Raw genomic sequence first — 72,089 nt, 5'->3', positions numbered from 1 at the left:
CAAAGCTCACAGAAAGCTGAAAACAACAGAAGAGTGAAAGAGTGCCTCGTAAGTGCAGCGTGCGCTAAATCTTCCAGTAATGCAGCTCGGACACTGCAGCATGTCGGCTACCACAGACGCACACTAACTCTTCCTCCTTTTCTAGGGTGCCATTACATACTTTGGACTGGAAGTCTTATTTGTGTTCTCATCTCATAATCTGTAGCCGCTTTATCCTGTTCTACAGGGTCGCAGGCAAGCTGGAGCCTATCCCAGCTGACTACGGGCAAAAGGCGGGGTACACCCTGGACAAGTTGCCAGGTCATCACAGGGCTGACACATAGACACAGACAACCATTCACACTCACATTCACACCTACGGTCAATTTAGAGTCACCAGTTAACCTAACCTGCATGTCTTTGGACTGTGGGGGAAACCGGAGCACCCGGAGGAAACCCACGCGGACACGGGGAGAACATGCAAACTCCGCACAGAAAGGCCCTCGCCGGCCACGGGGCTCGAACCCAGAACCTTCTTGCTGTGAGGCGACAGTGCTAACCACTACACCACCGTGCCGCCCCTTATTTGTGTTAATTTATGGATTTGTTTTGAATTACTTGCTATTTTAAGTTTTTCATGAAATGACTGAATCGAACAGATTTACGTGTGTAATTGAAATAAATCAAATAAAAGCGATTTAAACTTGAAAGTGTAATCCATTTATGTATAAAATCGCGGTAACTCATTCACAATTCGAAGGTCTGAAGCCAATCATTCAAAGTTCACATTAGTGAACGTTGTATATTTTAAGTACATTTGCACAAATTCAGGAGCTGCTGTAGGATATGAATTTATTTATTTATTTACTTACTTACAAATACACATGATTTTCATGAACAACACATTTCTTGTGTAAATGTTCCTGCAAATAATTTAGGAATAAGTTTGCTCGATGAATGAGGCCCAATATCAGAACAAATTCACTTCTACTTCACCACTCCACAGGTTTCCACTTGCAGAGTGACGGATGTGAACTTCCTCTTCCTCTGCATCGTTTTCATGTTCATACTGGACCCAAAATCACACACCTGTAATTATTAACCCACACACCTTTAACTTTAATTACAATCACATACACATCCAGATCTTTCCTCACGTTTTTACACGCTCGTACTGTTCATCGTTGTTCCAGGCTCTCTGTGCACCTGAGCCATTAAAGTGAAATGTTTCACACCAGGAAAAGTCATTTACACTCCCCCAACACACACACACACACACACACACACACACACACACACACACACACACACACAGAGCTACGGGTCCAATGCTAGATCCAACGACACCTACCTCACCGCCCCCTCATGGCTCCAGCCAACAGCGACTTTGGCAGAGCTGTAAAAGGCACATCTGGAAAGACATTCTCTCTCTCTCTCTCTCTCTCTCTCTCTCTCTCTCTCTCTCTCTTCTTTCACTCATGCGGTAAAGGCCACGCCACAAAAAAAAACTCTCATAAGCAGCTACAAACACAGTAATACCAGTGTTGGCCAAAGTGAGACGTCCTAATGAGCAGGCACATTGCCAGAGAGAAAAAGAGAGAGAGAGTGATGGAGAGAGAAGAGAAAGTGACACATGGAGGGAAACAGTGCCACAGCAGCCATTTTGGCTCCAAAGAGGTGTGAGTTTATGAAGTGTTCCGTAGAGCTGACCACTCACAAAAAGGAGTACTTTGGGGTGCCGTTAAATCTTGTTACGTACTTGACATGGGTCAGAGCTGTAAATCGTAGGCTACATGTTCTTCATAAGTTTTTTTTTTTTGCTATGATCATGCAAGCTTGACCCTATGATCTGGATGCCATTTTCTTTCTGTTCTCACAAGTATTTGCACCGAATGAACCTAATGTTGGATTTCTTCCATCTTCTAATCTAATCCTGCCCAGAACCTTAACGTTAAATTGTTACAATTTTCAAATGACACCATTTTAGCTGTATATTTCAAAGCATGTTTCAGCCATCTTGGTTCAAAGTGTGGGTGCAGTTTCAGTTTTCTGCTGATGCTTCACCTCCAGACAAGGGGAAACAGGCATCCTGCGTGGACCGTGTCCGCTAAGACTGTTTTTGCGTCATGTCAGAATATCTGACGAGGGTTTGGTGTGAGAAAAACAGCACAGACTCACTCCGGCTCTGAAACCCTAACTATATATATTTTTTAATGAGAGCCTCTGTGGTGAAGTAATGGCTGGTTGGGTTACGGCTCTCGAGAACAAGCAGGAAGTCTCAGTACGGGACCAGGACTGGACGAGTGCAGGACAGGAGCGAGTGATTTGATGCACACATCGACAGAGGAAACCTGAAGCCTGGTCTGATCCGCCTTTGTTCCCTTTCTGTTTTCCTGTGATGCTTCCAGGCACTGAACCAGCCAGAAAATAAAACAAGCCACAAGAATCTCCTGGCAGGAGCCTTCACTCTCTGGTTCCGTCTGCAACTCCATCAGGGCCAAAGAGACCATGAGGAGCGAGGAAGAGAGAGCAGAGGAATAAGCGAGGGAGGGAGGGAGCGAGGGAGGAGAACCGACGCCAGCTTTTCGGGCTCTAATTTTTAATGAAGTCTGGAGAAAGAAAGGAGAGACGCAGTGCTGGATGAGAGATTGAGTTTCATTTGCAGGCCCGAGCCTCTTAAGCAGGAACATGTGTGACTCTGAAAGTTGGAGGGGGCAAAAAGAGAAATAGAAGGAGTGAAAGAAGGATGGAGAGAAAGAAACATGGGGAATATGTTTGTGAGAATGTGAATAAGTAAGGAAGGACAAGCAACAGCAAGGTTGTGTGTATGAAAGAGCGAGCAAAAATGAGAAAGACGAGGGAATGTATGCTTCGGGATAAAGGTTAGGAATGTGAGATGTCCTAATGAGTGATAGAGAGAACAGAGAAAGTGATACATGGATGGAACCAGTGCCATGGCGGCCATTTTGGCTCTGAAAAGGTGTGAATTTAGGACGTGTGCAGATCTGACCATAAAGCACTTGAAATACATGACATGGGTAGGATTCTTAATTTTTATTTAAGTATTCTTTTAGTAACATAGTTACAGCATTGTTTGGGTGTAAAACTGGCATGCTCTTTATGATAAGATTAGCCAAGTGAACTGGGAGCCAATTTGTTTTGGCCTTCATTTATGAACAAGAGACCGAAACTTGTTTAATTTATTGTTTTGTTTTGTGTTTCAGCTATTAATGAGTTATACATTAAAATAAAAAGCACGAGATGTTTGATTTTAACCTCACATAAAAGTTTAAAGTGCTGATGACACGTTTTTGACATCTTTGGCGATGTTTTATAACATAAAAAGTAATTCCCGATGATCCATATATTAATTCACAAAGGCGCCTATTTTACAAGTTATGATAAAAAACGCGGCTATTTGGGCAAATTTGACAGGGCTGCAGCACCCAGGAGACGAAAGAGGAGGAGGAGCTATATGACGTCAGCGAAAGAACCTTCCTCCTAACTTACCAGTTTGTTGTTGATGCGGCAGGTGTTCAGTTTATCATTATTAGTATTTTTATTAGACATTATAATATATACATTAGTTATTATGCCTTCGCGTTGTGTTGCCGACTTTTGCTCCAAAACCCACAAGGATGGGGTAAGTTTATTCAAGTTTCCCAGAGATCCCGAGCTGCATGCGAAGTGGGTGAAGCAAGTCAGGCGCACTCGTGACAAGTGGGAGCCCTCACCAACATCCGTCCTGTGCTCTGAACACTTCGATTTGGATTGTTTTGACACCCTTCCCAGCTTAAAAGAATCGCTTGGGTGTGCAGTTCAGCACAAACATGTGTTACTACCATCAGCAGTGCTTACAGTATTCCGGAGGGGGTCTACTAGTAGCTATGCCGGATCCAGCAGTCGCCTGGGACAAGGCGACTCCTCCAAAGACAGTCCTCCTGTCAGAACATGTGTTGAGAAACGACATAAGATAAAGGTACATAGAGCTATAGAGTGCTCCGACATGATGCTAAAAATAGTAACACTGCGGTCTGCGTGGCCATCTTGGAAGTGACTCGCTCCAGAGCGCTCATAGAGTACACATCATAGAGTACACATTCATGATAATCATAAATGTAATCATAAAGTCGGCGTGATATCAGTCATGTATTTGCTTGTGAAAGCTTGCGGCTTTCATGTAACTGCCGCCTAGCAACGAGAGGCAAAGGGTAAAGAGGGTAGGCTATCATAGATTCTATTCGGAAGAGATCAATACATGATTGCTTAAAAATTAGGTATTTTAACAATTTGCATCTGTTTTGTGATTATCGTGACACTTGTGTGTTATATAGAACTGTATGTCTTATCAGCACATCGAGGATCTTCCACCGGAGGCTTTAGCAAGTACTCGTAGCAACACTGCACTTTACCCTTTGCCATGCGTTGTTACGGAACGGTAGCAAGTACCCCGATGACCGACTTCAAGAATATGTAGAAAAAATTTAGAAATTATACTTTCCAAAAGTCATTTGAGCTGAGTGTATTGCATTTCCATTTATATTATAGGTTCTTGCTGATGTTTTTGCGGAGTATGACGCAGCTGCTGAATCAGAAGCTGCAGAGTTTGTATGTACTAGTTGTGAACATTCACATTATGATCAATCTCATTTATTTAAAATCAGATAAAATCATGCCATCATGATCACTGCTTAAAGTACCAGTATTTGGTTGTTGAAGAGCTAGCACTAGAAAGTTCACTGGCGTTTTCATACGCCATTTCCATTGAGTAGAACAGCCAGTGAACCGCAGCGTGTTCTTCCGCTGACGTCACAGCATGGCCGCGAGCCACGGACCCAGTTTTCTTGCGCTGTGCAATTAAAAGTTGGATATTCGCGTAACAACAGCTTCTTTTCACGTAATTATATAGAAATCTAACATGTTTGCCATGTTGTATAGTTTATTTAAGAAATTGCATAGAGTCATGTTCGTGTCATCAGCACTTTAATACAGAGGTTTTAGACAACATAGAAGTCTGTGTACTTTTTGGGATTAGGTTATTATACACTATACTAGGCAGATCAGACGCTCGCTGGCTGTGCTGTGAAAATTATCCACACAGACACTCATCTAAGTTTCCAAATCTGTCACTGCTTAACTCTTGAATATTTTATATCATGAATACTCTCATTAAAAAGCTTATAATCTCTGCTTTCCAAAGAAATGTATCTGGTTAAGATCTGTTCAGTACTTTGGGAGTAACGGCAGGTTGAAGTCGGTACAACAGACTACGACAGAGTCACGGGAAAGTGCTCAGGCTCTCTTTCTTTCTCTCCTGATTGGTTTCTGACTGGATTACTCATGAATATCAATCAGATAACTTTTATAGGGATGTTCTCTCGCTCTCACTGTTTCTGATGAAGGATTCAGCAAAATTTTCCGTCAGCTGGTTTTGATGTTATGATTCACGGGAGACTTTGAAGTGAGTTTTCATAGCTTTACCTACTTATTTTTTCAAATCAATCTGATTTTTGTAAATAAATAACTATTTTAGAATATAACTGGAGTTGTTCTGATGAAAAATATTGAGATCTTAGTGGTTGGAATGAGATTTAAAAAAAACAGAAGTCAGAAATGCGAGTGTCAATTTCAAGTCAGTTAACTGGAATTGTTTACTGGATGTGGATCACAAAGTTTTTTCGAGGTTCGCCTTGAAAGCTGTGAATATTAATCGAAATAATAATTTATATTCTTTCATAGAAACACTAGTAGGCCCTACTTACAAATACAAAGGCCTACAGAGCACAAAAAGGGGATCAGAAATAATCTTTTATCACACTTTTATTTTGATAGAGAATGGTAGATGTGAATGACATTCAGTGCTTATTTATGCAGATTTTATCATTAACATTGATTTTTCCTTCTTTGTGACGCATAAATGAGAGTTAAGATCAGCTTTATATTGCACAAATAAAGCCATTTGGTGAAACTTTGAAGAAGAGAGTATACCGATTTAATGTTTTACCTAATTACCATAATTAATACTTATGAAATACTAATTTGCATCATTTGTTTTTACAAATTTTTTAAACTTTGTATTCAGTATACAACCATCTATGTGCCTGACAATTTCCATGTAAATATCTTGGAAAAATAAAAAAGTGATTAAAGGAACAGTCCACTGTATTTCCATAATGAAATATGCTCTTATCTGAATTGAGACGAGCTGCTCCGTACCTATCCGAGCTTTGCGCGACCTCCCAGTCAGTCAGACGCAGTCAGACGCGCTGTCACTCCTGTTAGCAATGTAGCTAGGCTCAGCATGGCCAACGGTATTTTTTGGGGCTGTAGTTAGATGCGACCAAACTCTTCCGCGTTTTTCCTGTTTACATAGGTTTATATGACCAGTGATATGAAACAAGTTCAGTTACACAAATTGAAACGTGGCGATTTTCTATGCTATGGAAAGTCCGCACTATAATGACAGGCATACTAACACCTTCTGCGCGCTTTGGCAGCGCATTGATATCTGAGCTCCGTATTAATGCACTGCCGAAGCGTGCAGAAGGTGTTAGTACGCCTGTCATTATAGTGCGCACTTTCCATAGCATAGAAAATCGCCACGTTTCAATTTGTGTAACTGAACTTTGTTTCATATCACTGGTCATATAAACCTATGTAAACAGGAAAAACGCGGAAGAGTTTGGTCGCATCTAACTACAGCCCCAAAAAATACCGTTGGCCATACTGAGCCTAGCTACATTGCTAACAGGAGTGACAGCGCGTCTGACTGCGTCTGACTGACTGGGAGGTCGCGCAAAGCTCGGATAGGTACGGAGCAGCTCGTCTCAATTCAGATAAGAGCATATTTCATTATGGAAATACGGTGGACTGTTCATTTAAGAAAAAATATTTTATCTCATTGGTCCATTTTGGACCATGTGACCCTCAGACAGAATATTACAGCAGTTTTCTCAAAATTAAGCTGTTTTTTTTTCAATCTTTGATTTGTAATATCTCAAGAACAGATAAACACATTTTAATTCTGTAAAAAGTATGTTGTTCTGCATTCAATTCTGAATTCAATGAGATCAGTTTCAAGCAATTTGGACTGATATGCCTAATATTAGAGACATGTCTAGACATAAAGACAGGACCAGAAGAGAGTACAGGTTGCAAAAGTTTGCACATCCCCATTTCAAAAATGATGATGCCAAAAACATTTAATGTGGATGTACAGACAATCCATCGTCATAACAAAGGACAAAAATGTCGGTGTTAAGATGAATTAATAGTGAAACAATTCACATTTCATTATTTAAAAAAAAAAAATCCTAAAACCTTTCCAGTTGTCTTTTTGTCTGTTTGTTTTGATGTTTGCAAACATCTGTTTTTTTAGTCAGTTATTTTTCTTTCAGATGTCTTTGCATACGTGTTTCTTCAATTTCTAATTCTGGTTTTCGCTGTTGGAAACACTTTAATACCACTCCAGTTGTGTGAAGAGGTCAATATTTTCTGTTTTAGCTCTTATGAGAACTGTGCTCCAGATTCCCACTGACTCTTCTTAGCTTGAGAGAGTTGGAACCCATTTGAACTTTCCATGCTTTATGTAAGGATGTCAGTGGGGATGCAAACTTTTGAGTTTACTAATAAGTATAAGACTCAGTTGCTCTAATGTGAATGATAGTTTAAATAAGAAAGCACCTTTTGAATGAAAATGGAAATTATACCAAAAAAAGTCCATTTTTAATTGGTTTTTATAGTCAAATACCAAGGGGGGGTGCAAACCTTTGCACTAAATTGTATATATGAGAAAAGGGAGCGTGAGAGGATGAGAAAGTGTGTGTGTGTGTGTGTGTGTGTGTGTGTGTGTGTGTGTGTGTGTGTGTGTGTGTGTGTGTGTGAAGGACAAAGTGAGAGGAGAGGAGAGGAGAGGAGAGGAGAGGAGAAGAGGAGAGGGAGGGTAAAGCCTGAGCTCAGTTCTGTGGTAGGTAAATAGGGCTCTGACCCAGACCCAAGCACTGGAACACCACACACACACACACACACACACACACACACACACACACACACACACACACACACTCTCTCTCTCTACTCCACAGGATTTGCTCTGGGTTTTTGTTGCGTGTGTGTTTTTTTTTTTTCCAAGGTGGAGGGTGAAGGGGGATCAGTAGGGATGGGGGGGTTACTATTAATGAGCGTCATCGTTTTTCTAATTAGAGCTTTGGGGAATATTTTCTTAAGGACTGTCGACCCTTCTTTAAGAGCTCAGAGGGGAGTGGGAATGGGAATGTGAGTGTGTGTAGAGAGAGAGAAAGAGAGAGAGAGACGTTGGAAAGAGTGAGAGAGGGAGTATGTTTCTGCACTTTGTCCAAATAAAATTGAAGCAGTTTTTTTCCCTCTTGGCGCTCAGATGGAATATTTCTAAAGCTGAAGTCATTAACGGCTCTAATGGAACAGACTTTATTGAGAACAGACTCAAATCATGTCTATGAGGTAATGACTGTAGAACACGCACGCACACACATATACACACACACACACACACATACATTGGTATGCACACCTGAATCCCATATCTGTCTTTCATTCTGTACACACACACACACACACACACACACACACACACACACACACACACACACACAGAGTTCATGAGGATCGAATGGCTCACATCCTCTTCAGAGAGTTTGGAGAGCGAAGGGAAAATTTTCCTTTCTCTTTTCTTCCTTCTCCAAACTGTCTTTTCTCTTCTCGTCCTCCTTAAGATGATTCTTTTCACTGAGCCTGCTCTACTCACTGCTTTGATCCCCCCCAACACACACACACACACACACCCTGTTTCAGGGCCTCTAGTGAGCTCAGTGCAGCAGTTTCCTGACTCGGGCCAGATTTAATGATTTTTTTTTTTTTTTGTGTGTGTGTGTGTGTGTGTGTTTGCTTGCTTGCATTAATTGAGAAGTATTACAGGTAGACAGCCAAAAATATTGTCTTTCAAAATATATGAAGGAAATGGATTTTACAATAGCATCCATACAACTGTTACCTTTTTGACACTGTGTCCATGGAAACACTATATTTTACATATTAAACTGTATAATAATAAAATCTAATAATGATAGGTTTTCTGACTATATCCATGTCATTTTATTATTTTCATATCCTGATGATATGCACTGTGTGTATGTACAGTACAAAGTATTAAGTGAGCTTATTTTGATGTATAAGCTAACACACCCCAAACATAAACGTATAAAAATTAATGGCAAAATACTACCACTAAGAAATGTCTGAACAAACATGTCAGTATTTTTTCATTTTGAAAGAATGGAAATATTGACAGTATAGATGAGAGATGAGTAGAGCTGTTTGAGCTAATCAGGGTAATGCTAGCATTCTGAAAGAAGAAAGAAAGAAAAGAAAGCACAACTCTATTCATCACACACTTGTGAAATTTCCTCTCTGCATTTAACCCATCTGAAGCAGTGAACACACACATGCACACACGTGAGCAATGAGCACACACACATACCCAGAGCAGTGGGCAGCCATGCTAACAGCACCCGGGGAGCAGTCGGGAGTTAGGTGCCTCGCTCAAGGGCACCCCGTCCCATATTAACCTAACCACATGTCTTTGGACTGTGGGGGAAACCGGAGCACCCGGAGGAAACCCACGCAGACACAGGGAGAACATGCAAACTCCACACAGTTCGAACCCAGAACCTTCTTGCTGTGAGGCGACCATGCTAACCACTACACCACCGTGCCGCCCTGGTGGATGATCTGTAATGCTAATAATATCACAAGGTGTTCTTCAGAAGCCACGCTAGTGTCATGCCAGTCATGAAGATTGAATCATTTATGCATCACACTGTTCCACAAATGTTAACAGATTGTATTGTTATAGTTTTCTCATATCTTAGAGAGAGTTGTATACTGTATAGCCATATGCTAGCATCTGGCCACATGCTAGCATCTAGCTCACTAGCTAACAAAACTTAGATATGAGAGATAATGTGAAATCGTTTACACCTTTATTAAACATCCACAGTATAATAACGATGGTTTTTTTTTTCACTCCCTGGTTTCCATTACACATGTTCCTGTGAGTTTCTAACATTTTTAATGGTTTGTTCTTGAGTCAGTTTAAGATCCAGTGTGAATTATTTCCAGGATATAATTCACATCTTAATTGAATATTTGTCAGTTTTATCCTAATAAAATAGCACAAATGCTATATTCCTTTTTGTAAACATTACATTACACTCACCGGCCACTACATCCACCTGCTGTTTGATGCAGCTCTGTAATCAGGCGATCCCTCGACAGCAGCACAATGCATCAAATCATGCAGATACAAATCGAGAGCTTCAGTTAATGTTCACTTCAAACATCAGAATGGGAAAAATTACTGTGATCTCAAAGTGTGACTTTCTTTCACTGTGGCACGGGTGTTGGTTTGAGCCAGATGGACTGGTTTGAGTATTTCAGAAACTGCTGATCTCCTGGAGTTTTCACACACAACAGTCTCTAGAGTTTACACAGAATGGTGCAAAAAACAAAAAACATTGAGTGAGCGATGGTTCTGTGGGTGGAAACAAACACCTTGTTGATAAGAGAGCTCAGAGGAAAATGGCCAGAATGGTTTGAGCTGCCAGGAAGGATATAGTAACTCATATAATCACTCTTTACATCCGTGGTGAGCAGAAAAGCAGAAGACCACATTGGGTTCCACTCCTGCAGCCAAGAACAGGAATCTTAGAACCAAAAACCAATTCCTATTAAAGTGGCCAATGAGTGTAAATGTATTGGGCTGACTGAATCACTGTTAAACTGCAAACTGTTACCACATTACCAAATACCCAATGGCGTCTATCTATCTATCTATCTATCTATCTATCTATCTATCTATCTATCTATCTATCTATCTATCTATTTTTGAGCCATAGAAATGTCTGCTCCTGAAAGTTCCACTAATAGATGCTTGGACCCCTGATAATGTGGCATTGTGATTTCCATCAGTGTAGCAACATCTAAATAATCTCATGGACCCCCTGGCTATGCTTCACGGACCCTATTTTGAGAGCCACTAGTTTAGATGTTCCAAATATAGCAAACTGTCAGTGTTAGATATTTATTGTGTACTTTTCTGGCCACAAGCTTCAGAATTGTGAAGGCTGCAACCTGATTAACTCTGTGCACTGACTTCAGGTACTGATGAGTAAACATGATGCTCTCACCAGTTTGTGCCAGGGAAAAGAAAATCTACGATTGGTTGGTTGTATGGTCAGTCAAATGGCCTCTTCCTTTTAAAATAGGTGGCTCTTGAATATGTTTAGTGACAAAAAGTACCAAATTGTATAACAAGGCTAATGTTTCCATGAATTTTTGTTTTAATCAAACTGAGAACATTGTGTGAGCAACATTGTAAAATAAACCAGATATTTTTAGAACACTGCAGGAATCTTACACTCTCGCTGTCTCATTGTGCACTTTTCTGGCCACAAGCTTCAGAATCTTGAAGACTACAGTCTGTGCACTTAGAACCCATTGAATATTTATTGCATGTTCTGATAAATTTGTCTGTTAGCTGGGCTGTTGCTGATTGTGTGTATGTGTGTGTGTGGGGGGGGGGGGGGGGGGGGTTTGAGTGTTGTTTAGTTTGTTGTGTACAGTATTATATGTTATGCATAGTGTTTTGTGTTCTTTTATTTGTCAACATTTTGGAAACTGTGACTGGAAAGCTTGAGCCACCATCTCACTCACTCACACACACACACACACACACACACACACACACACACACACACACAGTATTTGGAGAGGATAAATTATGTTAGTTCATAAAACTCTTGGATGAGTTGTAATTCTAAACTGAAGCAGCCAATCAGAGATGAGAGTCGAACACAATGCGAGATGTTTTCCAAATTCCTGCTGAAATCCCAAATAGCTAAAATTAGCTCACTTATTGGAGCCATGTGTGGAATGGGAAGAAGGACTGTGTGTGTGTGGGGGGGGGGGGGGGGTGCGCTTCATGAATCAAACAAGTGGGGAAAAAAAAACAGTTTATCTTTTCTCTGATAATACAACCACGTGACGTGCCGAGTGTTAACCGTTTATTTGTTCTCACATATCTGTGTACATGCTAACACACACACACACACACATACACACATACTGAGGCTCAGCCTGATGGTCTGACACACACTCAGGGTAGACAAACTCAGGCAGAAACAATGGACACACTTTGTTTGTTTGGAAAGCAAAACATTAACACACACACACACACACACACAGAGTTTTACACTCGCCCGCTCTCATTTGCACCAACACATCCATCTGTTCTGTGTGTGTGTGTGTGTATGTGTGTGTTGGTCTTATAGTGCTATAGAGAGTGTGGTTTGAGCACCAGGTGTTTCTGATTAAGGTCACTATCAAAAGAGAGGGGGAGAAGAAACAAACGGCATGAACGAAGGATGGAGGGATGGAATTTAAAAAGCAGAACACTTAAAGCCAAACTGTGCCTTGATGTGTTAAAGAACAGCTCGTGTCTTCTCTTATCTCCCTCTGTTATTGTTACAAAGATGGTGGGTTACAGGAACTACGTCTGGTGTTTGTCATTCCATGACCCCACAGAGCCGTGTGTGTGTGTGTGTGTGTGTGTGTAGACAAGGATAGGAATATTTGTTTTGACCTTGCTGGGATATCTGGATGGTCCTCATAAGGAATGTTTTTTTCTTAAAAAACTAAAAGAGTCAAAAAGTTTATTTTTATACTAATTAATTATGAATAATAATATGTGTGTGTGTGTGTGTGTGTGTGTGTGTGTGTGTGTGTGTGTAGAGCTGCCTGCTTATTTGATAAGAACTCGTCCGTCCTGAAGAAAAATAAACAGGCCGGCGTGCAGGAAGAGCTGCTGCTACTGGAGCACAACACAATATTTACACGACAATACACACTCTTCTCTCTGCCACTTAGTCTCTCTCTCTCTCTCTCTCTCTCTCACACACACACACACACACACACACACACACACACACACACACACACACACACACAGACTAAAGGAAGAGAAACGTATGCTTTGTTCTGTTTACTTTCAGTCAACATTAAACAATTATGGTCAATATTAGTGTCCTTAGAATGCAGCATAAAACATTTTTGGACCCGTTTCAAGCAACATCAATTGAAATTACACACACACACAGCCAACATAACTTTAAATTAATCTTATTTTTGCTGTTAAAATATTGCGTTTTTGTAAACAAATACCACGTCCCAGTCATTATCTGATTTCATCAGGTATTCCAATAATAAAATAAAGAGCCAATCATGATAATCTTGGTTATCAGGTTTAAAATAAATAAATAAATAAATAAATAAAAGAGCCTGATTGGGTGCCTGGATTTTTAGCCTGATAATTTGCTGTTAATGCAGTTAATACAATCTGATATCTTTTATTTTTGTGCATTTGGAGACCCAGCAGTTTTCTCAGATTACTGAAGTGCATGTAAACATGTCTGAATTGCAGCAATAAACAAACAAACTAACTAACTTTTTTCTTTTTGCATTTGTCTGATATTTTTACAAGTATAAAACTAGCCAAAGCTGGCCATTTAAGCGAGGCCTTTGATATACAGAACATTTGCTCGACACAGATCTCCATTTTGGATTGGGTTCTGCTTCACTTTACAGTACATGTGGTTTTGTAGATATGTGAGAGGAAGAGAGAGAGAGAGAGAGAGAGAGAGGAAGAAAGGGTAACATAGTGGTTTGTGTTTGTTTATTTGTGATAATGTGCTTGTGTCGGTCCATCTGGAACCCTGCCTTTGACTCTGAGTGACAGATAGAGATCAGAGACTCTCTTATCAGCGCAGCAGCTCGGGAATCGGCCTGGCTTTTCCATTCTGGGAAAGTTGTGACGAGATGCCATTAAGATGGTATGTTACAGTGGGCATATCAAATCTTTACCAGCATACAGCATAGATACACATCCTACTTATAGATCTGTAACTAAAACACAGTTCACAGAATAGCAACAGAGCAACAAGAAACATGTGCTTTAACATTTAGCAAGAATAACCACAGGTGAGCCTGTACTGACCCTGGACCAACTCTACCCCTAGAGCACAACTACTGTATGCCTAGACAAACCCAAACCATAGCTGAACTCGAAGTCTAACCAAACCCTAACCTTAACTCAATCCCAGCCCTAACCTCAAGCTTATATATTAACCTTAGATGATCTACTTCAACGTATAGAGTCATACCTTTTGTACACTTTTCTGGCAACAAGCTTCAGGATCGCACAAGGTTACAATCTGATTGACTCTCTGCACTTCTAGTGACTGTTTCACAACAGGAAAAACTTTTGATACTGTTACACGGCAAGCTTTTCTGAGATTTTCAAACGTTTTTTTAAAGGTTCCTATCCTTGTTGCATCACAAAAAGTTTGTTTTGCGTTACACAGTACTGGAAAGTTTATTTTGACGTTACACAGTACTGGAAAGTTTGTTTTGCCATTACACAATACTGAGAAGTTTGTTTTGTGTTACACAGTACTGGAAAGTTTGTTTTGCATTACACAGTACTGGAAAGTTTGTTTTGCGTTACACAATACTGGAAAGTTTGTTTTGCCGTTACACAGTACTGGAAAGTTTGTTTTGCTTTTACACAGTGCTGGAAAGTTTGTTTTGCATTACACAGTACTGAGAAGTTTGTTTTGCCATTACACAGTACTGAGAAGTTTGTTTTGCGTTACACAGTACTGGAAAGTTTGTTTTCCTTTTACACAGTACTGGAAAGTTTGTTTTGCTTTTACACAGTGCTGGAAAGTTTGTTTTGCTTTTACACAGTACTGGAAAGTTTGTTTTGCGTTACACAGTGCTGGAAAGTTTGTTTTGCCATTACACAGTACTGAGAAGTTTGTTTTGCGTTACACAGTACTGGAAAGTTTGTTTTCCTTTTACACAGTACTGGAAAGTTTGTTTTGCTTTTACACAGTGCTGGAAAGTTTGTTTTGCGTTACACAGTACTGAGAAGTTTGTTTTGCTTTTACACAGTACTGGAAAGTTTGTTTTGCGTTACACAGTGCTGGAAAGTTTGTTTTGCCGTTACACAGTACTGAGAAGTTTGTTTTGCGTTACACAGTACTGGAAAGTTTGTTTTCCTTTTACACAGTACTGGAAAGTTTGTTTTGTTTTACACAGTACTGGAAAGTTTGTTTTCCTTTTACACAGTACTGGAAAGTTTGTTTTGTTTTACACAGTACTGAGAAGTTTGTTTTGCGTTACACAGTACTGGAAAGTTTGTTTTCCTTTTACACAGTACTGGAAAGTTTGTTTTGTTTTACACAGTACTGAGAAGTTTGTTTTGCGTTACACAGTACTGGAAAGTCTGTTTGGCGTTACATAGTACTGGAAAGTTTGTTTGGCGTTACACAGTACTGAGAAGTTTGTTTTGCTGTTACACAATACTGAGAAGTTTGTTTTGTGTTACACAGTACTGGAAAGTTTGTTTTGCATTACACAGTACTGGAAAGTCTGCTTTGCACTACACAGTACTGAGAAGTTTGTTTTGCGTTACACAGTACTGGAAAGTTTGTTTTGCCATTACACAGTACTGGAAAGTTTGTTTTGCCGTTACACAATACTGAGAAGTTTGTTTTGTGTTACACAGTACTGGAAAGTTTGTTTTGCCATTACACAGTACTGGAAAGTTTGTTTTGCTGTTACACAATACTGAGAAGTTTGTTTTGTGTTACACAGTACTGAGAAGTTTGTTTTGTGTTGTAACACAGTACTGGAAAGTTTGTTTTGCGTTACACAGTACTGAGAAGTTTGTTTTGCTTTTACACAGTACTGGAAAGTTTGTTTTGCGTTACACAGTACTGGAAAGTTTGTTTTGCATTACACAGTACTGGAAAGTTTGTTTTGCGTTACACAGTACTGAGAAGTTTGTTTTGCATTACACAGTACTGGAAAGTTTGTTTTGCATTACACAGTACTGGAAAGTTTGTTTTGCGTTACACAGTACTGAGAAGTTTGTTTTGCATTACACAGTACTGGAAAGTTTGTTTTGCATTACACAGTACTGGAAAGTTTGTTTTGCGCTACACAGTACTGGAAAGTTTGTTTTGCCGTTACACAGTACTGGAAAGTTTGTTTTGCCGTTACACAGTACTGAGAAGTTTGTTTTGCATTACACAGTACTGGAAAGTTTGTTTTGCTTTTACACAGTACTGGAAAGTTTGTTTTGCGTTACACAGTACTGGAAAGTTTGTTTTGCATTACACAGTACTGGAAAGTTTGTTTTGCGCTACACAGTACTGGAAAGTTTGTTTTGCCGCTACACAGTACTGGAAAGTTTGTTTTGCCGCTACACAGTACTGGAAATTTTGTTTTGCCGCTACACAGTACTGGAAAGTTTGTTTTGCCGTTACACAGTACTGAGAAGTTTGTTTTGCGTTACACAGTACTGGAAAGTTTGTTTTGCTGTTACACAATACTGAGAAGTTTGTTTTGTGTTACACAGTACTGGAAAGTTTGTTTTGCGTTACACAGTACTGGAAAGTTTGTTTTGCGCTACACAGTACTGGAAAGTTTGTTTTGCCGTTACACAGTACTGAGAAGTTTGTTTTGCGTTACACAGTACTGGAAAGTTTGTTTTGCTTTTACACAGTACTGGAAAGTTTGTTTTGTTTTACACAGTACTGAGAAGTTTGTTTTGCATTACACAGTACTGGAAAGTTTGTTTTGCCGTTACACAGTACTGAGAAGTTTGTTTTCTCATTTATGCAGTGTTTAAGAGTTTGCTGTTCTGTTATGTAGCGGTCACATGCTTGTTTTTCAGTTACGCAGTTCTCAAACACTTGTTGTCCTGTTAGGCAGTGTTCAAAGTTTTACACGGTGATCAAAAGTTTGTTTTCCTGTTACACAGGGTTTAATAGTTTTTTGTTTTAATGCAGTGTTTGTCAGTTTGTTTTCTTATTATGCAGTGCTTAAAGTTTTACACGGTGCTCAAAAGTTTGTTGTCCTGTAACACAGTGCTTAAAAGTTTTACATGGTGTTCAAAAGTTTGTTTTCATTTTACATGGTGTTCAAAAGTTTTTCATTCTTATGCCATGTTTGAACCCTTGTATTCTTATTACACAGTGCTCAAAGGGTTGTTGTCCTGTTATGCTGTGCTCAAAAGCTTGTCTTCCTGGTGCAGAGAAATGTGGCTAGGCAATCAAATCACAACCTTAAAGACTCTGAAGCTTGTGATTAGCTAAGTGTTCATCAAATAAAATATCAGATATTCCCTGAGCCATAGGCAGAGTGTCTGAGGCTGAGACTAGTCCAACCCTAACCTTAACCACAATCATTATAATTGAGTTATATGAGTAACCACAAGTACGACAGGTCATCAATCATTTCAACAGGTAACAGCACAGGAAAAGAGAACTCATCTGGATGGACACACACACACACACACACACATAATGCTGAATGGTGAATACTGTTTGCATAATTTCCTCAACTTTTATGCTTGTTCATAATTAACTCATTTGTCACAAACAGTTGCCCAATGAAAACACCAGTATTTCCAGGCCTGTAGATGCATGGGGTCCATGCTGGTAGATTGAGTGTTTTGTCAAGAAGGTAATTTTCCTTGCGTGTGAGCTATTACTCCCAGGTTGTGTCTCTGTGAGAAGTCATTTTGTGAGTGTTATTTGTAGGGAGTGAGATCATGCTCCATTGCTGATGGCAAGAATAAAGAAGTATTGAGGAGAAAGGGAGCCTAGGCCAAGAGCACAGGTATACACACACTTGTACATGCGCACACGCACACACACACACACACACACACTAATGCACAAATGTGCTCTTACACACAGAGGTGCATTTACTCCTATGAATGCACACACAGGCAGTGGACAAGGAGCTTAGTGGAGAGCCAGAGGACCATAGGGACTATCGTTTTCCTCGTTAATTATGACCGTCTGGCAAGGCCCAGAGTGCAGGAAGTATGAAGAGGGGGAGGAATGGGGAAAAATAGAGGGAAAGAGACAGGGAGGGAGTAGGACTGTAAAAAAAAGAGACAGGAATCAAGACAGAGAACTGAGTGTAGGAGGAGAAAGTTTGTGTGGATGATAAAACCAGGTGTGCAGATGGAACAGGACTCAGGAGTACATCAAATCCCTGACATATTTCATTTCTTACCTTCTAAGAGCCAATACCTTCTAAAGTCCACCCTAAATCCTCCAGACTGAAGCCTCCCTTCACCCTCCACCCTACAAACCAGACGGCCGTACATCATGCAGAGACTGCGCAGATCACCCTTTCACCCATGCTCATGGAAACATCGCTGCTTTCCTTTTATATCCATGGGAACGTTATCTTTCTCCAATCCTTGCACCCATTTTGGGTACATTTTCTTTTTCTATCTATGCAAGCATTGCTATTTTCTGATTACATCTATACAGAAGTGACATTTTGGATATATCTATGAAAATATTTATAAACCCAACTTAAAATATATCCACAGAAAATTATTAAACAGTAAACAGTACCCTGAATATATAATATATATTGTGGCAGCGGGGGCGTGGTCAAGCATCGGTCTGTGACAGGAGGGTGGAGCCGGGGAAGGTGAGTGGCAGATTCGCTACACCTGACGGTAATTAACCTGTGTTTTGTGTGTGTTTTCCCAGTAAACCGCTCCCTATTTTAAGAGGCTGAGAGAGAGCAGAGGGAGCGCGACCCGGGAGTGGAGGCTGAGAGTGTGTCTGTGTGCTGCGAGTTCTTTAAACTGAAAAGTTTATTAATAAAATACGCAGTTACTACCTCCAAACGTTGTCCTGCCGTCCTCTGTGCTCCACCCACGCATTGTCCGCGCTACAGTGGTGCCGAAACCCGGGAAAAGGTGGAGCACCAGTGCTACAGCTCCATGGAATCCTCCCCGTTCGCGGACTTGGTCCACGCCCTCGCCACGGCTCAGCAGAGCCAGCACCAGGCACTCGTCACGCTCCGAACGGAGCAGGAGCGCCGCTTCGAAGCCCTGGTGCTGGCTCAACAGGAAGATCGAGAGGCGTTCCGGCGGCTCCTCGCGTCGGCGGGGTCCACCAGCGCCCCGGCCGCGGGCCCGTCTCCCCTCACTGTGACCAAGATGGGCCCGCAGGACGACCCCGAGGCTTTCATCACCTTGTTCGAGCAGGTCGCCGAAGCCTCGGGGTGGCCGATGGAGCAGCGCGCGGCGCGCCTCCTCCCCCTCCTGACTGGAGAGGCGCAGCTGGCCGCATTACAGCTCCCCGCCGACCGCCGGCTGGCCTACGCTGACCTTCGCCGGGCCGTCCTCCAGCGCGTGGGGCGCACGCCGGAGCAGCAGCGCCAGCGCTTCCGCGCGCTGCGGATGGAGGAAGCCGGCAGCCCGTTCGCGTTTGGCCAGCAGCTCCGGGACGCCTGCTGGCGGTGGCTGAGGGCCGAAGATCGCGACGCCGAGGGAATCATCGACCAGGTGGCGCTGGAACAGTTCGTTGCCCGCTTACCAGCCGGAACCGCGGAGTGGGTCCAGTGCCACCGCCCGGCGTCGCTGGATCAGGCCGTAGGACTGGCGGAGGATCATCTGGCGGCTGTACCGGCGGCAGGACAACGGATGACATCGTCTTCTGTCTCCTCTTCTCTCTCTCTGTCTTCCCCCCCTCTCTCTCTGTCTTCCCCCCCCTCCTCCCGTGTCCCGTCCTCGCCCCATTCCCCCACCACGGAGGCGGGGGCCGGCCCCACCCCAGCCGGCCCGCCGCACCCGTGGTGCCCTCCCGTTTCTCCCTTCTGTGTCTGTCTCTCCCCCCCCTCAGGTGAGTGAGCCCCAGAACACAGTTGCAGAGGGGAGGCCCGGGCCGGTTTGCTGGCGCTGCGGGGAACCGGGCCACCTGCAGCAACAATGTGCAGCGATGGAGGTGGGGGCGGTGGTGCGGATCCCCGACGCGCCAGAGGCTGCCCTCGATCGGGCCGGAGCGTATCGCATACCGGTAAGTGTACAAGGGGCTACATATCAGGCGTTGGTGGATTCAGGCTGCAATCAGACCTCGATCCGCCAAAGCCTGGTGCAAGACGAGGCATTGGGGGGAGCACAAGGGGTGAAGGTGTTGTGTGTACACGGGGATATTCACAGCTACCCGTTGGTGTCAGTCCACATATATTTTAGAGGGGAAAAATCTATAGTGAAGGCGGCGGTTAATCCTCGCCTTACCCACTCTTTGATCTTGGGGACCGATTGGCCGGGATTTCGGGGTTTAATGGCACGCCTAGTAAAGAGTGGGTCCTGCCGGTTGACGGGGGAGGGTCCCGGTGTCGCTTTGGCTGGAGCGGCGGTCGCGACAGGGGGAGGAGCCGCCGGCCCCTCCTCTTTCTATTGGGGAATCCCTCGTGGATTTCCCACTGGAACAATCGCGAGACGAGACTCTGCGACACGCGTTTGACCAAGTGAGAGTAATCGATGGTCAAACGCTCCAGCCGAACGCCACCCCGTCCTTCCCCTATTTTTCCATTTTGAAGGATAGATTATATCGAGTGACGCAGGACACTCAGACGAAAGAGCGAGTCACCCAGTTATTAATTCCAAAGAGCCGCCGGGAATTGGTATTCCAGGCGGCCCACTTTAATCCCATGGCTGGACACCTCGGGCAGGATAAGACACTCGCCCGGATAATGGCCCGATTCTATTGGCCGGGGATTCGCGGCGACGTCCGTAAGTGGTGTACGGCGTGCCGCGAATGCCAGTTAGTAAATCCAGCGGCCATTCCAAAAGCGCCCTTGCGCCCCCTACCATTAATCGAGACCCCGTTCGAAAGAATTGGGATGGATCTCGTTGGGCCATTAGATCGGTCAACACGAGGGTACCGCTTTATATTAGTCCTGGTGGACTATGCAACGCGATACCCGGAAGCGGTGCCTCTTCGCAATATCTCAGCACGCAGTATTGCAGAGGCCCTCTTCCACGTCATCTCCCGGGTTGGAATCCCGAAAGAGATTCTGACTGACCAAGGCACCTCGTTTATGTCACGAACACTGAACGAACTGTATGGGCTACTAGGTATTAAGCCGATCCGCACCAGCGTTTATCACCCACAGACGGACGGTTTAGTTGAACGGTTCAATCGCACCCTCAAGAATATTATTAAAAAATTCGTAAGTGAGGACGCACGTAACTGGGATAAGTGGCTCGAACCCTTGTTGTTTGCAGTGCGAGAGGTCCCCCAAGCCTCCACGGGGTTTTCCCCGTTTGAATTATTATACGGGCGTAAGCCGCGCGGCATCTTAGATGTTCTGCGGGAAAATTGGGAGGAGGGACCTTCACAGAGCAAAAACGAAATTCAGTATGTTATGGATCTGCGCGCAAAACTCCACACGCTCACCCACCTAACTCAGGAGAATTTGCGGCAGGCCCAGGAACGGCAAGTCCGCCTGTACAACAAGGGCACGCGCCTTAGAGAGTTCACTCCGGGAGAGAAGGTACTCGTCCTGTTGCCCACATCGAGCTCCAAATTAATCGCCAAGTGGCAAGGACCCTTTGAGGTCACACGGCGAGTCGGGGACGTCGACTACGAGGTTAGGCGAACGGACAGGGAGGGGGCGCTACAGATCTACCACCTCAATCTGCTGAAACTCTGGAATGAGGAGGTCCCCGTGGCGTTGGTGTCGGTAGTTCCTGAGAAGGCGGAGCTGGGGCCGGAGGTCCCCAAAGGGTCATTGGCATCACGTACCTCTCCGGTCCCCTGTGGAGACCACCTCTCCCCGACCCAACTCGCGGAGGTCGCCCAGTTGCAGGCCGAGTTTTCGGATGTGTTCTCGCCCCTGCCCGGTCGCACGAACCTCATAGAACACCACATAGAGACGCCCCCGGGGGTGGTAGTGCGTAGCCGCCCTTATAGACTACCCGAACACAAAAAAAAGGTGGTTCGGGAAGAACTTCAGGCCATGCTCGAAATGGGCATCGTCGAGGAGTCCCACAGTGACTGGAGCAGCCCAGTGGTCTTGGTTCCCAAGGCCGACGGGTCGGTCCGGTTCTGTGTGGACTATAGAAAAGTCAACGCGGTGTCTAAATTCGACGCATACCCAATGCCTCGTATTGATGAGCTGCTCGATCGACTAGGCACGGCTCGCTTTTACTCGACACTGGATTTGACGAAGGGATATTGGCAGATCCCCTTGACTCCATTATCCCGAGAGAAAACGGCCTTTTCCACACCGTTCGGCTTACACCAGTTCGTCACACTTCCGTTTGGGCTGTTTGGGGCGCCCGCTACGTTTCAGCGGCTGATGGACCGAGTCCTCCGGCCGCACGCCACCTATGCGGCCGCGTACCTAGACGACATCATCATTTATAGCAATGACTGGCAGCGGCACCTGCAACACCTGAGGGCCGTCCTTAGGTCGCTGAGGCGGGCGGGACTCACTGCCAACCCGAAGAAGTGTGCGATTGGGCGGGTGGAAGTACGGTATCTGGGCTTCCACTTGGGCAACGGGCAGGTGCGTCCCCAAATTAATAAGACTGCAGCGATTGCGGCCTGCCCGAGGCCCAAGACCAAAAAGGGGGTGAGACAGTTCCTGGGGCTGGCTGGCTACTATCGTAGGTTTATACCTAATTATTCGGACGTCACCAGCCCGCTGACTGACCTCACTAAAAAGGGGGCACCAGATCCGGTCCAGTGGACGGAGCAGTGCCAGCGGGCTTTCTCTGAGGTAAAGGCTGCACTGTGTGGGGGGCCACTCTTACACTCCCCTGACTTCTCTCTCCCTTTTTTGTTGCAGACGGATGCGTCGGACAGAGGGCTGGGGGCCGTTTTGTCCCAGCAGGTGGAGGGGGAGGACCGCCCAGTCCTATACATCAGCCGCAAGCTGTCAGTGCGTGAGGGGCGCTACAGCACCATTGAGAAGGAGTGCCTGGCGATCAAGTGGGCGGTCCTCGCCCTCCGTTACTACCTGCTGGGGCGCTCTTTCACCCTCTGTTCGGACCACGCGCCCCTCCAGTGGCTCCACCGCATGAAGGATGCCAACGCGCGGATCACCCGTTGGTATCTGGCACTCCAACCCTTCAACTTCAAGGTGGTCCACAGGCCGGGGGCGCAGATGGTCGTGGCGGACTTCCTCTCCCGTCAAGGGGGGGGGGAGTCGGCTGCGGGCCGGACGGGCGCCCGGCCTGAGTCGGGCGGTGGGGGTATGTGGCAGCGGGGGCGTGGTCAAGCATCGGTCTGTGACAGGAGGGTGGAGCCGGGGAAGGTGAGTGGCAGATTCGCTACACCTGACGGTAATTAACCTGTGTTTTGTGTGTGTTTTCCCAGTAAACCGCTCCCTATTTTAAGAGGCTGAGAGAGAGCAGAGGGAGCGCGACCCGGGAGTGGAGGCTGAGAGTGTGTCTGTGTGCTGCGAGTTCTTTAAACTGAAAAGTTTATTAATAAAATACGCAGTTACTACCTCCAAACGTTGTCCTGCCGTCCTCTGTGCTCCACCCACGCATTGTCCGCGCTACATATATATATATATATATATATATATATATATATATATATATATATATATATATATATATATATATATATATATATATATTTTTTTTTCCTCTTATATTCATGTATGTTATCTATTATTGTTTGTTTTGATAAAAAGGGGGCAGCCATGGCCTGAAGGTTAGAGAAGCAGCCTTGGGCCCAAAGGGTTGCGGGTTTGATTCCTGGGACCGGCAGGAAAAATATGAGGGGAGTTGAGTGAATAAACAGCACTTACCCATCCCCCTGTATCATGGCTGAAGTGCCCTTGAGCGGGTCACCTAACCCCCAACTGCTCCCCGGGTGCTGTAGCATAGCTGCCCACTGCTCTGGGTATGTGTGTGTGCTCATTGCTCACTTGTGTGTGCATGTGTGTGTTCACCGCTTCAGATGGGTTAAATGCAGAGGAGGAATTTCACTGTGCTTAAGTGTATGGGTGATTGAAGAAAGTTCTTCTTCTTAAACATGACTGTTTTTCCACTATATCCATGCATTTTTATATTTATGCAAATGTTAACTTTTTCATATTATTTCCATGCAAGTCTTGGCATTTTCTTTCAAATCAGTCACAATTTTCCTAATATATCAATGCAAATGGTACTTTTCCAGTTATATCTGTTATAACTTTTCTATATAAGCATTATCATGTTTCCATTATATCTGTCAAAAAGTCATTTCCCGTATATTTATGCAAATGTGGTGTTTTGTTATATTATTTCACATCTCTGTGACCTCTTTTCTGGTTATACTGAGGCAAACATTATGTTTTTCTGATTTTTCCATTTAACGTTCAATGAAATCCATGAAAACAGTTTTACGGTACTATTACATCAGTGCCAATGTTACCTTTTGTTATACCTCTGTATCTGCTATCATTTTTCTGTTAAACATTACAATTTTTAATAATTACTTCCATGAAATGATTTCCTGTATAGATATGACTCTATTCTTCTTCTACAGTTTTGCTCATGTGTATATACGAGCCATGGGTTTGTTTAAAAATGTACTAGTACCAGAAGTCTGAGAAGATCCATTATGTTAAAGTGCAAGTCATGGAAAAATTTTTAGAACCCACTGTTTACAAGATAACATATAAAAGAAAAATGCAATATTGTCTGGTTAACTATAACACAGCACACCAAAGTGACGTTAATACCTTTTGGCGGACGATTTCAATTGGAAACACTACCTTCCCATGAAAACCAAGAGACATCGTTAACCTGGGCTAAGCTCGGGCCAGGCCGGGTCAGAGTCGCTCTGAACCGGGGATTTTAGAGGCTCCAGGATCAATTACTGAGTCAGACGCATCTGGAGTGAGTTACTCACACCGACCCAATCCAACCCTGCCACGGCTACACCACCCCAGTCCTGACAACAGAATCACACAACAATAAAAGCATATTTTACACACACACACACACACACACACACTTTTCTCTGCTGTGCTGAAAAATAATAACATCAATAATACGGCAGGAAATTAAGTGTCCTGGAGTCTAAGGCGCAGGATCACAGGACTTTTGTGTGTACATAACAGCATGACACTGAGGTTTATAAAAAAAAAAAAAGAAACCGGGGATGTCCAAGTGAGATTTGTGTGTTATTGGGTTAGGAATGGGCTTAATGCTGCTTGTTTATACAGAATGTGGCAAATCTGTCATTTTAAGTCATTGGGACATTTTGTGTATTTTTTGTATCATGTTTTGGCATTTTGGATATGTTTTGATGCTTCTGTTGGTTATATTTCTGTCCCAGCATGATATATACAGTATAATACAGTAACTGTGCAACAGAATATCCTTGCAATATCACATTTTCTGACTTACACGTTTACATTTAGTCACATTTTCATGAAACAAGCTATTAGCTATGTTATCATTTATGTTATAGTAGGTATAGACAGTTGCAGCGTCAATAGCATCTCTTTTCTCTCTCTCTCTCTCTCAAAGGTAAAAATGACAAAAAAGGCAGCTTTTCATATTGTCACAAACTCATCTGTCATTCTGTCATAAAGACTTCCAGTGGTGGAAAATCTCATAACCGTTACAAAGCTCTGACACTGGAGACTCCTTCCATGTTAAATAAAGATCTCTTTACAGAAAACTACACCGTATCAATGATCACACATTCGTCTTTAAAACAAAACAATATGTTTTAATCAGTTAATTATTATCGGTATTTAATTCTTTGGAGCATTCACCATATAAGTTCCTGTGACTATAGAAAATTAATCAACACTTTCTGACCAATCAGAATGGAGAATTTGACAGTGCTGTGGTATACGAGTAATAGTGGTTAATAAAATTATACCTACCCAAGAAAACTCGGGGAACCTGTTCGCTCATATAAATCCAAAATGGCTCATGAGGGCCTGAGAGTGTAGATTCATTTTAATGACATCATACATGTTGAGAGTTTTTGATTGGCTGGCAGTGGTTTGTTGAATCTGGGGTTTCTTCAAAAATGCAGGACATCTGTGATTCGGTCAAATCTGGACATGAAGCTAGTGACAAAACTGCAACATGTTTTCTCAACTTTATATTTTCTAAGTCATAAATGAGGTAGTGTGTCATTTAGCTATTATTTTTTGTCAGTCAGGAGGGAAAATTTTAGTTTTGCAGTGACAAGCTGGCTTTGGCTAAATCACTGGTTTCCACCATGAATTCATCTGTGTCAGCTGCTGTCGACCTTAATGTGGCGTTTGATTGGTGAAATGATGAGTCATGAGCTCAAAAGTGTGAGCCCATAGAGATGCAATAAGCATTTGACAGGTAATAAAGTGGCTTTCCCAACCTAAAAGCTTCATATAAACATCCTGTCTAGTCAAAATATGAAAATTAAGGGAAAAAATGCTGCTAGTTTTCATCAGGGTGGAACAAAGGACAAACAGATGATGGTGGGAAACTTTTTCTAAATCCAACTTATTTTATTTCAGACACTCACCAGCCACTTTATTAGAAGCACCCACACACCTGCTGTTCGATGCAGTTCTGTAATCAGCCGATCCCTTGACAGCAGCACAATGCATACAATCATGCAGATACAAATCAAGAGCTTCAGTTAATGTTCACTTCAAACATCAGAACGGGAAAAATTGTGATCTCAAACTGTGACTTTCTTTCACTGTGGCATGAGCCAGATGGACCGGTTTGAGTATTTCAGAAACTGCTGATCTCCTTCCTGGGGTTTTCACACACAACAATCTCTAGAGTTTATACAGAATGGTGCGGAAAACAAAAAACATCGAGTGCGTGAGCGACAGTTCTGTGGGTGGAAACAAACACCTTGTTGATAAGAGAGGTCAGAGGAAAATGGCCAGATTGGTTCAAGCTGCCAGGAAGGATATAGTAACTCATAGCAACACTTTACAACCGTGGTGAGCAGAAAAGCATCTCAGCATGCAACAGCAGAAGAACACATTGGGTTCCACTCCTTCTGCCAAGAATAGGAACCTGAGAATCAAGAACAAGTTCCTATTAAAGTGCATATTACAGGTAAATTCAGGAGCAAGATCAATGTAATTCTCCTATTTTATATTAAACTTTGGTCAAATATCCGTCACATTTTGCATTTTGTGCAATTTTTTTTCCCTTGCGCAATACCAGAAAAATTCAGTTGAAATCAAGCCATTTGAGGCGAATTAGTCCGCCTCTGAAAAAACTTGGCATTTGGATTTCCCGGCAAACACTGATTTTCGTGACGTCACGTGCAGGACGCCTCCCTCTGAATCCTACGTCAGCGCTGGTTTGTTTATGAGAAAACGACCTGGTGGTTTTCTGCAAATTTCTTCAATGTTATCACGTAATTATTAAAATGGTTAACAGATGTATCGTAGGAGGGTGTAGCAATACCAATCTTGATGGGATTAGTACTCATTGTTTCCCAAAAGACCGGACAATGAGAGAGAAATGGGAGCGCTTGGTCTACACAGGCTGTGCACTGAAACCGTGCAAAGATTGCGCAGCCTGCTGGTGCTTCCGCAGGTAACGTCACGAATCTGGCTCCAGACTCCCTTGGGATTTTTCCAGACGCGTTTTGTTATTTTATTTTTTTCTGCTGTAGACAGATGGCCTTGTGCAAAATTACCCTTCTGGATGAGTGTGTAAAGGGACATACTTTCATATATTAAAAAAAACGAAATTGGTCCAGGAAATGCACTTTAAAGTGGCCGGTGAATGTAGACCACTAGTTGCATAAGAAACATTTGTGGAAATGTTAGAAAGGCATCCAATTCGACTAGATTATACTGGTTACCAAATGACCAGACATTAGCAGTGCAAAGTGGGGAATGAAATGAACATGTGAATGCAGCATGACACAGTGAGTGTGACCCGTTCCCTGCTTTATCACAGTGAGGAAGTGACACAGCTGCTTGGGTCACCAGGGGACACTACACACAGGGGTCGTTGTCATGGCGCTAGTGTCAAATAAGGAGGTTAAACCTGCTGCAGAGATTCAGTGATCTCTATTTTGCTGACCTCTAAGCACACATACCCTCTCTAAACACAACCATAATGTGCATGGCACATTCGAATGACACCACACAACATACTACACACACACACACACACACACAAGCCTAAAACGAAATAAAACTGCACTGAAAGGCTCACAGCCTGAGGGCTGGTGATTTTACTCACATTTTCCTTCCATTTTCACACTTTTGCAATCTGACGATCTGCATAACAATCTGCTGGGAACATAAATGACGCTGTAAGGGTGAAGGGGGACACTGCTGAGAGAGAGCAGTGCATGCTGGGAATGCTGCATGCTGAGCCAGAGGCATTCTGGGAGGCTGTTCACCCTGCAGGCCCGGCCTCTGGAGCAGCAGCATGGTTAATGGCCCTTTCATGGCGCGGCCACAAAGCCTTTTGTCCGCGCCTAATTCACCCAATGGTGCGTGGAGGAGAGGGGGAAGGGGCACGGTGAAAGCTCTCTTGCGCTATTCCTCTCTCTCTCTCTCTCTCTCTCTCTCTCTCTCTCCTTAGATTGGAGGAGCATAAAATGTATTTTGACAGGTATCACAATGCTTTTGATTGTTCTAGAAACTTTAACCGCACATTACAGCATTTTCTCACAAATGTAGTGTATGATTCATTTATAATAACCACATTTTGTTGTAATAACAATTGTTATACACTTGTTATCTCACTACATTTATTCATTAATGTTTTAATTCATTAATGGCTCACTAATGGAATCTACCTGATATCGGTGTCTCTTCCTTTATGTTTATTCATTTGTTACATGCCAGTTTATTAGATGTTAGATTTCTGAGATTCCAAGTGCTCATGAAATTCAAGCTTTTTAAACTTCTGACGCATAAATTTGCACTATAGTCAGCTAGATACCAACATATAATGAAAAAATACAAATATATTATCTCATATGCAGTATATTCTAACATTTTGTCATTTCCTTAAACATTTTTGCATCCCAAATAAATTCTCTTGAGTCCCTGTGTCCTGGGTCCTGATAAAATTTTGCCACTTATCACCTGATCTTCTTGCTTGGGGTGGATCTTAACCATGTGGTGGAAATAAGTCAAGCCCCATCAAACCTCCACCTAAAAAGGAAATACATCAACGTGTCGGATCACATCACAATGGGACAGTTTAAATCCAACAGTGTTATCTTCAGTCATGGGATTTAAAAGTCGGAACCTTTTAGAGATTATTGGCTTGTAGAATAAAGGTTAATTCATCAATGTTGCGCATGGACAGAAACAAACAACTTAAAATATGTGGTTAATGGCTAACGTGAGCGAGGTACAGTGGGTACCGCTGCCTCGTCATAGCTACAATCCTGAGCTCAGGTTACTGTCTGTGTGCATTTCTCATCTTTTCCTTGTGTCCAAAAACAACAGTAGGTTACTACTCTACATTGCTTCTACGTGTGAATGTGTGTGTTCATGGCGTCCAGCCAGAGTCTATTCTCACCCCATGTCCAGTGTTCTCGGGATAGACTCCAGCTCCACCAAAAACATGTTATGCATACAATTTGTACAAATTTTCATTTCTTCCTGTAGTGTCTAGCCTTAAAGTAAGAGGGTGCAAACGTTTGCACTCCTCTCTGTGCATGCTTATGAAATCTTGCCTATGCAGCTCAGGTTAGGTTCAGGACAGGTTGCATGGGGTTGCACCTGAAACCCCACTAAACCACATGAAAACAAGCCACACCAAGAGTGTATTAATAGAGTGTGTGTTGTGGAGTTCTTCATGTGAGAACAGCGCCATAATTACACGTAGTGCGTATGTCATGTGTAACTTCTCATTAACTCTAACCCTCAAATAAACCCAGTTAATCTGCTCTACAGTGCACACAGGACCTGCCATTTATTACTCATGATGATGATGATGATGATGATGATGATGATGATGGTGTACTACAATTACAATCAAGGAGTCAAAAGGTCTAAGAGCTAAACGTTGCAGCTCTAATCATGCACAGTAATGCTTTTGTATGGTGCAAAAATCCAAAAGAGACAGCAAATCAGAAAGCACGACAACAAAATAAAAAATGCAACAATAAATTCAAAAAAACATCAACATTAACTTAAAATGGAATGGAGGGCTTTGTTATTGAACTTATTGTTCATGGTGTATGACTATGGCAAGGAAAAAGAATCACACTTTTTCAGTCTGTTTCAGTATAATGTAGTTAGCCTTGCAAAAAATGATTTTAATTCGCTGTTACTTATATTACCTTCTGAATAACCTGGCAGAGATACGTATCTACAATAACATCATATAAATACCCTTGATAAAATGAAATCAGCACAAATAAACACACCGGCAGATTCACTTAAGCTCATATTTCTTCTGAAATGCGTAAATTTCTCCAGCTCTCTGTTTTTGCCACCTCTCAGGCTACGTTTACATTAGACCGTATCTGTCTCGTTTTCTTCGCGGATGCACTGTCCGTTTACATTAAACCGCCTGGAAACGCCGGGAAACGGGAATCCGCCAGCGTCCACGTATTCAATCCAGATCGTGTCAGCTCTGGTGCTGTGTAAACATTGAGAATACGCGGATACGCTGTGCTGAGCTCTAGCTGGCGTCTCATTGGACAACGTCACTGTGACATCCACCTTCCTGATTCGCTGGCGTTGGTCATGTGACGCGACTGCTGAAAAACGGCGCGGACTTCCGCCTTGTATCACCTTTCATTAAAGAGTATAAAAGTATGAAAATACTGATGCAAATACTGCCCATTGTGTAGTTATGATTGTCTTTAGGCTTGCCATCCTTCCACTTGCAAGTAGTAAGTGATATGCGCTGGGATCACACACACAGCGGCTCAGTCCCGAATCGTGGCTCGTGCACTTCACTTGCGCGCTCTGTGAGCTGCGCAGGGCCGGAGTGCGCACCCTCCAGAGGGCACTCGCTGTTCAGGGTGGAGTGATTTGGAGCGCAGGATGCCTGCGGAGCCGAGCGTATCCGTGTATTGCTGTTGCTGTGTGCACACTAATCGTTTTAAAAACGTTAATCTGATGATCCGCTGATACGGTCTAATGTAAACTTGGCCTCAGGCTCCAGCTACTCAGCGACAAGCATCTGATGTGTTTCTGAATTTGCTGTCGTGTGTTTGATTTTGTTGTAAAGTGTTCTGATTTGCTGCTATATTTTTGGTGGCTATGAATTCTTATCTTCTCATCCCACTTTACTGTATATACATGAACTGGCTGCATACAATCCACGTTTTGTCTTCGCATAATCATGATATTTAATTTTAATAAAATTTCACACACAAAAAAGTACAAGCACAACGTAGTCCAAAATACAGACTTTTCCAAATACGGCTTACTAATTTTTTTTAACTGTCTAGCAATTTTGCTGTCTAGTCATGACAGAGCACCTAATCAGACTGCATCAATTACTGTGTGTGTGTGTGTGTTCTGTTGTTGCTGTGTTGAGTGCAGCTGTGTACACATGGGCCAAGAGCCTAAGAAGCTAATGAACATGGAAGTCTAATCCATCCTCTCCAGCAATATCGGCTCTTGTGCCAAGCAAACCAGCAAGGAAAACATGGTGGCTCTGACATGGCATGTGAGGATCAAGCGCGGCCAACCACACACAGCGCCGCACAACACACTCACACAGAAACTCTCGGCTGAGTTGAAGTGAACGCTCTCTTCAGGTGAGGTTTGGGAAGTATTTCTATGACCTCTGCCAGAAAGGCTGACAAAGAAGTGCTGATTGAACTTCAGAGAAGCCAAACTTTGGTGCTGTGGTGTGTGCTTCAGTGTTTAATCTCACCTAGATTCTGTCGATTTGTACCTAAAGGCTGCTGCTGTAATCATAAAGACTGTCTTGTTGCTCATTCCAGGGCCCACAATATGTTTATATTGGACATTATAGAAACAGTCTGCACTCTTCTTCACCAGTATATTTAAATGATTTATAATCACATTATCTGGAGACACCCAGAAGAGGACAGGATCCATTTAGAGTCTGGTTCCTCTCAAGGTTTATTCCTCATGTCATCTCAGGGAGTTTTTCCTGCACCAATATCACCTCTGGCTTGTTCATTAGAGATCAAAATCTGTATCCAGATTCCTGTGACAATGTTCAGAGTACAGTTTGATTTATCTCATTGAAGCCACCTGTTTCAATATGTTTGCCCAAACTGCTGTTGGTCTAATTTACATTTCATGACTGAAATTTTGCCCTACTCGCTGTTTCCTATAAAGTAAATCCGAGTCATTTTTTGCTCTCTGAGGTTCATCATTTGGATATTAACCCTAAACAGTACAGCATGTGCACAATATTGTGCGTTTGGCTTCCATACATGAGAAAAAAGTCGTGCTCTCTGTGGTGGATATAGTGAGGTTTCTGCTGGTTCTACAAGTCACAGGCCAAATGCAACATAAAACATCATCTTGACTGGCAACATTCCTGCTTTTAGTCACACTTAGGCCTACTTGGAACATTTCTGGAAATGTCTGAATGGTGTCCTACTCCCTGTTCCTTATAAAAGTTCAAGCTCCCTATGATACATCATCTGGACATGTATTGTGGGAGGATCCAAAAAATGTCAAAATGTCTTAAATGATGCAGTATGTAGTAGGTTTCATGAATTTTCAAACACACACTCTGCTGTTTGTGCTTAGAATGAATAACAGAACAAATTAGTCATGAAAGGGTGGTGGTGGATCCTGAGTCTATACTGGGAACACTGGGCACAAGGTGGGGACGTGGACGGATTACTACATTGGCAAAATGGGCAGGTGCCCAAGGCCCTGGAGCCAGTGGAGCCCTTGACCATAAGATATATAGTGGTGACACAGTGGTGTAGTGGTTAGCACTGTCTCCTCACAGCAAGAAGGTCCTGGGTTTGAGCCCAGCAGCCAACGGGGACCTTTCTGTGTGGAGTTTGCATGTTCTCCCCGTGTCCGCGTGGGTTTCCTCAAGGTGCTCCGGTTTCCCCCACAGTCCAAAGACATGCAGGTTAGGTTAACTGGTGACTCTAAATTGACCGTAGGTGTGAATGTGAGTGTGAATGGTTGTTTGTCTCTATTGTATGTGTCAGCCCTGCGATGACCTGGTGACTTGTCCAGGGTGTACCCCGCCTCTCACCCATAGTCAGCTGGGATAGGTTCCAGCTTGCCTGCAACCCTATATAGGATAAGTGGTTACAGATAATGGATAGATGTGTGTGTGTGTGTGTGTGTGTGTGTGTGTGTGTGTGTGTGTATATATATATATATATATATATATATATATATATATATATATATATATAAAATCTCATCATCTGTAGCCACTGATTAAGTGTCTAGTTAGCAGCCTGTGGTCAGTTTGTATGATAATCATGATAATCAGCCTATGATCCATGGGCAGGGACACTACCTGGATGGGAACAGCCATGGCCTGAAGGTTTGAGAAGCAGCCAGAGGGTTGCGAGTTCGATTCCCGGGACTGGCAGGAAAAATGTGAGCGGAGTTGAGTGAATAAACAGCACTCCTCCCTCTGTATCGTGCCTTGAGCAAGTCACCTAACCCTGAACTGCTCTCCGGGTGCTGTAGCATCACTTCCCACTGCTCTGGGTATGTGTGTGTGCTCATTGCTCACTTGTGTGTGCGTGTGTGTGTTCACTGCTTCAGATGGGTTAAATGCAGAGGAAAAAATTCACTCTGCTTGATCGTGCATGTTATAAATAAAGTCTTTTTCTTCTCTTAGTCTGATGTAGGACAACACACACACACACACACACACACACACACACACACACACACCTAGGGGCTGCTAACATAACCAATCCACCTACTGGCACAGTGAAAGGAAACCAGAAAAGCCTGAAGAAGCTCAGACACAGTAACTCAGGATTGAACTGGGGACCCTGAAGCCGTGAGCCAGCGATGTGTGTCTGTGTCGGTTTCTTCCAGGTTCTCCTACCTCCCAAAAACTTGTACGTAGGCAGATTAGCCCCTTCGTACACCCATGTGGTGTGTACTTCCCGGGACAGGATCTGGATCCACAGCTAAAGTCAAGTCAAGTCTGTTTGTATAGCGCTTTTAACAATAGACATTGTCCCAAAGCAGCTTTACAGAATCTGAAAGACCCAAGACATGAGCCAATTTTATCCCTAATCTATCCCCAACGAGCAAGCCCGTGGTGACGGTGGCAAGGAAAAACTCGAGGAAGAAACCTCAAGAGGAACGAGACTCAAAAGGGAACCCATCCTCATTTGGGCAACAACAGACAACATCTCATCTCATTACCTCTAGCCGCTTTATCCTGTTCTACAGGGTCGCAGGCAAGCTGGAGCCTATCCCAGCTGACTACGGGTGAAAGGTGGGGTACACCCTGGACAAGTCATCACAGGGCTGACACATAGACAACCACTCACAGTCAATTTAGAGTCACCAGTTAACCTAACCTGCATGTCTTTGGGGGAAACCCATACGGACAACATGCAAACTCTGCACAGAAAGGCCCTCGCCGGCCACAAACCTGGACCTTCTTGCTGTGAGGCGACAGCGCTAACCACTACACCACCGTGCCGCCCCGCAGACATCATGACTATAAGATTAACAGTTTTAACATGAAGTCAGTTTCGTTGATGTTATAAACTCTTCATTGATGGAAACTTGAGTGCAGGGATTGTTTCCAGACATAGAGAGAAAATAAGGAGAATGAAGGCGGTTCTGTATGATCTCTGTAGTATGAAGGCCAATTTATGCTGACAACGCAGTCCTCGCAGACGGCGTCGCAGATGGCATCTGCGTAGCCCCCCCACCTTCGCAGACGCTCTGCGCGCACCTCCCAAAAATTGTGACCACCGCAGAAGCCTCGCAGACAGCGTCGCAGACAAGAGGGCTCTGATTGGTCCACTCTACATCCACTGTACACCCACTTCCGCTTCCCTACTTTCCCGGTTTGGTTTGTTTTCACGACCGCCATTTTTAAAAACATGAGCGAAGATGGAGCAGCATGAAGAGCGGTTGATCGAGGAAGTGAGGAAGTACGTACATCTATACGACTCCAGTTCTAGTCATTATAAGTAACCGGAGGATAAACACTCCACTAACCACACCCACCAACTACTCCTAGCGATTTCACGACTTCGCGCCCCCTTGCGTTGTGGCGGTGAATAACATCGCGCACGCCTATTACTCCCCGCTCAACAATAAATCACAACCAGGGCTTTGAACCGGTTCAAGGAACGAAAACGAAAACCGGGAACTTTTTCTATTTCACATGGAACAGAAACGAAACCAGAAACTTTATTATTTTTTATGTTCCGGAACAGAAACGCTTATTAAAAATAATGGTAACCGGTTAATACCGGTTTTTATTTCGTTCCTCAAAGTTTCTGTAGCCTACAAATAAAAAAGTCATTCTTCTCCTGCGCAAGTTTCTATGACCCGCTGGGGTTCACTTCCTGTGTGACGTTCGCTGACTGAATGGAGAGAGCGGGAAGGTGGACTACTATCACGTCTCCACGTGATAAAGTGAGTAAGTGCATTACTGAGTGTCTGAGCAAAGAAGAGCCTGAACGTTGCAACTTCCCTATTGGCTGTTTGTAAAAATGTATCAGTTGTTGCCCTTCCCACGGGAATCATCGCGGGCTCGAGAGACGAGACCTGACGAGTTAGTTCATTGGTAGCAGAACAAAATGTCTGGACACAAATCGGGTTTTCAGAAAAGGAAAGAAAATAAACGGAGGGTTGAAAATACAAAAAAGGAGGCAGAAAATGCAAAACGAGTTTTAAGGTAGGACAAATGGTTACTTTTTAAGGCAGCCCGCCGTGGCTGCAGGCTTTCAGTTGCGTCATTGAATGGTTACTTTTCTGAGGCAGCCCGCCGTGGCTGCCTGCAGGCTTATTTATTATAGCCCATTTAGTTAAAATAGTTGATATAAAATGTTTATAGTTATAGTTATGTGATGGTTGTCCTGATTTAGACTGGTGTTTTTTTTTTTTTTTTGGGGGGGGGTTGCGCGATGTTGCACCTGGGTCCAGATTAGGGCAGAATTTCAGGTGTAGTTTGTTTTATGTATGTATGTACTTGCATAGATGTGTACTTGGTCTTCCAATATGGCGCCTAACAAAATCTCGCGGCGCGGTGACGTCATGCGGTAGCCCTCTATAGGGCCTGACTAGCCTTTGGTAACACACTAAATGAATTATCTTTCATTTTTGGCACTTTTTCTGTTTGTGTAGATGGGAAGACATACTGAGAATCCAAATCGCCAACATTTGAAATAATAATTGTTTTGAATTATTTCTTGTCTTATTTAATGAAGGTTGTAATAGAATTAGCCTACATTTGGCTTAAGCTGGATGAGACAGAGACATAATTTTATAACCATTTGTTAAACAACTGACAGGGAACGTAATTAACCGTTCCAGGAACGAAATTTTTTTGTTCTAACCGGTTCGGGAACGTCTATTTAATGGTGGAACCCAAAACCGGAAACGTTAAAATTCCGTTTCTGTTCAGAACGAACCAATAGGAAAAAAATTCTGGTTCAAAGCCCTGATCACAACTGTCTGCGAAAAGCTATCTGCGAAAGCCTTGTCGCAAGAGCATGCAGAGGCCCTCAAGGCCAATTTATGCTGACAACGCAGTCCTCGCAGACGGTGTCGCAGATAGCGTCTGCGTAGCCCCCCCCACCTTCGCAGACGCTCTGCGTGCACCTCCCAAAAATTGTGACCACCGCAGAAGCCTCGCAGACAGCGTCGCAGACAAGAGGGCTCTGATTGGTCCACTCTACATCCGCTGTACACGCACTTCCGCTTCCCTACTTTCCCGGTTTGGTTTGTTTTCATGACCGCCATTTTTAAAAACACGAGCGAAGATGGAGCAGCACGAAGAGCGGTTGATCGAGGAAGTGAGGAAGTACGGACATCTATACGACTCCAGTTCTAGTCATTATAAGTAACCGGAGGATAAACACTCCACTAACCACACCCACCAACTACTCCTAGCGATTTCGTGACTTCGTGCCCCCTTGCGTTGTGGCGGTGAATAACATCGCGCACACCTATTACTCCCCGCTCAACGATAAATCACAACTGTCTGCGAAAAGCTATCTGCGAAAGCCTTGTCGCAAGAGCATGCAGAGGCCCCACCACAGCTGCGCTCAGGAACACAGGGGCCACAATGCAAACCGGGACAAAACCCTGAGGGGATGATCGCATACCAAATCAGGGGAAAACAAAGAGGTCCCTGGAAGATTATTAATTTCCTCGAAATAACTTGTACAGATTTGTGGTAGTGGCCATTAAGGCTTCGAGCTTGTTCGCAGAAGATGTTGGGGTTTTCTCCTAAAATTGCAGGAGTGCAGAAAGAGCCAGGCCCAAGCTCCAGATTTGGGGATCTATTGTTCAAATCCCTCCCTCTTTTTTTTTGTTGGGAAAGTGGGAGGAGCCGAAGCAGAGCCAAAGGGAGAATTGTGTGCGAGCTCAGTCATCCAAAAACGGCCTTTCAATGGGACAAGTTTGGGGGAGCCGAGGAAAATGTCGGTCCCACCGCAGTAAATTACCAAACTAGCTCAGACCTTCTTTAGAGGGTGGGGGGGAAAGGCAAAGAAACACTCTTTACTTCTTTTTCTTTTTGGTTTTGGGATTAAATTCTGCACGAAGTTGTTCGGTGGGGAAAAAAACAACCCTTCATACACCACAGAGAAACATTAAAGCAGGCTTCCTTCAGTTCATCCGCACCGCTCGGGGTTTGGGTAAGTCTCCGAAAACACTCAGGCTCACATGTTTTTAACTCTTCAGGGTTATTTTTAATCCACCAGTGCTCTTTAGAAATCTGTCTAATATGCCTCGAATGATGTTTTACCCCTGAAATGCTGGAAACAGAGACAGAAACGAAGCTTTAAACTGAGGGTAAGAAGTGTCTTGTTGCACTGGTGTGATGCGCCTGCTAAGCTAGCTAACAGTGAACTTTAACACACTGTTTTGTTTCGATGCTCGCCTTTTAAAACCAGTTTAAAACATTTTCCGACGTTGTAAAACCCTAGAACATGCCCTGTTTCGTTTTTAGACAGAATGCAGATCGTAAAAAAAAAAAAAAAAGATTTCAAACCTCCCCCATCCCCAAGTTGAAAGTTATTCCCTGAGTGCTGTGCTGTGCTGTGCTGCTGTGTGTTGTTGTGATGCTAAGCTCACTGGCTGCAGTGTAAAGTTATAGCCAAAGAGACACAGAAGTGTTTCTTTAATTCATTTCCTGAGTCCCATTACAGTTAGAGTTAAAAATGAATAAAATATTGTCTCATTCTTTAAGAACTGAAGTGTGTACTGGCTAGTTTGGACTGTCTGCTGGTGCAGTTTAATGATGACTGTCACTACTGAGTGTCAAAACAAATAATCCTTAGTTTTTCAGGCCTTAATTCGTATAACAGACCATATAACAACTTGTAAATAAAACTAGATGAGTTTTCTGGGTTCTTTTTATTGTTTACTTGTTATATATTTATGTCGAATAAGCACCATTTGCTTATTATTATTATTATTATTATTATTATTATTATTATTTTGTTCTGTGTATTATGAATGAAACAGCTTTGCATCCTTGCCATCATTCAACACGTTTTCACGTCTGACAGTTTCACGAGCTCAGATTTTTCTTTAAAATATAAAGAAATAAACATTTTTGGGAATGTTAACTCTTAGCTTCATAAGTATAATAAGTATATTAACCCCTCAAACCAATTCTTGTAATTCTTATAGCTGCATACCTTCTTCTGTAAAACTACTGATTAGGAACATTATAATAATCCGAACACTACACAGCGTAGTATTTACGTTTAAGGGGATAATATCTAAAATTCAGTGTATCTGTGACATGAGTGACTCAACTCCACGTTCCTGTTGATTACTGCTTATTTAGTGCACAGGCTGTTATCACATTAGGCATGTACTGCATTAATACACATACGTTAATACATTCGAACTTACTTTCTGCACTTTTGTCACTACATACCTTCTGTATTACTTTTCCTGCAGTTTCTGATCAGGATACGAGAATAATAAGGACATGATAATATGTCAAAGATTTAAAAGGTTAATGATAAGGGTTCAAAATCTGACATAAAACAAAAAAAATGAATCAACTCGACATCCTTGTTTACTACATATTTATCCATTATACATATTAACACACGAGTTTTTTTTCACATTTCATTAGGTTATAAAGGATTACATACTTCTTTCTGGGAATGTTAACTATGCATTAATACTCAGACTGTTAATATATTGACTGTCAATATCACCTTAAACCAACAGCTGGTTCATGGGTTCATATCTGAGACCTGAAATGAATGATTCAGGTCCATGTCCCTTTAGATGATTTAATACATGCATATTAATCACGTTAGAGTATTTAACACACGCTAACAATCAGACGAATCAGGTTTCACTATCAGTAAACTTGATCACAGTATAGTTTTCGCAGGTACTGAATGTGCTTTGAGGTATAATTTAAGAATAAGGAGAGATATGAATGGAGTGATATTCAACAGTGCTAATAATAAGTATTGTGCGTGCCTGAAAAGGACAAAACTGCAACTTTTCCCCTTCTTTTTGCTCTATAGACTAGCTTTTAGTGATTTTAGGAGATATGTGCAGGATCACTGAAGGGAGGACTCGAGTTCCAGGGATCATTTTGTCATTTGGAACAAATCCCAGCCAGACTGCTTCATCGAGTATTAAAATCATTCTCAACAACAAAAAAAGGAGCAGTAACGCTGTCTGTGCCGCAGTCGTTAAAAATTCAGCGATTGTATTATGGACATAAAGAGAAGACATTCGATCACTGCAAACTCAATTTGCAGGGGGAGGAGGAAAAAAAAACCCTTGGCTGCAGTGTTTTCGTTGATGGTGATTGGCGGGCGGGTGGATCAAAGTTATTCCGTAATTGAACCCCTGCCTGATTATGCTGTTGGGTTTTATGGCATTCTGACCTTATTTGGTGAGGGCGTTATTTGGGAAAGGCTTATTAGCTGTGTGCAGATGTAGGCCCAGATTTTTGCCGACATGCCCTCACAGCCCTGAATTCTTTTGTAACAGGTATCTGGGGTGAACAAGCTGGGCCGGGGATTTTATGGAAGTTGATAGAGGCACATTAGAGAGAGGGATGAGGGTATTATGTTTCTGAGAGACGAAGAATGATGAGGATATTGCCAAGAAGAAAGTGCATGAAGATGAAAAAAGAAAAACAGCTACAGTGTGAACTTACTTGATTGCTTTACAGGGTCGGTCAGAACCTGTTTTAAAGGTCAAGGCGCTTGTCTTGGCACATTACAACTGTAATGTTGAGTGTGAGAGACTGTAACCCCCCCCCCCCCCCCCCCAACTTCTTACATCTTACATGCTACGAGGAACCTGATACCTCAGCACCATAGCGACTCTTCACCCACTTCAGGCTTGTTGTAATAATAATAGTCGTAATAATAATAGTAATTATAACTCCAGCTCCACGGAAGAGCTCTTTTTCAGGAAGCATAATGCACTCCTTACAAAGTTTTTGGGGAGCGTTAGATCGTGTTTTATAGACCTGTCCTTTCCTTTCCCTCGGGTCACTTTCTGCTTCTGATAGCGAGCGCGTCATGTTTCTGGCAGGGAGGCTTTTTTATTTTTGCGGTGCTAGCACTGCCTTTGGAAAGATTTATTATTTTCTTAAAGGGTGTAACTTCACTCTTAATTCACGAAAGGAGCACAAAAAAAAAAAAAGCTTCCTCAGGGTAGACTTTTATGTCCGCTTCAGCTGGTATGCTCACGCAGTCATAACAGCCTGCAGGCAACAAGCAGCGAGCTCGCGTGTGTGTGGTGGAGGAGATGCTCTCCAATCAGGATTATCTTCTCATTCAGGAATGTAGAGCTTGTCACTACGTTGTTGATAAACGCCTTCAATCTCTCAGGCGTATTTTCTGGATTGATAGTCGGTGTGTCAAGCGCTGGGAGAAAGAGCATGATTGGATTTCATACAAGGCTGATTCACCTTGCCTTTTAGTGCATTAACTCTTTCATCACCAGGTGTTCAGATTCAGAATGACAGTCGTCATTCTGGTGGTCACATGATGAGTTAGTTTTGCTGAATGATATAAATAACTGAGTAATAATCCATGAGTAAATTATAGCCTATGAAGTGAGTAAATGAACTCCACGTCCATATTGAGCCAATGCATGCAATAAGCAAGAGTGTTCTAATGATGTGGTGTTGATATTATGGCATGGCGTGACTTTTCTGAACATGTACAGATTTGACGTTGACTCTGTTGATGGACTCATTTCCTGTTCCGTGTTAATTCATTTCTTTGCATACATGTTAACACTCAGATCTCGTGAACAAAGAAGTTTGAGGTTCAAATGCAAAGTGCATTTCCTCCACGACTGTGTGAACCATCTGTGACATTTTCTTTAAGAAGAACGATGCCGTGGTACGGCGGCCATGTGGCAGAGCACTTATGTTTCAGCTTTGTGCCCCTGGAGGCACTGATTGGTCTTGTACAACATGTTGCATGCACACTGGAGGGGGCGTGTCCTTGTCAGAACCCTTCTCTGATTGGTGGAAAGAAAGAGGATGACCTTTTTTTTTTCCTTCACATGATTTTCTCAGAGTGAGTGTCTGTATCTGATATTTGTAGCATAAAAGACATCACAAGCTCTCTCTCTGTCTCTCACACACACACATGCACACACTTTTGTTGTTTGCATGAGTGCATTTGGCACAGGGTCATGAGCCGGCTGATGGACTCCAGGCTCATAAGTAAGTAAGCTGTGTGTGTGTGTGTGAGCGTGTGTGAGCGTGTGTCAGGACAAACAGCCCAGTGTGTGTGCATTTGTCAAGTAGATATTTGAACAGGGATTAAGGGCCGCTCGACGAGCCAAAAGAAACCAAGACACACTCCATTCACACACTCGCACTAACTCTCATTTACGCAGCAAACACTGTCAATGTCGCATTCACACACAAGCTCCAAACACTCTCACACACACACACACACACACACACACACACACACACACACACACACACACACACACACACACCACAAGTCCTTTTGAGTATGAATAGAGGAAATCATTTGCTCTCATTGTAAGAATTCACACCTCACGATCCCAAATTTGCATGAATTCGCACAATTTGTGCGCAAAAATGATGATGCTGAAGTTTAGGGGCGGGGCTAACAGTCATACCTTCTGTCACAACCTGATTAATAAGAAATCTAACAAAATCTAGCAACATCACTGTGCTTGTTTTTGTTCTTACAAATCGTATACGTGACTACAGGCGGTATTAGTTGTAATTTATAATTAACTTTCATGTTTGTTGCAAATCCACGTAGCGATTCTCATCATTGCAAAATGATTGTATATTCTCGATGTTGTAATGAATCGTGTCACTTATAGAACATTTTGTCACTTTAATAAACATTACAAATGACTTTCGTGTGCTACTGATCAGTATTTACTTTGTGTTTCAGTTCGGCGTTTCTGGCTGTTTATATTTTGCAGTTCTTGAGCTTTGCATACTTTAGCTGAGAGCAGATAAGAGATATAATAAAGGTACAAAAAAAGGGGTTTTATGTTGCAACTTCTTGCCGTTGTGGTAGTGCAATCACTAGACACATTTGGTGTTTGTAAATAAAAGAGATGAGTGTGGAACCTGGTTGCAGAAAGACTCGACTTGGCGTAATGTCACTATTTGGTTATAATCGGACTGAAGGGTTTTATTTAGAAATCAGATATTACTAAAGTGACATTAGTTAAAGTGTTATCCATTTGTTATTATGGATTATCCAAATAGCACTCCCTGTCTTTTAGTGCTAGTCTAATCCTTTCAAGTAGTGTAACTATAGAAGGTCTTTATGGCTTGGCGTCCTGTCAGTAGCTAATATGATGCAAAGCGGTCGGTGGTTGAGCCGGTGAATGTGTTTATGAATGCTGTTTGTTTCTGACACTCACCAGTGCAGCGTGACGTATTAGGGGGAAAAAAATCCATTCTGGGTTGAAGTCACTATACCTAATCAAAATGTAAAGGCAGTGATGCAGCGGCGCTTTAGTCCTTTAGTCTGTCAAGCTGTCTCACTTTCTCATCTGCTGTACATTCAGCTTCCAAAGCCTCGATGTTCATGCTCATCCTGCCAACAACACCATCACAGTCATCATCTCGTAGATCATTAACCAGCCAAACCGAGCCTCTGAGCTCAGTAATGGAGCTGCGTTGCATTCTACGACTTTTGAGTCCAACATTCACATCAGCGTCTCCACTACTTCTGCACTGGATTTCCCATTACTATGATGTTAAAGAAGAACATTGGAAAAAGAAATCGTCTAGTCAGAAAAAAAGCTCTTGCTCTTTTGATTTAAGAGTTAACACAGAAACCTGACCGTTGTCCCTTATTTTGAGATGGATTACGGTTTTTTTTTTAAATCCTAACACAACGGTAAGTACTGTAGCAATAACAACGTCCCACTGTGGTGACAGAGATCCGCTAACTTCTCACAGGAATAATGAAAATTTCATCAACTAACAAATTAGCGCCAGCATCACTAAACACATCACTAAACCAATATTAGTGTTTCCCTTTAACATTCCCATTTTTCTCGTCTGGATCGACGTTGGCATGACGCCATGGTGTGTTCAGAAGCTCGGAGGCTGCCGTATGATGTAGCAGCTCAAAGTGTTTGTTTGTTCGGCGGTTGGTGTCGACCTTGATGTGTCTACAAACTATGTGGTCATGGGTCCTGCAGGTGTTTACAGAGGCCAGGAGTGTGTGTGCATGTGTGTGCGTGTGTGTGTGTGTGCATGCGCCAAACCTATGGGCTACCCCTGACGTTCTGTTTTTAAACCAGCCTTAAACGTCACCGCTGTTTGCTTTCCTCGTTTGTCATGTTTACTTCTGGTCATATTTAGAGCCGCTTGCTAAGGCAACTGCGCTTTATCACACCAACTGGTGCTTATAAACAGTTTATGCACGTTTTATTACTGTTGTATTATGCACTTTCCCCTCACCCATTTCTTTTCTCTCCTTGGTTCTGAAAGGTTTATTGGTCCTCAGACAGGCAGTCTGAGCACTCCGGGTTCCTGCTGAATAATGCGGAGAAATTGCTTTTGATTTAAAATTGGTTCCATTCACGGTGATGGAGGAGCTGCCAGAACAGCGGGGGCCCCTCCATTCCTCCCTCACTCCATCCCTCCATCTCTCCCTCCCCTCACCTGCACAACTACACACTGCTAACGTGTGTGTGTGTGTGTTTGCTGACGCAGAGAATCACATATTTATTCTTATGAGAATTTGACAGCCTTGTGCGTCTGTGTTTGCTGCAGGAATTTGGGATTTATTGTTGGAGATTTGACAACATGGCTCACCCTAATTCTATATATATGTGTGTGTGTGTGTGTGTGTGTGTGTGTTTAAATTTAATGCCAGCTTGTAACCTAGTGCCTGTGAATGTTTATTTTTCCTTGGAATAATTAGCGTAGAAGATAGTTTGAGCATACGTTCGTAGCTTCTTAAAAGATCACCCAAATTCTGTATTTATAACTTTATAATAAGAATTTGATTTCTTTTAAAAAATGTCAACTTGTCATTAACTTAACAAAGCGTTTTATTAATTTAGTTTAGTTCAGTCTTTGTGTCAGGATTAGGATCTGAAAGGCCACCTGTAGCCACATTGAGCCGTGAGGTCATGTGACCATGCCACTGCCCAGATCTGCTAATTACTGCATGCTTTGCTAATTGAAGCATGTGCAATAAATTATGCAAAGGCCCTCCTTCTTCATAATTGATTAGAAATCCTGTACTTGGCTTGATCTTTTGCTCATTAATCCCTTGAGAATGTCTGTGTCTCATTAGTGCTTTTTTCTCTCCCCTGTCAGTGTGAGAGTTTTGGGTTTTGTTGCTCATTAATACATAGACCGGGGGGGGTTCAAGGAGGGAGGATTGACCTCGTTAGTGGTGCTTTTGATGTTTCATTTTCAAGCTTGTGAGCAACTGATGTTTGCTAAAGTCCAGACAGCACCAATGAGATTCTGCTGTATTTCCACCTGCCATACAGTCTTTTGGCTCCATTAGGAACATGCCAGAAGTTTAGAGAACGGATTCGGGTCGAATGATGCGTGCTCCAGTGAACAGCCTAGCACATGGTGTTCTCATGCAGTCAGAGGACCTAATGATGATGAATCTCACCAGTACATGAAGAACTATTCCACATTTGCATTTGTATTGACACGTTTTCATATTGTCTCCCGACACACTAACTTATGTCCAGAAGAGACCTCTGTGCGTTAACCCTTAAAAGTTTACACACAAGGAACCATGAATACGTTTCCATATTTGTGAATAATTTTGACATTATTTGACTTGAAGATTTTTGCACCTTATTGTTCAGCAGCAGGTTTGTGTGCATCATCATTTTATCTGTGTGGAAAGAAGAGATCAAACATGAAAAACACGTCTGTTCGAAATCCCTAGTCTTGGAGTACCCCTGCTCTTCCACACCTCCTCTAACTCATTTCTAAGACAGTGTAGAGCTTATAGAATACATTTTCAGGACCAGACTGGGGCTTGGAACCAGAATTTGGCCTTCTGGTTATGTTGTGGTCATGTATTGTGAAAGCATCCTGCTCGATGGCACACAAGTTTTCCCAGCAGCAACAAGCTGAAGACAGTCTGCATAGAATTCCTGTGAAATCAGACTTTTTGTAAATATGAATGATGAGCTGTTAAGTAAACTGAAATGGGTATTTGTTCTCGTCCACTCTGAAAGCTTAGCACTGAGGTTTACTTCACAACCATTCACCATTTCACACACTTACTTCATTGCTCCATTGCATGACGTCTCCCTTTCTCTTATTAAACTGGATGTTTTTTTTAACTACGTAAAACCCTCCGTTTCACATCCATCCTGAGTCGCCTCCACCCCCTCACTACCATGACCACTGCCTCCATCTCTCTAAGCACACTTGGTCATCGAGCCCTCTGCCCCTCCTTCGGTCCTTCCCTTTGACCATTGAGCCCATCAGCTCTTCCTCCGGCCCTTCAGAGAAGCGTCTCTCTTTTCACGTTGGGGCCTTGGGGTTATTGTCCTCGCGCCGGCTCAGTGCTTTACAATGACTCTCCACTCTATTAAGGTGCGTTCTGCCTGTTAGCGTCACCCCGAGCAACGGGCCTCCCGCATGGCAGCTATTCGGCTGGGCATTGTGGGCCGCAAGCCCGCACAGCCAGTTGAACCCAGCACTCCTCACACTTGACACCGCATGTGTTTATCTAAAGGAGGGGGGCACTTTGTGTTGTTTGGAGAATTTGCGATGCCTGTTGAAGGACATAAATGGGTAGCGCGAGAGAGAGAGAGCGCGAGAGAGAGAGAGAGAAGAGTGATAAATATTCAACAGCTCAGCTCCCGAGAAGGCGCTAAGACACTAAGACGACCCCCCCACCTCACCCCTTCTTCATCCTATTCCCTCATCCCTCGTTCTTCTTCTCTTCTCCTCCCTCCGCACCAGAAAGCAGATGGAATGTGAACGGCGTGAGAGGCGCTCACCGAGTGCAGAGAGCCGGTTTATCCAATTAGCAGGGTTGTCAAAATGAATTTATCCACACAGGCCGCAGGGACAATAGTGCACTGAGTGGCCCGAGGGTGGAAAAAAAAGGGCTCAGTGACAATGAGACTTTGTGAAGTGACTTCTACGCACTCTATACTCACTCAGAAAAGACTGAGGTGATGATAGGAATGTATTGGAATGACGTTTTGCGTGTTAGAGGTTTTGATGCTTGGGACAGCTGGTGCATCAGATTGACTCAGGACAGCTGTGTGTCCCTCCCTGGTGATACACGTCTCTGTAGGAAGAGTGTAAACGTTTTTGATGCTCTTCTACTAATGGTAGTCCTGATAACAGTGCAACTATCACTTTAATAAATGACACGGTTGTGTTTGCTCTGAATTTGTTTGTTTTAAATGATTGTTCAATCTAGGAGAAAACTAATTGGTGAACATAGAAGAAAAAAGGTCCTTCGTCTTTGAACAACTTTTTCTTCTTTAAATGAACAGACTTTTTTTTTTTTTTAGCAAATCTGAAGTGTTATATGAGCTATTCTTAATGATATTAGACAAAAAATAAGCTTTCGGGCTCATTTTCAACATCAGGGGATAACGTTCCGCTGTTGCCGACTTAATGTAGGTGATGAACAAATTAGTTTCAGAGATTTGCGCTCCTCCTGTTTGGTTTGCGGGTCGTATTATTAGAAAGAGTTTATTGATAATAAATCAGGAGTCTGCAGTCGCTGGCCTTGTGCTTCACCAGTATTTCAAGAGCTCCATTTTGTCACTCCAATGGAAAGAATGTTAATTGTAATCCAAGACCTGGACAGAGAGACAGAGGGGAGGGGTAGAGATGGGGGGGGGGGCAGAACGAAGGACAGGCATACAATATGAGAGACAGACAGCAAGAGACAGAGATAGTGAGAGATAAAGAAGGACAGAGGGAGAGACAGAAACATGGGGGCACGGGGAAGGATATGAGGCAGAGATATGGGGAAAGACAGACAGTGTGAGACAGGCAGCAAGAAAGAGAGAAGGATAAAGAGAGAAAGTTCGAGAGACACAGAGAGAGAGAAGGTGTGGGAAGTCAGAATCACATTAGATGAAGTAGAAGAAATTCCACCTGCTTTTGGAGTGAAGAACTTCGACAAATGAATTAATCAACAAACAATCTGGCACCTTTCATGCAGCTGTAAGGACACCGTGTGGACAAATGCAGATGTGTGTCCCTGCTGCTGACAGTGTTGACTGTTTGCTCAGATGGACAAGAGCTCTGCTTACTTGTTATGCTTCCCCCCTGGAGATGAAGTTTCAGTGTCAAGTCCTTTCCGCTCGGGTAAAGAGATACAAAAAAAGTTTGTGTGTGTGGCTGGACTCACATAAATGAGAAAGACAAGCCTCTTGTTTCGGAAAAGCCCAGAACTGCACCGTGTCTCTGGTGAGCTCCGTTCAGTCGGTGTGACGTTCTGTTTGTTTTTTGGCATCGGGAAGGAAAACATTTGTTTAGGGCCGACCCTAAAGTCTGTAAATGCAGTGCATTCTGTTTGGTGTGAGAAACTCTGGCGAACAGCTAATGGCTCTGGAACTCAGACAGGTCCACATCGCAAGAAGGATTTATTTTTCTCTTTTAGACTCCTGTTCGTCTCTGCCCAGCCATGTTTGGAGCTCTGAGTTGTTCTGCGAAGTGTCATTAATCATTTAGTTTGAAATTATAGATGGGTATGAAGGAGAGAGAGAGAGAGAGAGAGAGAGAGAGAGAGAGAGAGAGATTTGCAATTTGGGAGCAATGGACCACCCTCCTCATCCTGACGGGAAGTTGTTAGTTTAACCTGACAGGAAAGAATTCGGGAAACTTGGCAGTTGGGGGGGGAGAGAGAGAGAGAGAGAGAGAGAGAGAGAAGCTCCTTCCTGCATTAACTGTTAATAGACTGACCATCTCTTCCCAGCCCCCCCCGTGTTTGTGCTTTGGATGAATAATGCAGTCTCTGTTTGAGCCTCTCTCCGGGCCTCTACCTGTATCAGTTACACCTGAGTGAGGGGCGGCTCAGATTTCGGCTCCACCATCCCGGCGCCCGCCTCAACAACACGGCGAGAGGGTGCGGGCGCAACAGGGCTGTATGCTCCCAAGATGAAAGGAAATACTCTCATTAAAGCACTTCAATCTCACTTACAGTTTCTTTTTTATAATATCCAAACTACTGGACCACTTTCAGAGGTGGACAAATGATAGATCTTTTATCTCTCTCGCCGGACAAGTACAAGCTCCAGGGTGCTGTTTTGTTTGCTTAGAAATCTAAATAATGAGGCTAAAAAGTTGTAGCTTACAATGTAATAACATACAGCGAATGAGTTAAAGGTTTATATAATATACCATGTGTATATAATAGAGACTAAGAAAAATGAATTCCCAGTAAGGGGATGAATGTGGGGGCGGCACGGTGGTGTAGTGGTCAGCGCTGTCGCCTCACAGCAAGAAGGTCCGGGTTCGAGCCCCGTGGCCGGCGAGGGCCTTTCTGTGTGGAGTTTGCATGTTCTCCCCGTCTCTGCGTGGGTTTCCTCCGAATGCTCCGGTTTCCCCCACAGTCCAAAGACATGCAGGTTAGGTTAACTGGTGACTCTAAATTGACCGTGAATGTGAGTGTGAATGGTTGTCTGTGTCTATGTGTCAGCCCTGTGATGACCTGGCGACTTGTCCAGGGTGTACCCCGCCTTTCACCCGTAGTCAGCTGGGATAGGCTCCAGCTTGCCTGCGACCCTGTAGAACAGGATAAAGCGGCTAGAGATAATGAGATGAGATGAGATGAGGTGGGATGGGATGATTGTGTGGTCGTAGTCCTTATTCTCTTCTAATGATCATTTTCATGTAGTACATTGTGTTTGTGCCCTGAACTAAAAGTCAGCAATTCATTATAATTATTAGCCCATCCGGCCAACAGGCGATGAACTTTATGCCATCATGTGTTGTCTGTTGTCCGTCCATTGTCCGTTGTCCATCCGGTGTCATCCACATTTCACGAAAATCAATTCTTCTCTCTCAATTCTTCACCGATTTTTATTCTTTTTGTCAGGAAGGTAGGCCTGCCTGGGGTGCATATAGCTTCTACCCAAATTTGCATAATTGCAATTAATAATGAAGATATGGAGTAATTAATCCCTAACGAGCAGTTTCCACACAAATTGCTTCTTCTCTCTCAATTCTTCACTGATTTTTGATTCTTTCTGGTATGAAGGTAGGGGCTGGGTGCGATTTGCTGGGGGGGATGGTGGGGATCATCCCCCCCTCTGGTTTTTATCTCTGCTGAAAAAAAAATCCTCGGGGACAACCCCGTCAATAAAACAAACAGACAAAAAAAAAAAGTTGACATGACAGGCATGTTGTGACACAGTTTTCTATGGTCTACATTGCACTCACTTTCAAAATGACCCGAAGTGGCAGCTTTGATGTTCACGAACGTCCCCAGCAAATAGATACATTGTAGATAATAACAATATCTTTGCGTTCTCGCAGGGATGCAAACAGCGCGCCTTTTGGCGGATGCCGCCTTTTTCACGGCCGATTTTTTTTTTTTAGGGGGGGCGTTGGAGTGTCTGATTATAATTTCAAAGTAAATTCTGTATTAAAATTACTAAATAAGCAAATCCGTTACAGTCCATGAAACAGGAAGTATAAGGATGAGAAAAAAACAGTTTAAATCGGAAAGCTGGGCACAATGTGAACTGCGCCATCAGAGCAAACTGTTCATTTAGTATTCATGTATTTTAGTGATTTTCGAGTCACTGTCCATTTAATCCGGAGGGAGAGAAACATCACAGCAACGCGACAAGCAATGCGAACTTTGTTGTGTTAGTGTTCGTGTATTTAGTCAGAGAGATAGGAAGATGAATTTACTATCTCTGGTTTAGTGTTCGTTTTCATTTAGTGTTATTCATTTGATATCATCGGATGTTATTGAGCTGTTAGCCTATTGTTACCTTAATTTTGTGACGTTTCATGATTAAAAAAAAAAACATCCCCCCTTCTGGTTTTTTGAAAAATCGCACCCTGGGTAGGGGTACCTAGGGTGTATATAACTAATACCCAGATTTGCTTCATTACAATTATTTATGAAGTTATGGACTAATTCAGCCTTAATGAGCAGTTCAACAAAAATCGCTTCTTCTCAGTCAATTCCTCGCCGTTTTGGATTCTTTCTGGCAAATAGGTCGGTATTCCTAGGCTGTATATAGCTTATATATATATATAGCTTGTATATACTGTATATAGAGTGTATATAGCTTGCAACATTTATTGCGCAAGGTGGCCCACTTTAGTTCATTCCTTCTGGACTAGACTACGCCGTCATTGAAAGTCTTGTTTTTATGAGGTGTTGTGTTCTGTTCTTGTATTGCATATCAAAATATTCCTTGAGTCTGACTAGGGGTTTTTATTTTCTCTGGAAGTTTAACCATGAAGTGACTGTGTTCTGCTAGTAGGAGAGTTATACGGTGACTGATTTTTAGCTGTATTTGTATAACTGATACTACTGATACTCCCAGGCTACTAATTTGTCCATTGCTGACTCTGTAAGTGAGTCAGGGGTTGGGATTGTGTGTTTGGTTTTATTTCTGACAGAAAGGCTTTGTTAGGACGCTTGTTAGATCATTTTTGTGAGTTTTGTAAACTGCCTGTGTTTACATCTTGCTATTCTGGTTTGTTTGAGCTGTTAGCTGATAGACTGACTCTCTCTCTCTCTCTCTCTCTCTCTGTGGCAGAGGTGGTGTATGGAAGATGTCGAGAATGGCAGCCCGAATAGCGTGGCATCGGAGGCTTCAGGTGCTTTGTGCTGTGTGTTCAGCTCTTCTGTGCTGTCTGCAGGTTGCTTCTGCTCTCAATGGTAAGCTTCCCACTTCATACCTACAGTTATATAAATCCCAGGTCCCCAAATCAGGTATTCTCAAGTGGTCTTATGTGATGTAAATGATGTGGGATTCCATTCATTAAACCACAAACCCAAACAGTTTTGTAAACGTCATTCAAAGAGAAGTCACACCTTTAGCCTATTTCTTTCTCCTTCTGACATCCCAGATGACGACATCCCAGTGTTCACGGAGGAACCGCTGTCCGTGGTGCAGAAACTGGGGGGCAGTGTGACCCTGAGATGCAGTGCCCGACCCACTCAGGCCCGTATCAGCTGGCGCCTGAATGGCCGTGAGCTGTTTGTGGATGGCGACGAGGCCGAGCTGGGCGTGGTGATGCAGCCAGACGCACTCTTTATCCCCTCCCTCTCTAACGGTATGCTGGGACGATACCAGTGTGTGGCCAGGACCGGCGCCGGAGCCAGAGCTAGCATGCCTGCTAACGTCACTGCAGCCAGTGAGTACACAACTTACTTACTAACATGATGCGGTGTCAGGACGATTAGAACCCAGGTCCTAGTGAGAACCCGAAATACCAATAAGGTAAAAGATTAACAGATGAGAATATTTGATCTGCCACAGTGGGTCATGTTTTTTCTTTCTTTCTTTCCAACATACTCACCTGATGATGATGAATGATTGACCTTGTGGTTGTGACCATGTGACTGTCTTAGTTGTCACGACAACATTTTCTCTACTACACACACCCAACTGATTGTTTTGTCCATTTTGATAACTGCCACACAACCATAACATAACACAACCCAATAACTTACCCTAAACCACTTCTCTAACACATCATTTTTAAAAGTAACCCATAATTTATCGCTTGGCATTTTAAACTTGGATGATACTTGGCAACATTTTGGTTTATGGAGAACAGTGAGTGCTTCCTGGAATGTCTATACTCAAGAAAAAAATGCAAAGCATCTTTTCCAACAGGATATAAGGAAATATTTAATGAGAGTTCAGTTCAGATGAAATATAAATTACCTGAGGTTTTCTCCTGGTCATTTTATGTGATCTTTTATGATGCGTGCGCGTGCACACACACACACACACACACACACACACACACACACACACACACACACACACACATACAGAGTCTAGAACAGATTTGGGCTGGAATAAAATCTCAGAGATAGTAATTACATGACCCCACCTGTTCATATAAAACTCATACCATCCCAATAGGGCTGGTATGAGTTTTATAGCTTAAGGCTGATAAAATAGAAGATTGTTTCGCGACGTGATCAGTAACATTTAAAATGATTCCCCCGTGATCACTGACACAGGGTCCATGTTTGAGAATGTGTGTGTGAGCAGCAGCGATGCAGTTTTAGTTCAGCAGGGTTTGGCGCTGGTGCTTGTGTTGGACAGTGATGGAGTGTGTGCGGTGGTTGTGTACAGTGGTGACGTGCCAGATTGTAGTCCAGTGCTCTTAGTGCTGTTTTGTGTGTGTGTGTGTGTGTGTGTGTGTGTGTGTGTGTGTGTGTGTGTGTGTGTGTGTGTGTGCGTGCGCGTGTGGACTGTTGGCCATTCTGTGCTGGGGCCAACATAGGGAGGGGTGTGTAATATAACCTGTGTGTGTGTGTGTGTGTGTGTGTGTGTGTGTGTGTGTGTGTGTGTGGAGACACAGGCCCATTAGTGCAGGGCCTCCTCCCTGTTCTCCACTGCATTCCTCTGGATTGTGTGTGGGTGTGTGTGGGGAGAGTTTTCTGTTTCTCTGTGCAATGTGTGTGTGTGTGTGTGTGTGTGTGTGTGTGTGTGTGTGTGAGAGAGAGAGAGTGGCAAAGCAAATGTGTATTTATGACAAATGCTATGACTGGACATGCTGTGACTCTGCAGCTATTTGAGACAGGAACCAGTATGAAGATGAGACACGATGAGGTCTTTGTCTCCATCCCGACCTCTACAAATGAGACAAAAACACTTTCCATCATCTCCCCTTCCCTTCTCCGCTTCTCCTCTCCAAGTATTTTATGGAGCGTTAAATTTCGCTCCACTCAAAGAGCACTTTCAGTCCCTTGTCTCTCCCCCCCTCCCGTTTTTCTTTTTTTTCCTTCATTCCTTTTTTTTGTTTTTCTCTCGCTCCTCTTGCCTCCCTGGACCCTCAGTGCCTCTCTCTCTCTCTCTCTCTCTTTCTTTCAGACTCCCATTTCCTGAAACATAAAAAACGAGGAGGTAGGATGTGTGTGTGTGTGTGTGTGTATCAGATGGAAGTGATAAGGCTCCTCTCCCCTATGAATCAGGCTGATGGAGCTGCAGATGTGGAATTTTAGCCAGAGCCTAATTTAATAAAGACCCCTCTTCCATCATCCAAAGAGGAGAACAAGTCTTTTGGGAGGCTCTGTGTTTGTGTGTGTGCGTGCGTGCGTGTGTGCACAATCCTGTCTCCATATTTCACTTGCGTGGCTTTTTTTCTCATTTGTCTTTACTCTGTGAAAGAGCTTGGCTCTCCCTGGTATCTGCCGCTGTAGGAATCCTGTCTGAGCTCACTCCCACCGGGGAGACGGCTGTGTTTTATTTCAACCTCTCCACTCGAATTCTTCTAGAGACAAGCAAGCCTCCCTCGCCTGTGAGCCAACACACACTCCTATCACGCGTCTCACGGGTGCATATAATGGGCTACAAACTCAGTCTGAGCTCTGATGGCAATCACCCGCTGAGTTGCTCTCGCGCTTGCTTTTAACCTGCGTTCACAATAGCAAGCGACAAGCGACCTTTCATCTTTACTGTACTTCTCCGACAAGGGGCCGCGATTTCAGTGACAGGCAGCATTCAAATAGAGATTTTCTCAGTTCTGTGCAAATTTGATATGATCCAGAAATGACAAATCCACACGACTGGCTCGAATGATTCCTCAGAACCTGTCCCATGGAAAATGTGGGCTGATGTTTATTTCAGTTCCCCACACAAAACTTGCAGTTAGTTCCCATTTACTGTTTAATAACCCTGGTTTCATTTCATCCTGTCGTATACACTACAGTACGGTCTTTCAATATGGAGACGTTATAAAGAACAATAAAGCTTGGAAGGAAGACTCAGAGATCGTTGGGGTCTCAGTAGCCAGTACAGTTTGGTAATCAAAGTTTAATCTACAAACAAGGTTTGTATGAAGCTGTAAATTAAACAACTAGTTTTCACCGTATATATAATTACTAGTGTTTCTTATCAGAACAGTAACGGTTGCTGAATGTGATACTACAAACAGCACACTGGTTATCACTGTCGCCTCACAGCAAGAAGGTTCCGGGTTCGAACCTCGCAGCCAACGGGGCCCTTTCTGTGCGGAGTTTGCATGTTCTCCCCGTGTCCGCGTGGGTTTCCTCCGGGTGCTCCGGTTTCCCCCACAGTCCAAAGACATGCAGGTTCGGTACAATGGGGCCACTGTAATTGGCGCAAGCTGTAGTGGTTTCCCAGCCATAATGTATGTACATATATAGATCTTGCTATGGCAAAGCTAATAAAATCTAAAAACCTTGTTGCTTGGTAGTGTGAATGCAGGGCTACACAGTGTCTGATTTGTTTTTATCATTTCTAGATTACCTAGTAACTAAACACACACACACACTTCTCTGATGTGATACAGACTGTAGCTACTTTCTGAGTCAGTTTTAATGTCATATTCCAGTCTTCCCAGGAGCAAGGACACACACACACACACACAGGCTCCACAACTCCCCACACACAAGAATGATGAATGCTAAGAAAGCCTGCAGCGCATATGAAACGATTGCCAAGATGAGTTGGAAGCAAAGCAGATCCATTTTCATAAATACCATTAATCCTGAGTGACTCCCAGCATCTCCTGCTCTCTGGCTCTCCAGGACACACACATACTCTGAGTGTACCTCTCACACACAATGCACACATTCATCCTCCACACACACACATACACAAAACTTTGCCTTTGTCTGCTCTTTTCAGATAGCGACTCAACAGCTCACTGTACACCAGACTTTAAAGGAATACTTCGGGTTGAAAAACGATAGAGTGTTCCTTTAATAACAGACGTACTTTGTCTAACAAACATACCAGTGTCCTCTCCTTCTCTCTCTCTCTCTCTCTCTCTCCTGGCCCACCTGAGACTGAGTCATGTGGGGGTACTGAGAGCAGGAATGTATGTGTTTTGGAGCGTGGGGGTTGGAGCAGGAGGGGGTTAAAGGTGTGCTGGGTGGAATTCGGGAGGCAGGCAGGGGGGAGCTATAAAAAGGCCCTGATTGATTTAGCAAACGGAGCGTCACACTGCCTTTCTCCACCCTCCAACCCCCAGCCTGCACCCAGTCTGAACACATCCTGGGATGCTCATCTTCTTTGGAATGGTGTGTATGTGTGTGTGCACTAGTGCATGTGTGTACAAGCACTAGCAATTTATTATACCAAAGTCTTGGAACACAAGTGTGTTATTTTATTTTTTAACCACCATATAGTACATAGATGTTATAAGATGTTATATCACCAATATAAAAGCATATTATAAGAGCTTTGAAAGCAAAACTAACTCACATAACTGCTGAAGAAAGCACTGAAAATGATAACGTGAGCCAGGCAAGTCGAGCACACAGCTAGTTGTGTTTCCGTTTCTCCAGTCTTGAGTTATGTTTTGGACTCGGAACCTTACGCAGTTCCACCCTGACTCATCGTAGCTCTGCATGACTGAGAGACTTCACAATTGCCAAAGAATGCAATAAAACCCAATGAAAAACAAGCGTTCATATAACCTCAGAACAATGAAACTGGCCTGTTTTCATTAGAGAAGAAATTTTTGATTGTTAGAAGAGGAAAAAAATATTTCTCAATCTCTAAAGGAAAACATTCACAAGCACCCAGGGTTAGTTGTGTTTCATTGCAGTCCAGACTGGTTTTCTTTTGCTGAAACTCAAGAAGAAGATCACCTTTGGCCTTTGACCTCATTTTAGCTCACGGCCAAATGAGAGGTCAGAGCAGGCAGACTTTCTGGCTCGGTGTCTTAAGGCTATTGGGTGTGTGCACATTTGATATCCTACTGAAAGCTCAAAACGACATGCACTGACGCTCCACGTTTCTGTTCAGAGAATACAATTTTCCGATACTCCAAGGTGATCTAAAATGATGTTTATAGTTTATATTATATTTGATTTTTTAGTTTAAACTTTAATTGACAAATTTGGTTGGTCTGTTTTCATTTTAGTTAGCATTACCTTCTGTGCTACTTGCTGATAGTGCTGTAGTGGGGTTTGGTCCTCGCTTCACCCCTCTATAAACAGAATGATGCAGCGGCACTTTAGTCCTTTGGTCTGTCCAGCTCTAGCCTGGGCCCGCCCATCCTAAGTGTGACGCAACACGAGGGCCTGTTGCGAGCTTAGTCTGGCAAGGCAAGCTATCTCCAGCTCTTCCAAGCTCCCGAAAAATCGGGAGCCAATCAACTTTGAGCATCTCCAACGGCCCTGGGTAGAGGCGTGTTCAAGGCAGTGACGTAGTAGAACTGCGACCGGAAGCCATAGATTGTTTACAGAATCTATGCCGGAAGCGCTTCATTCACATTACGAACATGGAGCAGCGGCAAGCCTTTGACACAGCGGTAGATGCTGTATTGAAAGCATTCAACGGGAAGTTCTCATTGAAAACGGAGCAAAGAGCAGCCCTGGAGGTATTTATCTTCTTCCTGTTACTCCAGCAGTTTCCGTCGCGTCACATACGTCAGAGGAAAGAGTGATGTGATTGGTTTAAGCTTCATCACAGCCTTTTCTGGCTTCGACCAGTAGCAAACTGAGGCATTTCAGGGAGGCGGGTCAACCACGCCTTTGGGAAACGGTTGGGCTTAATATCTTTGCCAGACCAAATGCTCGCAGAGCTTTGAAGTCGCGTTAGCCAGACTAGTCCAGCTCCTCATCTGCTCAAACACATCAGTTTCAACTCTCATGCAGCACCATCACGGTCATCATCTCATAGATCGCTAACTAGCTGAGCCGAGTCCCTGCCTTAATTCAATGTCGTATAGCTGCATTGCATTCTGGGACTTTCAGGAAGCATCTCCATTATTTTAACACTGTACTGTATTTCTCATTAATATGATGATGACGATGATGATGGATGTCACTGGAAAATGAGTTTAACACAATTCTAACTGTGCTAGCAACAACAGTGTCACAAACACCGCATGCCCACAAGAATATCAGAAATGCAGCGCTGACCAACAAAATAGTGTCAGGATCAAAAAAACAATAACCACATCACAAATATTTCAGTATAAACATTTAATTTGTTTGACTTTAGACTTTTCCTTTATCTACTCCTTGTACTTGTTTATTTTACTCATTTACCTTTGTGTTTATTTCTGTAGTGTGCTGGACGTGAATTTGTTGTGTTTTTAGTTACCTGGTGTGTGTGTGTGTGTGTGTAGAGCTGCGAGACTTTGAGCCGGATGACCAGCAGGAGATTGAGGTGGACGAAGGGAACACAGCGGTGATCGAGTGTCATCTACCCGAGAGCCAGCCCCAGGCGCAGGTCCGCTACAGCGTCAAGCAGGAGTGGCTCGAAACATCTAAAGGTAAAAACTTCAAAATCTCTGCAACTTTCCATCAGTTCTCTCTCACTCCTACCTCATTCTATCTCAGGCTTGTCTTGAGAGCCTGATTTTGCTGGAATGCTGGCCGTTTTATCTGCACCCTCCTATCGCTTACATGCTGATAAGCCACTTATCAGGAATAAGCTGAAACATGGGAATACTTTTAATTTTTTTCTCCAATTATTTATGCCATCTGTAAATCTTCCTTTCATGCCATGCCTGGTATGTAACCCTGTGGCAGCTGCAGCCTCTCCATTAGTGAGTTCTCTGTCTGGCGGGGTTTTTTTTTTCCTTTAAACAGAATTTTTGGCGCCCCCTAGTGGCCTGTGCATCTTTCATGTAATGTTATAAGTTACTGTTCCTAAAGTAGAGTCAGGAGAAGTCTAACACTGGTGTTACAGAAGTTAATTGTTAAATTAGATTCAATTTTAATTAATTCATTTTTAGTGCATTTTTAGCGACTTATATGCAGATGGTTTCTGTTTAGATTTATTAATTCTCTCTCTTTATTTATTTTTACTGAAGGTTCTGTTAGTTGTATTAATTTTCTCTTTTGTTTTTTTTTCCAAATGGTTTATTTTTAATTTTCTTGAAATTTTTTTACAGATAACTTTTATTTTAGTTTTAGTAATTTATTTGAACAACATATTTTAAATTGTAGGGGCAGCATGGTGGTGTAGTGGTTAGTGCTGTCGCCTCACAGCAAGAAGGTCCGGGTTCGAGCCCCGTGGCCGGCGAGGGCCTTTCTGTGCAGAGTTTACATGTTGTCCGTGTGGGTTTCCTCCGGGTGCTCCGGTTTCCCCCACAGTCCAAAGACATGCAGGTTAGGTTAACTGGTGACTCTAAATTGAGCGTAGGTGTGAATGTGAGTGTGAATGGTTGTCTGTGTCTATGTGTCAGCCCTGTGATGACCTGGCGACTTGTCCAGGGTGTACCCCGCCTTTCGCCCGTAGTCAGCTGGGATAGGCTCCAGCTTGCCTGCGACCCTGTAGAACAGGATAAAGCGGCTAGAGATAATGAGATGAGATTTTAAATTGTGTCTGATCCAACAAATGAAAGACTGTAAAAGTAGAAAGAGCAGTCAAGGATTGTATGTAAAACAGGAAAATGGAAAATGACAATGAAAAGCAGTGTTTGTCTGCATTTTTATTTTATTTCTGTTCGGTTCAGAGTCACTGTTTCTAGTTTGCATTCAGTAAATAATTTTTATTTATTACACTTTTTTTTTCATTCTTTTGAGTATTAGTTTTCTAACCTGTTCTGACAGTTAGCTCCACTGTCCACTATCAGATTAAAAAAAAAAAAAAGAGGCTTTGTGGTTTGAACCATAGACATATAAACATAGACGCCGCATTGAGCTGGTGGCCCGTTGCTGGGATACGTCAGAGTGCCCGCCATATTTGATGTGGCAAATCTTCCCCGTAAACCAACGCAAGTAAATGGACTGAACTTCATAAAGCCCCTTTCTACAATAATATTTAACTCGATGCCTTTTATTCACCCATTAAGACACACACGTATATATTTGGGAAACAAACAGGCATCAAAACAACACATATAACTTTTAATGTGATGGTTATAAATAATGTGCGAAATACCCTGTACACTGCAAACTAGTGACAGATACGCGATAGATAGCTCAGGTAAGCTAATCAGTCAGCATACCGTAGCAAGCTACCAAAACCTGAGGCCACAATAACCAACCTACAAGACTGAATATGATAAATGATGGAAATAGTGGAAAAACTGGAAATAGTGAATGAAAATAAAAATGTACTGTTTTATTTATTGAGTCACCACACAGACCTACTCTCGTTGAATAAAGTGAGCTGAATGACCGCCAAACTGAGTTCGGCCAGGTTCTAACATCATACCAAAACAAAATACATCACTGATTCCTTCACATTCAGAAAGGTTAAAAACATTCATCATACGTTCAAAAACGTTCATCATAGTGTGGCACTGTATTATCTAATTCTCACTGCTTATAACTCTACACCTCCCCGGTGGAGATGAGCTGGGAAACTGAAGACTGAAGGAACAGTATTGAAAAGTATTTTTCCAGTCTCACCTGTGAAAGGTAATCCCATGTGATCTCGTTTGGACGGTAAACCTGTTGGTACAGTTAAACGCAGCACATGAATGAGGCATCTTTATTCTCGGCTACTGTCTAGACGCTATACCAGAGACGGTTGAAGAATCTCCACTTTGCCACATCCAATATGGTGGCGAGGATGACGTATGATTCTACGCAGAATGCGGTGTCTATGTTTATATGTCTATGGTTTGAACAGTCTTCAGTGCAGTTGGTTTGTGTTTGCTGAGTGTGTTGGTGAAGTGATGACCTGTGGCTGTCACTATAGGGAATTACCTCATCATGCCATCAGGGAACCTGCAGATCGCCAACGCCACCCAGGAGGATGAAGGGCCTTATAAATGCGCTGCCTACAATCCAGTCACCGAGGAGATCAAGACCTCCACCTCTACTGACCGTCTGCGCATACGCCGTGAGTGCACACACAAAAAAACGCCTGTGTTCTTACACTGTTTTACTTCTTAACATTTAACAAATCAGGGGTGTTCAGTTTAAATGGTCCGGCTTCATAAAATTATTTGTTTAGGAAGGGCTGGATAAGCAATTAACAGAATGGTGGCAACAATTAATTTTTATACTTAAACATTAGCGATTAGTTCATTGCTATAAATAAGACATCAGTTTGTGATGAAGTGGTCGGTTGATGACCCCGATTTAAATACACAGTAGTGTGCAAAAGTCTTAGTGACGTATAAAGAAATGCTGTCGACCAAAAATGGCGTAAAAATAATGAAATGAAATGTTTCAACATTAAAAAAGTACTATAAACAGGAAGCAGTAAGACATAATAAATCAAACAAAGCCAATATTTGGTGTGAGACGGCCCTTTGCTTAAAAAAAAATAGTAGTCTGAGGTCCAGTGAGTGCAGTTTTATGCAGAAATGAGCTGTAGGTTTTACTGAGCGTCTTACAGAACCAGCCACAGTTCTTCTGGACACTTTGACTGTCACACTCGCTTCTTCATTTTGCACCGAAACCCAGCAGCCTTCATTATGTTTTCTTTTTTAATCTGAAAAGTGCTCTTTTATGGAATATGCTGCTCAGATACAAACATTTTTTTTTTCCTGTAACATTTAATTTTGTGCTGGAAAACAAACGTTTGGACTCTAAAATGTTTTTGTACTGACTCGATAATGTAGAAGTCATAAAATAGAAATCTATAACAAAGTTTATATATAAAAAAAAATAAAAAATACGGGACCTGAGACTTTTGCTCAGTACTGTAAGTTGCATATGCCCCAAGTGTCTAATTAGTAATCAACAGCTAGACCTTTTCTAATAAAATTCAGATTCAGACAAGTACGTAATTATACATTTATATTTTTAATTTGTGAAGCGGGGCGGCACGGTGGTGTAGTGGTTAGCGCTGTCGCCTCACAGCAAGAAGGTTCGGGTTCGAGCCCCGTGGCCGGCGAGGGCCTTTCTGTGCGGAGTTTGCATGTTCTCCCCGTGTCCGCGTGGGTTTCCTCCGGGTGCTCCGGTTTCCCCCACAGTCCAAAGACATGCAGGTTAGGTTAACTGGTGACTCTAAATTGAGCGTAGGTGTGAATGTGAGTGTGAATGGTTGTCTGTGTCTATGTGTCAGCCCTGTGATGACCTGGCGACTTGTCCAGGGTGTACCCCGCCTTTCGCCCGTAGTCAGCTGGGATAGGCTCCAGCTCGTCTGCGACCCTGTAGAACAGGATAAAGCGGCTAGAGATAATGAGATGAGATGAGATGAGATTTGTGAAGAGTTTAAAATTAACCATTGATTGTGTTTATCCAAAAAATTAGCAGGTACAGATATTGTTTCGCTAATACATCCTTAACAATCCCAAAAGAGTCACACTCTCAGCAGCTGTGGTCACTAAGCTGTGTTTCTTTTGTGCAGGTTCAACATCCGAGGCAGCGAGAATCATCTACCCACCAGCGTCGCGCTCCATGACAGTGCGTAAAGGCCACAGGTTGGTTCTCGAGTGTGTAGCCAGTGGCACCCCAACTCCTCAGGTCACCTGGGCAAAAGACGGTCGAGAACTAAGCCCTCAAAACAACACTCGCTTCCTACTCAGCAATCTGCTGATTGACGCTGTGAGTGACAGAGACTCAGGCACGTACGCCTGCCACGCCCACAACGGCATGGGCTCTCCTGGAACAGCAACTGTTCTCTACAATGTCCAAGTGATCGGTGAGTGCTCAGGTCATGCAGGGACAACACAGAATGTGCGTGCTGACGGGACACGCTGTCTGCACTAGTTACGCCTTTCTTTTATCCACTAAGCTTGCAAAGACTATTTTACATTTTATACTTCTCACAGAGCAAAACAGGCAGAAGTGTAAGGAGTTTGGATTAGCATTCATTCTGGATAGCGTGTTGTATCTGTTTAATAACTGATGCCATTTTGAAAGATGAGAGTAGCGTGTGTGGGCAGAATTTGGAGTCGTTGAGACAGAAATGAGGTTGTTTTAGTAGGGTTGTCTCTTGCCATATGTGATTGATTAAACCAACTCTGCTGCTGCCCTAATGAGCACTTGCTGTTTCTTTAGCAGCCAACCATCAAGTACAAGAGAAATAGCAAGAGAGAGAGGGAGAGAGAGAGAGAGAGAAAGGGAAAGTGTGGAGGAGAGAAAGGGAAAAGGGAGAGACAAAGCCAGAGAATCATATTCGCAGACAATGACAAAAAAAATCTGTGAAACAGGTCTGTAATAAACACTGTATTTTATAAATTCTTGGATGCACATCCATCTATATATCGCGGCTCCCTCACACAGACTACTCACTTTCCTGTGTCCTCTTTCAGAGCCCCCTCAGGTGCGGGTGGTGCTGCTGCATCAGGAGCCAGCGTGGGGCGACACAGTGAAGATCAACTGTCAGGTTCGGGGAAATCCGGAGCCCAGCGTGGTTTGGCTCCATAATGCTCAAACAATCACTCCATCATCACATCACCGCCTCTCCTCAAACATGCTGCGCGTCCAAAATGTGGGCCCGCAGGACGACGGAGTCTACCAGTGCATGGCTGAGAACTGGGTGGGTGGAGCCCAGGCTGCCACACGACTCCTCACTGTGCCTGCTGGTGTGTACCTTTAAGTCTATAGGAAACTAAAAGAGTGGTGTCCAAGTCTGATATGTCTGTGGAGATGATCTCACTCTCTCTCTCTCTCTCTCTCTCTCCCTCACTCACTCTCTGTACTAGTTTTATGCCAAAGTGAAAATGCGCTTCTCGCTGTCCCTCTGTTAAATCTGCTCTAATCTCGTCTGCTCTTAGCGCCCTCGCGACCGGGTCGGCTGCCCCGCATTCGGCCGCTGAGCCCTGACCAGGTTTTGCGAGAGCACCCTCCTGCTCGGCCCGTGGCACCCAGCACAGAACTTTTCATTGACTGCTCAGAGATCCCTGGGAATGTGTCACCGGCTGAGGCCCCGGTCATCCTCAGCCAGCCACGCACAGGCACGGCCGACTACTATGAGCTCATCTGGGAGCCTCGGGACAATGGTGGGGCACCCATACTGGAATACGTTGTCAAGTACAGGAAGGTAAAAGTGCATTTCACTGAATACTGAATTTATCTAAGCAAACCTTTGAATTCACAAGCCAACAGAAATCTATAATGAGGGATTGCGGTGTTTTTGGCCGTTAAAATAATTGGAAGAGCTGCCTATTATTAAATAGTGGTCACATTGGATTTATGACTCACTCTTTTACTATTGTTGCTAAAAGAACTTAGCTGTGCGGTCTACCAACATACCCATAGTGTTTTTGTGGTAAAATTCAGTTTGCCTGTTAGGATTTTTTGTTTGCAGTATCAGCGTTTCTGGCAATTCTGTATAGGAATGCAAAAATGTCAATGTCTTATTATATAACTTGTATTTCCTCTCTTGCTCTTTCTGTCAGGCTGGTGACTCGCTCAGTGAGTGGACCATAAAGAACATTTCTGGTTTGGAGCACAAGCTGATTCTGGCTAAACTGCAGCCAGCTAGCCTGTATGAAGTCGAGATGGCAGCGAGGAACTGCGCTGGACTGGGTCAACCTGCCATGATGACCTTCCGAACTGGGAAAGGTAATGCAGCTTAACTTAGATCCAACTCCGTGAGCATGTGAAAACACCTCCTGTCATTTTAATAAATATAAATGTTCAACGTTTCTAGGACGCAAGACCAGTGGACCAGTAGAGCAACCCAAAACGCCAGTGTCACCGTCACGTCTATCTCGTAAGTTGTTGAATTAAGTTGCACACACTTTGTGCATTCATAAGTAGAGCACTTTGTAATTTTTTATGATCTCGCCACACTAAGCTGTTCTAACAGTAACCAACTTCATGTTAACTCTACAGTATATGCTAATCAAACCTGTCTGTTTTATACTAACTTTGGTTCTCTGTCTTTTGACCTCTTTTCAATCCTAACTCAAATTAAGGAAAACAGTAAGTGTGATATGGTGTGTGTGTGTGTGTGTGTGTGTATATACCATTTGCATGCATAAGAGCAGCGCTGAATTTGCGCTTAATTTTAACTCCCTGTTCGTGTGCTTGTAGCCCCTGAAGCTCCAGACAGACCGACAGTAACCACGGCATCAGAGACTTCAGCTTACGTGACATGGATCCCCCGTGGGAACCGGGGCTTCCCCATTCAGTGCTTTCGAGTGGAGTTTAAGAAACTGAGGAAGGACGGAGGAGCCGGGGGCGAGTGGGAGGTAGCGGAGGACAACATCTCTCCATCACGTCTCTCTGTACAGATCAAAGGCCTGGAGAAAGGTGTGCTTCATTATCATCATTCTTATGATCATTGTCCATCCTCTACTTTCACATTCGATGAGTAGATGGAGAAATTCTGAGTTATTCATAATTTTAATTAGTGCTTGCGTGGTGTATGCACTATTACTTTCGAAACCAGCAAGTGTCCATACACGGTGGCAGGACTGAGTAAACACATTGTAGGTCCTGAAACTAGGTTTTCGAAAGGAATGCAAAAATTATTTTTAATGCTTCATCCCAGTGACATAACGGAATTTATTTGAAGCCCTAGTGCAGGGGTTTTCAAAGTGTGGGAGAGTCCGCCCCCCCCTTCAGAGAGCAAATAAACAACAGCGCCCCCCCCCTTACAATTTTTATTGTTGCTATACTTAATGTTCCATTCGTATTTTAAAAAATGGTTGTTGTACACATTTGTATTTTTTTATTTTAAACATATGAGCTTTTTTAAAATCTCTTTTTTTACACATTTTAAAACATCTGTGCTTTTTAAAACCTCTTTTTTACACATTTTAAAACATCTGTTCTTTTTAAAACCTCTTTTTTTTACACATTTTAAACATCTGTGCTTTTTAAAACCTCTTTTTTACACATTTTAAACATCTGTGCTTTTTTAAAACCTCTTTTTTTACACATTTTAAACATATGTGCTTTTTTAAAACCTCTTTTTTACACATTTTAAACATCTGTGCTTTTTAAAACCTCTTTTTTACACATTTTAAACATCTGTGCTTTTTAAAACCTCTTTTTTTACACATTTTAAACATCTGTGCTTTTTAAAACCTCTTTTTTACACATTTTAAACATCTGTGCTTTTTAAAACCTCTTTTTTTACACATTTTAAACATCTGTGCTTTTTAAAACCTCTTACACATTTTAAACATCTGTGCTTTTTTAAAACCTCTTTTTTTTTTTACACATTTTAAACAGCTGTGCTTTTTAAAACCTCTTTTTTTACACATTTTAAACATCTGTGCTTTTTAAAACCTCTTACACATTTTAAACATCTGTGCTTTTTTAAAACCTCTTTTTTTTTTACACATTTTAAACAGCTGTGCTTTTTAAAACCTCTTTTTTACACATTTTAAACATCTGTGTTTTTTAAAACCTCTTTTTTTTTACACATTTTAAACACCTGTGCTTTTTTAAAACCTCTTTTTTACACATTTTAAACATCTGTGCTTTTTAAAACCTCTTTTTTAAACACATCTTAAACATCTGTGCTTTTTAAAACCTCTTTTTTTTTTTTACACATTTTAAACATTTGTGCTTTTTTTTTTAAACATCTTGTTTTACACATTTTAAACATCTCATAGCATCGTTAGCTAGCACCTCTTGGCAGACAACACACTGTGGCAGTGGAGCATCTTCAGATCCAGTCCATGAAAATCCAAACTTTAAATAAATAATTGTGGTCGTACTTCCTTTTTTTGCTTGGCCCAGACTCTGTCTCCTCACTCACTGTAGCTTTAGGTACTAAAAATCGATCCATTTTGTCTCTGGTAAAGGCTAGCTGAAGTTCGCTAAATGTCCGCAATAGTAACTTATTCTGGTTTATTTTTCCTCACGTTGTGCCCCCCCGAAGAACTCTGGCGCCCCCTAGGGGAGGTGCGCCCCACACTTTGAAAAGCCCTGCTGTAGTGGATTGTGTAAAGTATAGCAAAGGGAAAGGTGTACTTTTCTAAAAAAAAATTTGACTGGAATGGAAATCAAAATCCATTTTTATCAAAGCTGCTGTTTAAGGTGACCGTGATCTGCATGCTGCAGCCACAGGTTTCACTCAGGCTGCTCGGTCTTGTGTAGCTTCACATACTTCGCCAGATGTTAGGGTTACTTCGGAATCGGGATATAAAATTTTTGCTGTATACCCTGAGTAGAGCATCCTCTTCCCGCCTCTTGTGCGTCAACCATGTTCGGGGGTTCAAAGAGCGAACCTGGTAATGAGATCTTTCTGAGGCCAGTGAAGCTGTTGTTCCTTGACTGTTAGAGATGTTTGTTTCTCTCGCACCCTAGCCTATAGGGTGATTCGTTACTCACATGCTCTTGCCGTTTGATATTTAACATGATTCAGAGGCATCGTCTTTGAAAGATGTCTAGAAGCAAGCACACAGGTTAGATGTCAACACCCATGCCTCAACCATAGAGTAGCACGCTAAGAACAGACACATTGAACAATAAAATCTTTAGCTTGATGTCAGCTGTTGACTTCCAAAACTTTTCAAGGGTCCAAAAGTTGCCCTGAGCTTTGCTTTTAAGCCGCTTTAAGTCAACCAGGTTGCTTGATACATACAAACCAAGGTATTTGAAATCTTCAACAAAGTGCAGCTCAACACCAGTAAGAAGCTCTGTTCAGGTATTAAGGTTGATATCTGAATAGCTTATTAGAAAAATCTGTGTGTATCCATAGAATTTATTTTAAAGTTAAAGGGGTCCCTGCCTGCAAAGAATTGCAAGAACTCCTGCTCTAGACCACTTAATATTTTAGCCCACAGTGGGTGTAACATGGCGGCACGGTGGTGTAGTGGTTAGCGCTGTCGCCTCACAGCAAGAAGGTCCGGGTTCGAGCCCCGTGGCTGGCGAGGGCCTTTCTGTGCGGAGTTTGCATGTTCTCCCCGTGTCCGCGTGGGTTTCCTCCGGGTGCTCTGGTTTCCCCCACAGTCCAAAGACATGCAGGTTAGGTTAACTGGTGACTCTAAATTGAGCGTAGGTGTGAATGTGAGTGTGAATGGTTGTCTGTGTCTATGTGTCAGCCCTGTGATGACCTGGCGACTTGTCCAGGGTGTAACCCGCCTTTCGCCCGTAGTCAGCTGGGATAGGCTCCAGCTTGCCTGCGACCCTGTAGAACAGGATAAAGCGGCTAGAGATAATGAGATGAGATGAGGTCTTTGCTTAGTTGTTTATGCATTTCAGGGACCTCATATAAGTTCCGTGTTTTGGCGGTGAACGTGTTGGGAGCGAGTCCTCCAAGTGCACCCTCCAAAGCCTATACAGTGATGGGCAGCAACCAGACCAACCAGCGGCCCGTCGATGGCCCCTACATCACCTATTCTGAAGCCATCAATGAGACCACCATCATCCTTAAGTGGACTGTGAGTAGAGTCTCATTCTACACCATGTTTCTATAGACTATTAAAAATTCTCAAATATGTCTATAAGTAGATTTTATAAATAAGGTGCTTCAACTATTAATGCTTCTTAAATTCTTTGAGTTGTAATCTGCAGACAGAGACATGACATGGGGAAATGTGAATTTATATATACTGTCATATATAAGCATTATGTTTTTTAATGGTTTGACTTTAACTTGAACATACTACTGAGGTGGGGTTTACATTAGACCGTATCAGCGGATCATCAGATTAACGTTTTTAAAAACGATTAGCGTGCACACAGCAACGCCAATACATGATTCGCGTGCACACAGCAACGCCAATACACGGATACGCTAATCACATGACTAATTCAGCACGTAAGTTGAAATGTGTCAGTGCGGCTCACCGCTTCCTCCTCAGCGGCTGCGCTCCAAATCACTCCGCCCTGAACAGCGAGTGCCCTCTGGAGGTTGCGCACTCCGGCCCTGCGCAGCTCACAGAGCGCGCGAGTGTAGTGCACGAGCAGTGATTCGGGACTGAGCCGCTGTGCGCAAGTCACTTACCACTTGCAAGTGGAAGGATGGCAAGCCTAAAGACAATCATAACTACACAATGGGCAGTATTTGCATCAGTATTTGCAGTATTTTCATACTTTTATACTCTTTAATGAAAGGTGATACAAGGCGGAAGTCCGCGCCGTTTTTCAGCAGTCGCGTCACATGACCAACGCCAGCTAATCAGGAAGGTGGATGTCACAGTGACGTTGTCCAGTGACGACGCCAGCTAGAGCTCAGCACAGCGTATCCGCGTATTCTCAATGTTTACACAGCACCGGACCAGACACGATCTGGATTGAATACGTGGGCCCTGGCGGATTCCCGTTTCCCGGCGTTTCCAGGCGTTTTAATGTAAACGGACAGTGCATCCGCGAAGAAAACGAGACAGATACGGTCTAATGTAAACTTGGCCTGAGTCACCATCAGCTACTAAAGAAGCACCTTTTTTTTCCTCAGTACACACCAGTGAATAACACCCCCATCTATGGCTTCTACATCTATTACCGTCCCACTGACAGCGATAATGACAGTGACTATAAGAGAGATGTCGTGGAGGGTGAGTCATGTGAAAAGATTAAACACTGGGAGCGTGACGTGTTTAGGGGTGAATAGCTTAAATTCGTTGCTGTGTTTTTCAGGAGACCGATACTGGCATGCCGTTACCAGCCTGCAGCCTGAAACAGCATATGACATTAAGATGCAGTGTTTTAATGAGGGAGGTGTGAGTGAGTTTGGCAATGTGGTCATCTTAGAAACGAAAGGTGAGTTCCTAATGCTCTCTCTCTCTCTCTCTCTCATTACTCATTACACACTCGCACAGAAACACACTCAGGCTTGCTATATAGTTGTACGAGTCCATCATCATTGCAGTTCTCTAAAGATTTTAATTTGGATTTCCAGCCCGACCCAATCAGAAGCACACAACTCCAGAGACTTCGTCTCACCGGCCAAACGTTGGAGGCCCTGTGCCACGCCCCAGTGATTTACCATACCTCATAGTGGGAGTGGTTGTGCTAGGAGCCCTCGTTTTCATCATCGTAGCCTTCATTCCATTTTGTCTGTGGAGAGCCTGGGCCAAGCAGAGTGAGTGTACCACTGATCAGCTATTCTTTAAAACTTAATGTTAACTATTAACATCTCCGAGCAGGTTATTTTGTTTCCTGTACAGAACAGAAGTATATTTGTATTTTAAGTTTGTATGATTTTGGATATAGCCGAGCTCTGCTGTTAATTCTTGATGCGTATGTATTTCAGAGCAAACGACAGATATGTGCTTTCCAGCTGTGACTGCACCACTGTCGTCCTGCCAGTACACCATGGTGCCAATGCAGGGCATGGCTTTAGTAGGTCACTGCCCTGTAGACTCCCACCTGACTCCTGGCCATACTGTGTACGCACCCAAAGGAGAGTACACTGCCAACGGGAAACATCACATACACCGCCTTCCTGCACTACACCAGGTACACATTCAGCATGTACAGCAAAGTGAAAGATTAATCACCTTAAAACAGGCTGGATTAGAACGAAAATTAAACTCCCACTGAGGCTAGTGTTGATAACTATCCTAGGAGATATTTCCTTAACTGAATAAGTAACTTGAAATTCTGTCTCTATTGCAGGAGGCTGCAGACTGTGAAATGGAAAACGGCACATTTTTGCCTCAGAGTCTTTCCAATGGACATGCCCATGCTTATCACTACTCCATGGGGTAAGAATTATTAATGCAACCAACTTTTAGGGGTTCTGAACCAGGCTTAGAACCGTGTGAATAATGAGTGCTATGATTTTTTTTTTTTTTTTTTAAATTGCAACTCAAATATGAATTACGAGGCGATTTTGACTTTGACTAACGTGATGTGTTGGCTGTCCACAGTGTTCCTGGCCATGTGGAAGAGGATGGCTGCTGTGAGCCAGACGACTCTACCATGGAGCTCCTGAGCCATGATCATCCCGAACATGTGCAGGAGAACCACGCTACCCAGTGTTTAGGTTAGTGATCAACATCATTCCATTCCAGTAGGCTTACTGGCTGTTAAATTTCCCATAGATCCGAATGTGTGCATGGTGTCCTCCAATGACCTTCCGTCTGTATCCTGAGTGTTCCTGGAATAAGCTTCAGATCCACCACAACACTCACGTTACTAAGGCAGGATGAATGGAAAATGATTATTGATTTATCATTGATGGCAGTTATATTTTCTCCAGACTTGCCACTGTTACCCGCATCAGAGGCTGTATGCTTGACGACGTCAGCTGAAGGCGCAACACAACAGGAAGTTGTCAAGATCCAATGTGAAAGCCAGCTAGAGGAGCGAATACGACATGATGGATGAAAAAGAAAACGAGGGTGCAGGGGACATTAAACAAACAAAAACAGCAAAAACAGAAGAGAGACAGTATTTATTTTTGTATTAAAGATACTATATTTATATATTTATGCTCATGTAAATAGTTTTATGTTGTATATATGGATTGTTTATATGAGAGAAAAGTGTATTACTACAGTATGTTTGCTTTGTCACCACCAGGATAAAGGAAGTTCCTCGTTCATGCTGTTTTGCTATTGGAAATGTTAACACTATCATTCATTACTTTAAAAAAAAAAAAAAAAAGCACTACACTGTAAAGAGTGCTTTAACATGAAGATCTTGAGCACAAGATTTGTTTATGAAAGACCATTTAAAAGACAGTATTTATCAGTGTATATGTTCATGTGTTATTCGGAAAAAAATCTGTTTCTTCCAAAAATTCTCACTACATGGGGCTTGAGAATCTGCATTACTGGTGGTGCTCAGCTTCCTGGTCCAGTTTTCAAATGTTTTGTAGATATATCACTAAAAAATATGTATTTCATCATTAACAAAGTATTAACAAATGTATGCAATGTATAAACACCCTGCCTTCAGTAATATTGACTACATGCTTTTAAGAAGCGAATGGAATACCTAGAATGAACACAACTACCTTCAGAAACAGATTTTCAGATTTATGGAGTGACGTAAACTTTTACTTCCAATCTCATTTTGTTGTCTGTTTGTTCAGTCTATTCTTGACTAATCATTAATCTCATTTGACCATTTTATAAACAAAAAAAATTTCAATGAAAAGCATGCTCGAAGAATCATATATTTAGTTCCTTGAAATCTCCCTAAATTCTGAAAACTGAAAATCATATAATTTACAGTTTCCTCTAGACTGTACAAAGAGACAACGCTACTGTATCAGTATTAGCCTCCACACAAAGTGCTGAACACTGAAAAAAAAATGAAGGAAAACTCATTTTCGAAGTGTATCTGGCTGTTGTAGTTACATGACACAGCATTACTGCATGTAAATAAAGCTGAAGACATTACAGTGAATGTTTCATTTCATTTTTCAACTGTTGACAATGATTCTTTCACAATGCATAAACTAAGAATTCTTCACATTTTAAAAGCTATTTAGTTATACTCCTAGCGTTTTCATTAAAGAGACTATTGAATATTCCAGCAAGACCGAAAACTTTACTGTGTCCTCTAAATATCAAAAGATCATATTAATCATATATTGCGATAAAGTGGGCTAACTGTGATTTAGACAAATGCTTCACAAATGACAAATACTGCACTTTCTGCAAATAAAGTGGCCCGCTCACCCTTCCCAGAATCCTCTGTACCAAATAGTGAATCGCCATTTTCCAAAAACATTCC

General features: G+C 43.0%; 1 protein-coding gene across 1 annotated transcript; it reads left to right on the top strand.

Moving 5' to 3' along the window:
* Nucleotides 1-37,418: 37,418 nt before the first annotated feature.
* Nucleotides 37,419-71,759, top strand: boc (BOC cell adhesion associated, oncogene regulated). Its single transcript, XM_060899827.1, has 19 exons — nt 37,419-37,670; nt 51,238-51,359; nt 51,551-51,838; nt 57,770-57,916; nt 60,298-60,441; nt 61,900-62,193; nt 62,807-63,079; nt 63,272-63,537; nt 63,896-64,061; nt 64,150-64,212; nt 64,536-64,754; nt 67,662-67,840; nt 68,857-68,956; nt 69,039-69,161; nt 69,301-69,483; nt 69,655-69,860; nt 70,020-70,108; nt 70,274-70,389; nt 70,606-71,759. Exons 2-19 carry the CDS (start codon nt 51,254-51,256, stop codon nt 70,731-70,733), a joined length of 3,090 nt encoding a protein of 1,029 aa, XP_060755810.1. The 5' UTR covers nt 37,419-37,670; nt 51,238-51,253; the 3' UTR covers nt 70,734-71,759.
* Nucleotides 71,760-72,089: the final 330 nt, after the last annotated feature.

Source organism: Neoarius graeffei, chromosome 19 (genome assembly GCF_027579695.1).
Source record: "Neoarius graeffei isolate fNeoGra1 chromosome 19, fNeoGra1.pri, whole genome shotgun sequence".
Taxonomy (NCBI): domain Eukaryota; kingdom Metazoa; phylum Chordata; class Actinopteri; order Siluriformes; family Ariidae; genus Neoarius; species Neoarius graeffei.
This window is presented reverse-complemented; position numbering and strand designations above follow the sequence as displayed.

Coding starts and splice junctions, on each gene's coding strand:
- boc (XM_060899827.1), top strand. CDS start 51,254: ATGTCGAGAATGGCAGCCCGAATAGCGTGGCATCGGAGGCTTCAGGTG. Junction 51,839..57,769: donor TGCTAACGTCACTGCAGCCA/GTGAGTACACAA, acceptor GTGTGTGTGTAG/AGCTGCGAGACTTTGAGCCG. Junction 70,390..70,605: donor CCACGCTACCCAGTGTTTAG/GTTAGTGATCAA, acceptor TATTTTCTCCAG/ACTTGCCACTGTTACCCGCA.